Below are 72,089 nucleotides of genomic sequence, written 5' to 3'. Positions count from 1 at the left end.
CAGTGGGTAAGGACGTAACCATTCAAGCAGTCGACCCTGGTTATATCCGCTGCATCCCATATGGTCTGTCCCAGATTGATTCCTGCGTGTAGAGCTAGGAGTAATCCCTGAATCTGCCGGTTGGGGCCCTGAAACAAAAATCACACAAAGTCACACATATATACACATATACATGCAGGAACAATGGTGAAAGAACAATAGGGATTCAGGAGAAAGTGTGAGTTTCTGTAGCAGGGATAGATCAAAAATAGGGGATTTTTTCCCTTTTTTGGATGACACCTGGCGATGCACAGGGATTACTCCTGGGTTTGCACTCAGGAATTTCTCCTGGCAATGCTCAGGGGACTATAATGGATGTTGGGAATCAAACCCGGGTTTGCCGCGTGCAGGGCAAACGCCCTACCCGCTGTGCTATCTCTCCAGCACCAAGAATAGCGGATTTTTAAGGACGAGAATTTTGACTCTTTTAGTGTTTCACTCTCAAATTTGCCTTTGTACATCATTTCCCCCACCCCTTCGGTAGAATTTGCCTTTTTTCTTGTTATATTTTTCACCACAGCCTACAGTGCCCAGTGTTTACACTTGTCTCTGAGGTCAGGGATCATTTGACAAGAGTCAGGGTAACATTCTGTGTTTAGATATCATTGGTTCGATGTTAGGTGACAATGCGGGATCAGGTAACTTCTCCTTACCCCCAGACCCCCGGTGTGTGACCGACCAGTCCAGTATTTGCCTCTCCACTCCTTTATTCGAGTCCATCCCCCTTGCAGCACAGATTCACCTTGGAGGCAAAAAGTTTCTCAGTGCCTAGACTCTGGCTCTTTAAGGTACCTAATGGAAATGAAAATGATGTCATAAGTGATGTCATAAATGTCACGGTTCATTTCCATCCCTCACTCAGACACTGGGGCTATTGCTCAGTTGGCAAAGGACAAGTAAATTTGCATCCCATCCTGGAAGGGTGTCTCTGAAGAAGGATTTAGTTGCAGGACTCGAGCAACCTCCTGTGAGCACCCCGCGCCCTCCTGTTTCCACACTCCATACCGTATATATGTAAGGAATGTGGAAAGGCCTTTCTTGTAGCCTCAAGGCTTAGTGTACATAGGAGAATTCACACTGGAGAGAAACCATATATATGTAAGGGATGTGGGGAGGCCTTTGCTTGGGCCTCATCATTTCGTGAACATAGGAAAATTCACACAGGAGAGAAACCGTATATATGTAAGGTATGTGGAAGGCCTTTGCTGTAGCCTCAAGACTTAGTGTACATAGGAGAATTCACACTGGTGAGAAACCGTATATATGTCAGGAATGTGGGAAGTTCTTTGCTGTAGCCTCAACTATTAGTGAACATAGGAAAATTCACACTGTGGAGAAACCATATATATGTAAGGAATGTGGGAAGGCCTTTGCTAGGGCCTCAAAACTTATTGTACATAGGATAATTAACACTGGAGAGAAACCATATATATGTAAGGAATGTGGGAAGGCCTTTGCTGGAGCCTGAAGACTTACTGCACATAGGAAAATTCATCTCCAAGAGAAACCTCCTCAGTGTCAGACATGTGGGAAGGAATTCACACGGTTCTCTTCCCTTACTCTACACATGAGAATTCACACTGTAGAAAAGCCTTAGACATGCCTGGAGTGTGGAATGGCCTTTACTTCATCTTAACAATTGACTGTACATAGGAGAATTCGTATAGTGGAGAGAAACCATATATATGTAAGGAATGTGGGAAAGCCTTTGCTGAAGCCTCTATACTTACTGTACATAGGAAAATTCACACTGGAGAGAAACTGTATATGTAAGGAATGTGGAAAGGCCTCTGTATGGCCTCAATACTTAATGTACATAGGAGAATACACACTGGAGAGGAACCATATACATGTAAGAAATGTGGAAAGGCCTTATGAGAAGCCTCAGATTTAGTGTACTTAGGGGTATTTGTGCCAGAGGAAAACCTTATATATGCGAGGAATGTGGGAAGGCCTTCTGCCATTCTGAATCCATTCTAAGCAAATGAAAATTCACAGTTGCGGGAAACCTTATCAGTGTCAGACTTGTGGGAAGGCCTTCATTTGGTGCTATTCTCTTACTCATTATGTGAGAATTCATTCTGGAGACAAACTGCATATATGTCGGGAATGTGGGAAGGGCTTAGTGTACCCCTCACACCTTAATAAACATAAAAGTTCATACTGAATGATTTTATCCCTTAATAACTGTCTCTAAGGACAGAACAGGAAAAGACAGTCAAGCAAGTTTCCTTTGGACACTATGGTCAAGGGTGTTAAAAACGTACAGTTAAGAGGGAAGTAAGCCGGCCTGCTCGGAACAGGCTTCTCCTCATGTCATTGAAAGGTACCTGCTGATTTTCACCCGGGCTGCACCTATGCCAGTATTCTAGTGCTTGGAATTGCTTGTGTGTTAACTTGTAAATAATGGGTCCTGGTGATGAAAATAAGGAGGAAGGTGACTGAATAAACAGGTACAGAAACATCTCCCTGCTCAGAGCTGTCATGGCTCACTACTCTGTTATTGTTTGCTATGCTTCTGGCTTGGCCCAGAGGGGCTGGTTAGCGGGAGTTATGGGAGAAATCAACCAAGATGCAGCATTGAATACTTTGAAAATGGAAAAATAGGTAAACCTTCATTCTTCAGTCTTTCCTGTGTTAGGTTTTGGCACGCTTGAGCCCCCTGAAAACCCTGGTTTGGGAACTTGAGCGGCAGGTGACACCAGCTTGTAGGGCACTTTCACGCTTTTTTTACTTGTTCCGGACATCCAGGCTTTAGGGGATGTGGTGCTTTTAAGGGGTGCATTGGAGGCTGTTCTGTGGCGCAGGTGTCATGGGTGAGGGTGCGTTATCCTGAGGTCCCGTGCAGCCACGATTGCATCCAGGTCCAAGATGGTTCTGGAGGGTGGGCACATGGATTTCAGGCCTTGGTGTGAGGAGCCTGAAGAGAGTGGGGGTCTTGACCATCTCATTCCTCCCTACTCGAGACTCTGTAGGACCCTGTTTGCAGCCTTTGGACTAGACATAACACTTATCGAAACTCCAGATATGTTCACGGTCAGCCCACATATGAAAGGGACACTTTTGCTGTCGGTCATTTTCATTGGCTTCTGTGCTGGGGTTTAGACAAGTGAGAGGTATTTGCCTCTGAAAATTTACTCTTTGGATTATTTTTTTTTTTTTGCTTTTTGGGTGAGAGCATTGCACATGGGGTTACTCCTGGCATATGCACTCAGGAATTACTCCTGGTAAAGCTCAGGGGACCATATTGTTGCTGGGATTCAAACCCGGGAAGGTCACGTGCAAGTCAAACACCCCACCCGCTCTGCTATCACTTCGGCCCCTCTTTGGATTAATTTTAATAGCTTTTTTATTCAGGGTAGTTGAAAGGGATTCTTTGATGCTCAAGGTTACTTCGGGTTCTGCAGCTCAGGAATTATTCTATGGTGTTTCTGGGTTCCTATGGGATGGGGACGTTTGACCTGGATCAGCAAGGCATGCTCGAGCAAATCGACGAACAATGGAAGGGCCTTTACCTTTACCTTTACCTTTATCAGTGAGGCAAGCATCCTACTCGCTTTATAGTGAGTCCAACCCCATTATTGGTGCTTTTTTCCATAGATAGAATTTCTACTTTCTGCGTGTATAGTACCACCAGCAGGTCAATCTGTGCCTGTAAGGCGAGTGCATCAGCTGCCTGATGGCACCGTCAGACTTCCAGATACTCCGAAATTGACGCGGTGCCTTTGGCCAGACTCCAAAAACTTTGGGCAAAGTCTTTCAAGAAAGTAAACGACCAAAAGTTAGGTATGTGTGTGACACACCAACAAACCATTTCCGGCTCAGCTATATAATTGGAGGCAAGGTCTCTCTGGTCCCTGATCAAACTGCTTAAAGGCTATGATCCCAGAGACTCAGAGACAAATCTCGGAACCCAGAAGCTTATTGCAGAGATGCTCCCGGTTCCCGCAATGAGCTACCAGTGACAGACCACCACAAGGGGGAAAGGGTGTGTATCTCCGCCTGATCCCACTTGGTGGATCGGTGACCACCATCTTGCAGAGGCCATTGGACAGTCAGGTTTAGGCCTGCAGTGACAAGACATGCAGGGCCTCATGGGATTGGGGTGGACTCTGCCCTTTCATCACCACCTCAGTGTGACAGACCCCGAGTCACTGCCCATGCACGTACTCTCTGGCTCTTGATCACTCGGCCATGATCCCAGAGTCTCAGTAACAAATCTCGGAACCCAGCGGCTTGCAGCAGAAATGTGTCTGGATCCCACAGTAGGTTACCATAGCTGGGTATTACAGGTGGCAATAGGTTTCGTGCCTGGCGGCTCAGTGGCTGCCATCTCTTATGGCTTCTGGATGGTTAGGTTTGTGACTGCTGTGAGGAGACATGCAGGGCCTAACTGGAGGTGGTGGAGCCGGCCCTTTTCTCCCCACCCCAACGAAACCCCGAGTGGTCTGGCACCTATGATTGACCTCTGTGGCTCGTGATCAAGGTGCCTAATTGCTATCATCCCAGAGATTCAGAGACAAATCTCGAAACCCAGCGCCTTTTAGCAGAAATGCATCAGGACCCTGCAGTAGGTTACTGTACTCAGTCCACCCCAGGGGGAATTGGTGCTGTCCCCCCAACTGCTCCCACTTTGTGGCTCGGTGGCCTCCATCCTCCAAAGGCCTTTGGAAAGTCAGGTTTAGGCCCACACTCAGTAAGATACATGGGGCCTCTCAGGATGGGGTGGATCCGGCCAATTCCTCCCCTCCCCAACATGAGCCTATGTCATTGCCACAAACCGCCTCTCTGGCTCGTGGTAAAGCTGTTTAATGGCCATAATCCCAGAGACTTAGGAACAAATCTGGGAACTCAGCAGGTTTTGGCAGAAATCCCTCCAGATTTAGTTGTTAAAATTTCAGAATTCCAAAATCATATGTTATTTTTAACCAGCAATCGAAAAAGAATTGTCTACTGTTGTGTTTTCGCCAGATCTGAGTGCTGGGGTAAAATATCAAATAATAATGGTGGGTCTCGTGTCAAAATATTGAATGTAATCAAAGTAGAGAGAAGAATGTGGAAATTATCTGCCCCACAGGTAGGGGGAGGCTGTGGAATGGCGGTATACTTGGGGTTTTAGTGGTGGGAAATGGGCAAGTGAAGGGACGGGTGTTTCATTGTATGACCGAGACTTAAACCTGAAAGCTTTGTAATTTCTCTCCCATTTTTTTCCCGTTTTCTCCCATTTATTTAGAAATGGCCAGAGCAATAGTAGGGCAAGTAGGATGCTTGCCTTGCATGTGGCCAACCCAGGAGTCCTCCAATCCACAACATCTTTGAGTTGCTCATTGTACATTGAGTATCCCCTTCTCATCCCTAGAACATGTGATGTGGAGGTGTGGAATGGGGTAGGGCTGTCTTCTCCCCAGAGCTGTTCATTTCGGATTGACCCTGTGCTTTGCTTTCTTGACTTTGTTGTCATTCTTCCTCATCTGTCAGGTATGTCAAGTAGTCCTTGTGTTCCTGGCTGTATAACTAGCTTGGCTATACGCCTAAAGGGTCGGGTGCCCTTTCTGGACTTTGCTCAGTCAATCTGACACCATGCATATCTTTGCCTTTGGATCATTGCCATGTTTTTTTGAATATGGGAAGAAATTTAGTTTTGTTTTGGGGCCTGGGTGTGCTCAGCAGTTATTCCTGGTGGTTCTCGTAAGTTGATTTTGACAGTGTTCAAGGATCAACCCCTGTCAGCCTCATGCAAGACAAATGCCTACCTGCTGTACGCTTGTACCCACCAAAAATTGTTTTATTGTGTGTATGTTAAATTGTGAGTGGGAGCCCATAATGAAACTAATTAGGACCAGAACAGCAATGCATCACGGAGGGTGCTCGCCTTACAGATGCCGCCTACCTTCGATGTCCACCATCCCCTATGGTATACCCAGCATCGCTGGATCTGATTAAAAACAAAACCCAAAAGGTTTTTGGGTGATTGCCGAGCTCCTCCCGCAGATTTTCCCTTTCTGTAGGCTTGCTTGGACTGTGAGAACTATGGAGATGTCCTCCACCTGTTTGGTCATTCGACTGCATTCCATTTAACATTGGACTAATTCTCATTGTACATTTTGTTTGATTTCAGAACTCAAATCACAGGTTCAGGTTGTGGCATTACAGAAATTTCTTTAGAGAACAGGGGTATTGCATACAAGTGTGCTGTAAGATTCTCTAGTTGAAACTATTATGCCATTGCAGTGCTCAGTGGACCGAGCATGCGACTTGAAAGGTGGGGTCCGGCTCCATCCTCACAACCATATCTATGGTCTCAGCATGACAGGAAAAATATCAGAGCCTAATACTGGGACTAGAGGGTCTTTAACCTCAGTGGGTGCTGAAATCTGGAACTGTATTTTATTGTATTGTTTTTTAAAGTTTTCATTAAAGTGCCAGTATTTTCGAAGTTATTGATAGTTGTTTTAGGCGTACAATAACCGAACACCAGTCCCTGCATCAGCTTCCCCTCACCCGTGTTCCCGTATTCCCTCCCCACCCCAGTCCCCACTCTACCCCCACCTGTCATCTGGACAAGCACATGACTAGGTTTCATGATTACAGCTTAGATCTCTTGTTTTCAGTTCTGTTGCATCTGTGTTTTGGGTAAATGGCTACACCCCTCACTCACGTCACTGGCATAAATGAATCCCTGATCCCTGTAAACGTCTGGTTCTCTTCCACCCCAAATTTCTTTCCTTCTTTGTTCATTTTCTCTCTAAACACTGGAATCAGGGATGATTGAAGCAGCCCCTTTACAGTACATTTCCTCATCCAGTGTTCGGTATTCCACAGATGAGTGAACATTATCCTGTTTTTGTTTCTTTTTCTGGCTAACTTCTCTCAAGACGGTATCTTCAAGTTCTAACCGTTTTGCAGCATAAAAGCAGTAATTCTAAAACCTAAAAAAATATATTGCTTGATCCCCCTTTATTCATGAATTTATTGGAGTGGGTGCCAGTAACATCTCCATGCATGCGTGCTGCGTGCTAGTGTAGCCCAATGGCATCTGTTCATTCTAGGAACATGCAGAGCCTCAAACCAATTATTCAGGGTCTTGACGAAGAAGTCTGACCATCTTGTAGGTGGGTGTCCACGCGATCTTTTGACGTCCCGTGGAATCCAGTCAGTAATGGGTCTAGGCCAGTGGTTGTCTGTAAACCTCATTACGTGTCCAGTCCATCTGATTTTTGATGCCTTGGCAGATGAGAGAGCGTCCCTGATTCTTGACCGTTGGCGGAGATCAGAACTCCGGATTCTATCTCTCATTTGAGTGATGCGTGATATTCCAAGCATAGCTCTTTTGATTCCTCTTTGAGAAACCCGAGTAGCATTCTCATCCTGTTTTTGTTCTGAGTCATATGTTAATGCAGGAAGAACAGTGGAATTGAAGAAATGTGCTCATACCCGGAGGTTCTTTATCCTCTTAGTTATTTCTTCAACGCTCTTGAAGGCATTCCAACCCGCTTTCTTCCTCCTGCACAACTCAGGTGCCAGGAAAGTCATCATGTTGATTTCACGAACTCGGTATATATAACTGTTGCATTTGGAGATGGTGGTTCCATTGAAAGCGAATGGAGCATCAGGAACGAGGCTGTTTCTCATAAACATTGTCTTCGTAAGATTCAGCTGTATTCCGACCTTTCTACTCTCACAGTCAAAGTAGGTCAGCATTTGTGTTTCTTGGCTGATGTTTGGTGTTATTAGAACGATGTCATCAGCAAAGTGGAGGTGGTGTAGTTGCCGACCATCTATCTTCCCTGCCATTCCTTCCCAACCATCAGGATGTCGGAGGGCAGTCATCTTGGTCTTGTAGTTGGTGAAGGACAGCCGAGCATTACGAATGCTTTTCCTGGCTTCTGCCACATCTACAATCATTGCTGTTCTCCTGTCTTTGAGGTCATCCTTGATGTCTTCTCTGCATTGCTTTGCCAGCTCGGACGTTCACTTGTGGTTGCCTGAAGCATGTACCAAGCCACGTTGGCGAATAATTGCAACATTGTTCGAAAAAACACTGTTTTTTGTAGTTATCTCTCTCAGCCCCGAGAGTTCCAGCAGCAGGAATCCCTGAGTAATGCTGGTGTGACCCTCTCCCCACCTAAGTAAATAGAACAAGATAACAGAAAACTTCATTGATCCTCGCGAGCAATTTGCTTCATGTGAGATATTTTCAAAGGTCTGTCTCGGCTATGTGGGGATGCATCATTGCCTTCGCACGTGTATCCCACTAAGCTATCCCACTAAGTCCCACACTAAGGTAGTGCAAAACTCAGTCTCATTCCCCTTTTATTTTCCCTCTAAACTGGTGCTTCAATTTTCTGCAAAGGGAGTTATTTCCACTTACTGTGTCTGTTCTTTGAGTTGGAAAACAATTACACAGCTGTGTGACCTGCTGTTGGTCTATTTTGCTTGTCCATCTTCCTGAAACGTCAGGTCGTTGCCTGGAAAATCCATCCACGTGTCAGAATTGCAACCGAGTCAGGTAAATGTTAGAAACCAACCTGCAGGTCTAGAATTTTTTTGACGAGAAGACTATCAGGCACAGCACAGTAATTGGAATCCTTCTCTGCTTTTCTTCGGGGAGCGAGAGCCCAGGTGGAATTTTTCTGGTCATGCACACTGTGACAACATCTTGAGCGAGCAGTTATGCCTTCAGCCCCATGAGGATTCCAAGACAGGTGGGATGTCTTCTGTTGGGTACCAGTAGGAAGTGAGCGTCTATGCTGCAAAGGAGCGCTCCCCTGGGAAAAGCTACTCAGAGACTGTTCTGCTCAGTCCATGGACATAAACTGCCCCAGGGGAGAAGCCCCTGAACTGTGGGCGAGGAGCACTGTTTATAGTGAGTCCAGTTATGTACCAGTTATGTACTCCACAAGTTATGAAAACTGGAATAGAACCCAGGTTACCCAAGTGAAAGAAAGCTCTCACACTCTTTGGCTCTCCATACAGCCTACGATCATGCTTGAGTGCTTCCTGAGTGCAGAGCCAGGAGAACCTCTGCGCCTTGCTGGATTTGTGGCCCCCAAACCATGAACAAACCAAATAAAACCAAAACAGCCTCAGTCCCTTATTGAAGGATTAGCTCACCCCAACGTGGGTGTTTCTGAGCTGTATCTTGCTGTATCCATGCTGCGTATTCCTTGTAGAAGAGGATTGGGTACCCTCAGAATGTAGGGTGATGAGGTGTGGGTTGCCCATAGCAGGAAATATTTCTAAATGGTTTCGTCACAGACATAACAAAGTGGCTTCAGATGTTTTTTAGCTCAGAGTGTCACAGTCAGTGTCCACCCATTGTTCATCGATTTGCTCAAGTGGGTCCAATAACATTGTGAGACTTGTTACTGTGTTTGGCATATCGAATGCATCATGGGTAGCTTGCCTGGCTCTGCCGTGTGGGCAAGATACTCTTGTTAGCTTGCCAAGAGGGTGGAGGAATTGAACGCAGGTGGACATGTCGGCCGCATGCAAGGCAAACGCCCTACCCGCTGTGCTATGGCTCCAGCCTTGCAGGTTTGCCTTGCTCTGTCCACGTCAGGGTTAATCCTCTGCACCCCTCTTGGTCGAGAGGCAAAGATGGAGCAGCCCACTCAACCCGGCAGGTGATTCAGCCATGTATCCCACAAGATCTGAAGGCGAGAATAGAATGCTGGTCACCTACGTGAGAGACTCGCACGCTCAAGGCTCTACGACCACTGCCCCTTTGAAGCTCCATGCTTGATCTTTAATTACACCATACTTAACACAGAAGCAAACCTAAGGGTGGAAAATTCTCAGAGAAATGGTCCTGGAGAGGGACGGAATCGCTCACAGATCCATCTCATGGCGTTTCAGCATAACTTCCGTGGTCCAAATTTTTCCACGTTTAAGATTTTCAGCCCTTCTCTTTGCTTAAATGTTAAGTATGGGGTCATTAAGGATCGAGAACGCACCTAGGGCCGCTGCAACGGGAGCAGAGCAGATAGGGCTTTTGCCTTGCATCCATAGGACCCGCGTATAGTCATAGATTCCTCCTATGGTTCTTTGGTCATGTCCATAGTGATTACTGAGTGCAGAGGCAGGAGAAGGCCCTGAGGATATCCGGGTGTGTCCACAACCATAAAGGAACAAACAAGGAAGAAAAGTAAAACACAGAGCTCCAGTTCCTTAATGGTGAATTCCATCACCCCGACTTGAGGGTGTCAGAACTGTATATTCTTCCATTCCCCACAACGGTGTAGAAGACAGAGTACCCTCATAATGTGGGGTGATGGGATGTAGGTTGCCCATAACAGGAAACATTCAAAGGGCTCGGTCACAGGCATCACAAGGTGCATTCAGAACCTTTCTTGTACAGAGAGAAAAGAACAATTAATGTGAGAAAATAACCTTGCCTTGCTCATTAAAGGCTCAGTTCAATCCTCTGTACCCCTCCAGGTTTAGAGACAAAGCTAGGGCAACCCACTCGACCCCCAAGGCGATTTAGCTATCCACCCCAAAAAGATCTGAAGGCTGGAATCAAGCCCAGACTACTCAAGTGAAAGACAAGCCACCACAGGCTTTCCTTCCTCTTGCTGCACCTGTGAAAGAGGCTTGCTTGATCCTTTATTACCCCATACTGAACACTGAAGCAAAGCCAAGGGTGGAAAATTCTTAGAGAAACGAGCACGTTTTGTTACTTTATGTTCCCCAGACGAAAGCGATCTTTCTATGTCTGTCCCTTTCTTTCAGACTAACACCCAAGAATAGCCGAAACAAGTGCCAGGAGGTTTACTCCATCGCATGGAGGCCAGCCGCACACGCTATGGAAAAAGGCAGCTCAGATAGAGAAGGGAGCACCAAATAAAGGGTGCTGGGAGGATCCTCCCAGGATGGGAGATGCATGCTGAAAGTTAACTATAGACCGAACATGATTGCCACTCAATGCCTAATTTGCAAACCACAGCCCCCAAAAGGAGAGAGAGAGAACAAAAAGGAATGCACTGCCACAGAGGCAGGGTGGGATGGGGGTGATGGAAGGAGAGGGACTAACTGGGATTAGTGGTGGTGGAGGGATGGGTACTCGATAATTGTATAGCTGAAACCCAAGCACAAAAATTTGTAAGTCTACAACTGTACCTCATGGTGATTCACTAATATAAAAATGAATAACAAAGAAATGATCCCAGCGAGGGACAGAAACGCCCACAGCGCCATCTCGTGGTTTATCGCCAGAACTGCTGCAGCCCACCTTTGCCACGCTTTAGATTTCCAGCCCATTTCTTTCCTTCAATGTTAGGTCATTAAGGATCAAGCAAGCTGCTTGGGTCACTGCAGCAGGAGCAGAGCGGTTAGTGCTCTTGGCTTGCAGTCACAGGCCCCAGTACTTTCTCTGGCTCTCCATACAGCCCCACCGTCATGCCGGAGTGATTCCTGAATGCAACATCAGGAGAACCTCTGCCGTTGCTGGATTTGTGTCCCCCAAACCATGAACAAACCTAATACAACCAAAACAGCCCCAGTCCCTTATTGGGGGATTCCCTCACCCCATCGTGGGGGTTTCTGAGCTGTATCTTGCTGTATCCTTGCTACCTCTTCCTTGTCGTAGAGGTTTGGGCTCCCTCAGAATGTGGGGTGCTGGGGTGTGGGTTGCCCATAACAGGAAATATTTCTCAATGGCTTGGTCACAGACATAGCAAAGTGTCTTCAGAAGGTTTCTAGCTCAGTGAAGAGAACAAAAATGAAAATAAATGATTTTGCCTTGCACTTTCGACGTCAGTTCAATCCTCTGCACCCCTCCTGGTCCAGAAACAAAGCAGGAACAACCCACTCGACCCCAAGAAGATTCTTTCTTTGACTCTCCATACAGCCCCACCAGCATGTCAGAGTGATAGTCCTGAGTGCAGAGCCAGGAGTAACCGTGAGCATTGCTGGTGTTGGGCCCCAAACCATGAACAAACCAAATTAAACCAAAACAGCCTCAGTCCCGTAATGGCAGATTCCCCCACTCTAACTTGGTGGGTTTTGAGCTGTATCTTGCTGTATCCCTGACCACTTTTCTTTGTGGAAGAGGGTTGGGGCATCCTCAGAAAGTGGGCTGATGGCTCATGGGGTTGACTATAACTGGAGACCTTTCCAAAGAGCTGGGCCACAGACAGAGCAAAGAGGGCTCATAACTTTTCTTGTTCAAAGTGAACAGAACAACGACAAAATAAACTCACCCTGCTTGTAACCGACCAGGTTCAATCCCAGGTACTCAATGTTTCCCAGAACCCTGTGGGCACACACAAAAACAGTCCCCCCCCCCAAAAAAAAAAAACCCTCGGAGCCAGAGCTACAGTGTAGCTAGTAGGATGTTTGTGTTACATACAGCCAATTTGTGTCCAATCTACTGCATCCCATATGGTCCCCCAAGTACCACCAGGAGTAATTTTTGAGTGTACAGCTTGGAGTAAAGCATGAGCATTGCTGGGTATTACCCCAAAAGCAAAAAAAATATCCTTGGAAGAAGTGATGCATTTAGATTTTCCAGGGAAGGAGATTGCCCAGTCTTAGGCTCAATATTTCTGTTAATTAAAATTCTTCTTAACACACCCTAGCTCCTCTGATGACTGTTACCTTCACCCCAGACATCTGGAGTTGCTGGAGTTGAATCGAGCCTCTGCCACCCTCCTCCACGGAGAACAGAAGACATGGGACTTCTCATGTGTATAAGAACCTCAAAACTCAGGATGGAAGATGGCATCCTCAGCAATGTGGGGTGCTGTGATACGTGGAGATGGGGTATGGACACCTTTAGAACTGAGTTGGTTGGACACATCGTACTGCGGAAGGAAAGTCTCTCCTGTGTCACCCTGTTCGCTCTCGGGTAGCTGGCTCTGGAGCACTGCCAACTGGGAATGCCTCCACACATAGAGTGAGTGGGGTGAGCCCCAGGCAGCAGGAACACCCGGACACAGATCCCCACTTTATTCTCTGACCCAAGGCCCAGTCGGACGAAGGCAGGGCCGGAAGATGCTGGACTCTCTCATCCTCTCCAGCCCTTTGTGGGTGTAAGAGAGTTGAATCCACCAGTGGCGGACGCCTCTTGGCACAAGGACCCCTTGAGAATGAAGCAGCACCGTTGGGGTGCTCCCCCATTGAGGTCTGGGGTCATCCCTCTACCCCCACCCCACCCCATCCCACCTGGTGTACACCTCCTGATCTGATTATATAATTTGGGGGAGCGGGTTGGAAGCAGTGGTGGGGGGCTCCACATCCTTCTGCAGTCCGACTTTGGTTCCCATTTTCGGGGACCCCCCACTTGCCCTGCTCCCGCAAATTTCTGGGAAAGCCAATGAGCGGTCTCCCTCGAACAGAGTGGAATCCAATCTAGTCTTTTAACAAGGTCAAAATCCCGTTGCTAAGGAGGTTGCCTAGGCCGGTTGGGAGTGGTGATGATCTTCTTTGAAATTCCTTTCCTGGCCTTTTGTTTCTGCAGGAGCTTCTCTGGGTTCTGTTGGTGGCCATAGATGAGGGCATGATCAGGCCTTAGTTCCTGTTTTCTGCAAGTTTGGCCTTCACAACTTCAGAGCTATTCCCAGGAAATTTACTGCCTTTTCCTTGGGAGGGGGAACCTTCCGTATCTGCCTGCATGCCTACATCAATTCCCTCCAAACCATTAGGAGGTGCTGGACGTTAGGACTTTAGGAGCCCTCAATCCTGGCCCCAGAGGAGTGACTCCTGAGTGCAAAGGCAGGAATAAATAAGCCCTGAGCACTGCTGACTGTGTCTCCCTCCCCAAAGATGCATATCCTAAGGCTCCCAGTGCTGCCCAGTTAGCTGATTACTCCCTGTGGTACCAGGGGACTATGTGATACTGGAGGTGACCCCAGATAAGCCACCTACAGTCACAGAAAGCCTTGATCACAGGGGTCACTGAAATCGCTCACATCTGTCATTCATAAACCTGATCCCCCTGACATAGCGCTTTCTGTTCAATACACAAAACAAGTACTATTTTGTAGGGGTGGGGGTAAGGCACAACCAGAAATGCCCAGGGGTAACTTCTGGCTCCACAGGCAGGATCACTCCAGGTGGGCCTGGGAGGGAAAGGGATCTTATCCCGTCATCCCCTGCAGGACAAATGCCCAGCAGTCCCTAAAATCTGAATTTCAATTTACATTGAATGCATCATTCAATCTCCCCCGGGCCTTGGGTGGGATACACAATGCCTCCATTATCTCTGGGTTCCTCACGGCTTGCCCTTTGACCATTTTTTTTTCATTTTTGTGTCCCACCTGGGTGATGCTCAGGGGTTTCTCCTGAATATGCACTCAGGAATTAGTCTGGGAGTGTGGTACTTGGGCGATCCCACGTTAAACACTCTGCTTCAACCTTTTGATGTCTGAAATATACACTCCTAGTTCATTCTTTATGTTACAGTTCTTAAATTCAAATTAAACTGGTGACTTCAGTACTATGAGGGAAAGGGAATTGCTGATCATTGCAATTCAGGGAAACACAAAGATCTTCCCATTCTGTACACTCTTAAGAGTTTTTGCCACTGTGTATTTTTCATACGCCTACAAATGCCTGAGTTCCTTATGAACCTGAATTAACCTCCTGAGTTACCTTATACAGCAAACCATAATAATAATACTAATGGTTACTATATCCTATGCCAGTGTCCCAGCACTTGGACTTGATGTGTATGTTAATCTGTAAATAATGGATCCTTTTTTTCTTTTTTTCCCCGTCACACACGGAGATGCACAGGGGTTACTCCTGGCTTTGCACTCAGAAATCACTCCTGGCTGTGCTCGGGGGACCATATGGGATGCTGGGAATCGAACCTGGGTTAGCCACACGCAAGGCAAACGCCCTACCCGCTGTGCTATTGCTCTAGCCCCTGTACATAATGGGTCTTGATGATGGAATCCAGGTGAAAACTGATTAAATAGGAACTAAGTGAATGGGTACAATAACCACCCCTCAATCACACTTATCAGTGTCACTCTTTATGTTTTCTTTTTTTTTTTTTTTGGTCAAACGAAGAGATGCACAGGGGTTACTCCTAGCTCTGGACTCAGGAACTACTCCTGGCTGTTCTTGGTGGTCCCTATGGAATGCTGGAAATTGAACCCGGGTTGGATGCATGCAATGAAAACGCCCTGACCGCTGTGTAATAACTGCAGCCCAGTGTCTCAGTTTTGCGTGGACTCTGGTTTGAGGCAGAGAACCCGGTTGGCGGGATTTATGATTTGAGATCAACCAGGATGTTGCAGTGAATCTTTTGGAATGGAAAAAGAGGCAAACCTACACACTTCAAACCTTCCTCTGTTATGTTTTGAGGAGTCACTCCTGCTTTGCTAAGGCCGTACTCTTGGCTCTGAGCTCATCCATGCCTGCGAGGGAGGACATAGGTATCCTTATGGGGATCTGGACTTTGAATCCAGATCAGTCTTGTGCAGTCGAGCAGCTTCCCACTGTATCAGCTCTGCACTCCTTGTATTCAGATTTTTATTAGATTTCACTTAACATTGAGGATAAATATTTCTGAAAACTTTAGGATAATGACCCTGTCGTTCTTCTTTAATAGGGTGGATTAGAGATAGTTGATATGGACTTGACTGTGCACAGAAAGATTTCTGATGTTTCTATGATAGGATGGAACAGGCCCCTTGATCAAAATATTTTACAAATGGTGGGAACCTGGCAGAATGCCCAAACTCCCATCTCAGCAGGCAATAACATCAGCTGTGAAGACTAACTATAAAGGGTCGTCACATTCCTGGATTTTACTCTTCTCATTTCAATTATATTACGAGAAAAGACGACAACACGTTGCGTTTGTAAGTGATAAAATCTCAACCCTACTAGCCACCAGAATGATTAAAACTGTTTTTGGTCTGTCCAAAAGACGAAGTCTACAAAATGATCTGGTACACTTTGGTGCCCATTAACTCCTATGTGCCTCCGTTCTTAGGGTAGGTCTATATATGGATTTATTTATTGAAATATGTTGTATGTAATTCATGCCATACTTGGCAGTTCTTAGGAGTCTGTGTTGTTTTGGATGCCAGGAATTGAACTCAGGAAAACCATGCTTAACAGAAGCATTAAGCCACAGTACTAACCTCTTTCCCCATACTCTTGGTTGTAAACGTGTTTCTAGAGCAGCGTCATGGGGTTTCCTTGTACGATCTTATATAGCATGTTTTCAAGGGGTAGAGTGTTCATTGTACAGTGCTCTGTGATGTTCTTTCCAGCCTTTGCTTCTGTCCAGTGTATCTCCAGCTCTCTGGGTTGCTGCTAGCCCAGTTCCTCTGCACCTTCAGGGATGGCTTCAGAGACACTGCACCCATCTTGATTAATGACTTCCCAGAGAAACTCATTGTCCCAGGACCCATTCACAACCTACTTGTCTGTTTTACTTTGAATCAACCTGCTTTAGTTTTTCTGACGGATGTATTGGGGAGCATTGACTCTATGTTTGACCAGTTAAGAGACTCCACCTTAACTCGCTGCCCTGAACTCTGTGACCAGCCCCTCCAGCACTTGCCTCTCCTCTTTTTGATTCGAGCTCATCCCCCTTGCACTGATTCACCTGGGCTGCCGTAATGGTCTGTCTGGACTTGGAACCTGGCACGTTAAGTCTCCTTGGTGAAATGGATGATGTCACAGACGGGAGTCTTCCATGTGCACCTTTATTCCTAGTGATGTCAAGTGGATCAGGCCTCCTCCAGGCACATGATTAAAGGACAAATGATACTTCAGTCGAAGGGGGACACTGAAGGTCAATTAGTGGCAGAACACGAGGACCTCTCACCTCCAGTGCCTATAATGTGACCAACGAGATTGTGCTAGCTCTTGGGGCACTTTTGTGGTTGTTTTTTTACTCCCCCCATCCATATCCAGTGGGTTCCTGGGGTCTGCCTTGCTCCGGAGGCTTTAGGAGGATATGGAGCGTTGCTGGTTGCACTGGGGGGATTTAGCATGGTACAGGGGTCTTGCGTGTGAGTGCATTATCCTTAGGGCATCTTTACCTCCAGCTCTGCAATGGGGCAACATAGCCCGGGGTGGAGATCAATATGGGGGGCTGTGGGTCTCGAGGATGCCGCACCTGCTGATGGCCGAAGTCTTGACCATCCCAAACTTCTCAACCAGGGGTTGTGCCGGACCCTGTCCTGCAGCTTTCTGTGTATACGTGTGTATGTAAAACTGCGAGATCACTTTGAGCAGCCGCTCATCAGCCCCCAATGGTGAGGGACCCTGTTGAAGCCAGTCTTTTTCATTGGCACCTGCCAGGAGGAATCTTGGGGGCCTGGTCCTAGCATGTGGCTGAGGGTTGTAAATGAATAAATAAATGAACGTCGGGACTCAGAGAGATGATCTTGCGGCTGTTTGCAAAGTATTTTTGTGAATTTTATTTGCTTCTTAAATACAAAGACTCTCTGCTCGACATGTTATTTGTTCAGCTCATCTCTCTCCCATCTATCCCAAACCTGGCGACCCCCTGATGTCTGGACCACCTGATCCTATCCCGGAAACGAGGAAAAATGAACCTTCCTAACCAGGCAAGTACCTGGTCAGGAATATTCGAAGCCTGGCCCTTTAAGGCTCTCGGCGAACGTGCGGTTGACGTCACAAAAGCCGCGACCTTTATCCGCCGGCCTTGGCGTTCAGGGCGGAAGTGCCGGCGGGTCTCGTGGTTGAGGAAGGTGAGGAGCGGGTGAGGGGGCACCCAGGGGAGGCAGGAGGGTCCCGGGAGGTCGGTTTCACTGTTGCCCGTCCGGGTGGTCGCTCTGAGCGCCTGAACCTCCGCGGGCTCCGCCTTGGGGGCGGCGGGGTCGTTCCGTGGTGGTGGCCAGGGGTGGCGGCCCCTCACCCGGGACGCACCGAGCGCTCCCACCAAGAGGTTTATGAATTGATTTTGGGGGAAACAGGGTCGTTGATATTAAGGAGGATTTATTTAGAAAGATGTGTAAGGGGGGACCACGGCCGCCCGGGTTCGATCCTGGCACCACACAGCGTCCGATCACGTCCTGGAGTGAGCCCTTGGCAAAGCCCCCCAGACCCCCCCCCCGAAAAGGTGGGTGGGTAGAGGAAGCACGTGATCGAGGAGAAAAACGAATTGGAAGCGCGAAGGTCGTTCTGAAAGTTCCAGAAACAAGGACAATAACTGAACAAGCAAAAGTGAAAATAAAAATTTTAATTTTTTTCATGTGTTTTAGATCTTTTCCCGGTGGCATCCAGGACTCCCCCCCTGGGGATCCGAGGACCCTTCTGGGTGTCGGCATGCGAGGCCAGTGCCCTCCCTGCTGACCAATCGCTCGGGCCCCTCCCAAAGCAGAAAGTGCCAGAGCTAGAGGGAGCCTCAGTCTCCCCCAGATCTGATGGGGCGTGTGAGGGCAGCTCAGTGTTATCTTAGTTTCGGGCGATGACCAGCAACTGGTCAGTCACAGTGTGGGTGGATCATCCCAAGCAGTGTCACCAGGACATCCCGCTCCTTGTCCCCTGTCATTCCTTAGGCGGATTGTGGAGAAGGGCTAAAGCATGGGATTCCCTCATCAAAGGGACCTGGGGGCGCATTCTTTTTCCTCGTGGGTGTTGTTGAGCCCCACCTGGCAGTGTTCAGGGGTCACTCATGGGGTTGCTCAGGGTACCCCATATCTGGGTCAGCAGCATGAAGGAAAAAAACACCCTCCCCTCTGTCCTGTCTTTCTTGGGAGATGGCGGGGCTGAATGGGGGAAGGGGCACGGCATATTCTTCCTAGGCTTGAGGCTGAAAAACATTTGGCAGAGCCTTTGATTTTCACTGGTTCTTGTGCATTCAATGGGTTCTGGGAGATGAGGTAGGTGGGGAGCTTCTCTTTCCTTTTTATTTATTTATTTTGCATTTGGGGTCACACCCAGTGAGGCATTATGCTTACTCCTGGCTCTAAATTCTAGCAAGCACTCCTAGTGGTGCTTGGAACCATAGGGATGCCCAGAATGAAACCCAGGTTGGCCACCTTAAAAAGAAATGCTCATTTGTCTATGCTGTTACTCAGGCCCCATGGTGTGGAGCTTTAAGCCAACTCAGGTTGCGGTCTGGAGGTGTGCAACAGGGTGGAGCTACAGTGGGTCTTGCAACCAAATGTGCCATCTTAGCAGGAAGTAGCTTGGGCACTTCCAGCATGTGCCCTAAACCCTGTAATAATGCAATTTAGGATCACTATTGGCCAACACACCTATACACGTTTAAATGAAATAATGATGCAGTCTGTAGGAAGTACAACTGCAAGACTCAGTTACTTCTCCTGCCTTTGCACTCAGGGATCACTCCTGGCTGGGCTCAGGGCACCGTAGGGGATGCCAGAATTCAAACTTGGCTTGGCCGTGTGCAAGACAAGCACCTCACCTGCTATACTGTGTCTCCAATCTCTTTACACAGAAATTTCTTTTTTTTTGATTTTTAGGGTCACAGCCAGCGATGCTCAGGGTTTACTCAGGCTTTTCATTCAGGAGTCACTCCTGGCAGTGCTGGGGGACAATATGGATTTCGGGAATCGAACGGGGGTTGGCCGCATAGAAGGCAAACTCCCTACCTGCTATACTATCGTTCCGGTCCCAGAAATGTCTTTATTATTTAATTTATTCTACTGTTTTTGGCCACAGCAGCACTCAGTGCTCAGGGGTTACTCTTGGTTCTGAGTTCATGTATCATTTTTAGCAGTGCTGGAGTGGGTGAGCCTATGTCCTGTTGCATATTGACCCCGGCTTAGCTGCTTGAACGAAAAGCACCCTATAAACTTACTATCTTTGCTAACCCTATGTGATTATTTTTCCCCAGAAAAAAGAATTTCTGCCTCACCTGTCCAGATTCCAAGCATCTGCACTGTCCATCTCTCCAAGACCAGTGGTGTGCCCCGCTGTTGAAGTGAGTACTTGCAGAAAGGGGTGTTCCAGGAACCAGCTGCAATAGGTTCTAAATGTCTCACTCTTAGTGGTGGTGCAGTAGTACAGCCAGGAAGGCGTTTGTCTTTCTTGTGGTGACCAGAGTTATCCCTGCCACAACATCACTAGGTGATACTGTCCCCTGAGAATCACTAGGTATGACCCCAAACCTCCCACTCCAGAATTTGTCTTGACACATGAGCATTCTTTGAGCATCTTTTTGGGGTTGGGGTGTTTCTCTTGTCTTTCCCTCTCCTCCCCTCCCCTGCTCCATTTGCTGCAATCTTTGAGATAGTCAGAGACTCTCCCCCTCTTGTATCTGTGTGTCTGAGAAGCAGGGGGAGTCATGCCATGTCCCCCAAAGGTAAATCAGGTGCTCAGCCCTCTAAGCTTCTCTCCTTGGGTATATCTCACTACTTGGGGAGCAGAGGAGGTGAGATTTGGGGCCACACCTGGTAGTACTTGATGTCTGTGCCCTGCTCTCTGCTCAGGGGACTAGTGGACACTGGATACCATGGAAGGCCCTCTGGGCTTCTAGGTGGCTGTCATCTCCTTCAGTCTGGTGTGCTCTCTCTTGTTTATACCTTCATTGAGGGCTCTTGCATGTGAAATTTTTTGAGCCCTTTCAACAGATGGCTGTGAAGGGAAAAAGGAGTTCTAGGCTCTGGGCAAAATTATGGACTTTAAAATCTCATTTGGGCTAAATTTAATTTTTCTTTTCTTTTTTTTTCTTTTTTCTTTTTGGGACACAGTGGTAATGCACAGGTGTTATTTCTGGCTTGGCACTCAGGAATCACGCCTGGGAGTGATTGGGGGACTGTATGTGATGCCGGGGACCGAACATATGCCCTGCCAACAGTACTATCACTCTGGCTCCAAGTATAATTTTTCATCCTCTTTTTCTTTTATTAAATCATGTACGAAAGTAGTAAAATCATAGTCTGAAAACCTGGCCTGTAAGCTCTGAGCATTTCTGCATGTGGTCCCAAAACAAAACAACAAACCCAGAGGAATGACCATTCAGAATATATTACTAGATTTCACACCTCTTCTGTTGGCAATTAACTTCTCATTGCCTTTTTTGGGTAGAAGGCGGATTGGCTATGCAGGATTTTGCCAAACCCAGCAGTGCTCCGTGATCACTCCTTGGCAATTCAGGTTGTGAAGTTAAGTCTTTTGCGTTCATGACAAGTGTCCTCCCCCTCACTCTCAGCTCTTCCAGGCCGCTGCAAACCTTTGAAATTGCAGCCTGTACTTCTGGCTCAGGTTTGCACCAGGAGGCCCCAGGTGCCAGCAACACTGCCCTGACCTCTTTCTACCAGCTGGGCCTCATCCCTGCCCCCTGCCTGTATCTTTCTCACAAGGTTCACATTATTTATATAGAATTTGAATTCCTGCAGTCAGAGATAGGCCAGGAATGCAGGACAGGTCCTTGCAAGCAATCTGCCATGGTACAGTCTCCTGTACAACGCAGTATTCCCCAAGCACCACTCAGGTAAGCTCAAAGTTCTGCCACCTATAGCAAAATCCAAACCTGCATTCTATAAAACTGGTTGGTGGAGGTTGACTTGTGAACAAATTACATATATCGATATAGATATAGATATACACACACATACACGCATATATTTGTGTGTGTGTGTATATATATATATGGTCATACCCTCTGGTTGCTGCCAAAAGGTACCAAACGGTACTCAGTGTGTTGCTGGGGTATACAGGTCAGCCGTTTACAAGGCCAGAACCCTACCAAACTATAGTTCTGGCACCTAAATTTATTGATTTATTTTTGGTTGGCTACACCCAATGGAAATTAGAGTTTACCCCGGCTCTGTTCTCATTGATTATACTAGGTTTGGGGACCCTGTGAGGTGATAGGGATTGAACCCTAGTCAGCTATGTGCCAGACAAGGAACTCGTGGTCTGTGCTATCTCTGTAGCCATCATAAAAATGCTTTTATGCTAAGTCAAGAAAGTTGTTCTCTTTTTTCTATTTAACTACACAATTCACTTTTTTTTTTTCTTTTTGGGTCACCCTGGTGATGCACAGCATTTATTCATGGCTCATGCATTCAGGAATTACTCTTGGCGGTGGTTGGGGGACCATTTGGGATGCTGGGAATAAAACCTGTGTTGGTCGTGTCCAAGGTAAACACTCTACCCGCTGTGCTATCGCTCCAGCTCCCCCACAGTTCACTTTTTTGTGTTTTTGTTTTCGGATCACAGCCAGAAGTGCTCTGGGCTTACTCCTGACTCTACATTCAGGAGTCACTCGAGGGGGGCTTGGGGCACCCTATGAGAAGTGGGGCTTTTAACAGGATTTACATGTTAACAGATGTTCCCGGTCTCTCCTGGCGGTCTCTCCCGGTCTCTCACAGTCCACATTTGGTGCTCTTGAGCCACTTCTCCACCCTGGACAGCTGTTGCTTTGGGCCGATGAAAGTAGAATGAGGACCAGGCTGGTTGCTCATTGGTTGCAGTTTATTCAGTCTTTTGTCTCTCCCAGCTCTATCCAACCCTGTCTCTAACTCGCTTTCCAGTGCTCTCTGTGACTCCTCTCCAATCTCCCCAGCCACTCTTACTCTCAGCTCTCAGCCTTCTCTCTAAGTTGGAACCGTGTCCTCTAACTCTATGTCTCTTCTTTTCTCACTGTATCATTATCATCCTGTTGTCCATCAATTGACTCAAGCAGGCCCCAGTAATGTCTCTTTTGTCCTGTCCCTGAGATTTTTAGAAGTGCCACATTTGAGGCTCTTTCAGGTCAGGAGAAAGAGAACCATGATTGTTACTGGTATTTGGCATATTGAATACACCATGGGGAGTTTGCCAGACTCTGCGGTGTGGGCAGGATACTTCAGGTAGCCTGCCAGTTTTTCCAGAGTAAGAGTAGATAGTAAGATTTCGTGTGTCCGCGCACTTCCCAGAGCACGGTTTTATAGTCTTTGGGTCTTGGCCATTGATGGGATTACACGGCACCGGGGACAGTTGGTGGGTGTAACGCCTACATAGAGGAAGATGGGAGATCTGCGTGGAGGAGGCCCAGTCCCAATACGAGCAGCTTGGAGATCTAAGCCCCAGGTCCTGCACACCTGAATTCCTCTGCCAGTTCCTTCATGAGTGAGGCTCGTCCGAAGTTTTGGAGAGTGGTCTTAAGCATAGCTGTGGCTTGAACCAGAGGTCTTCAGCTGCCGGGTCTCTGCTCGGGATGGGAAGGGAAACTGAACACACCTAGTAAGACAACCAGACGCAGAGTCAGGAGACTGGGCTGTTCTCTTCCAGGAGCAGGGTTTTATAGTCTCTGGGTCTTGGTCATTGATGGGATTACATGACAACGGGGACAGTTGGTGGGTGTAACACGTACATATGGGAAGATAGGGGATCAGGGTGGTAGAGGATCAATTCTTTTCTCAGTCTCCTTCATTCCCCCTGTCTCCCTGAAGCTGCTCTTTTTCTTCTCTCACCACGACCCCAATCCATGCCTCCCCACGGGAAGCACAATGAAAAATGGTTTTCCAGACTTCCCCATCACCTGCAGCCCACGAAGGACAAGCAAACCTTAAGCTGTGTTACTCCTCTCCTTAGACCAGCAACTTAATTGACATATTTCGTATTACTTCCTAATGATTACCATTCTGTATAGACACAGTAATAGACAATTTTAGGTTTGTTGGTGACTCTCCTGGGGATTTCTCACCACAGATTAGACTACAGTGCTCAGGCCAGATCAATCACTCCTAATCCCAGCAGCGTCCAAGTCTAGTTATTACTTTTTGATTCATGACAGAATTTGTCCATGACCAGGCTCTTATAGATAAGCATTATGGTACTTTGGCCCGGACCATTTCGATGCCAGGGTAGCTAGCTCACCACTTGCCCTGGGTCCATCTAGTCTCTTATTGGACCCTTCTTTTGGGGATCGAGGAAGTAAGGGCAACTGAGGCTTCAGTCAAAAGAGCAGATGTCCAGGATGTAATATTATCTGGAGACCATCAAATCTCAAGCTCAGGCTTGTCTTTGTAACTGTCTTCCTGTATCCATATAAAAAGCAGTTGCTCTGTAATAGCTAACCATGCAAAAGACATTAAGGAGAAGAGAAAGACAATCTTTACAAGTCAAAGTCTGATCAGGAGACAAAGGTAATTGAAAGGTTATGGGCAATCCACAAACATAAGCTCGCTCTGGCCAGGGAACAAGGGCAGACGATAATTATCCTACAATACCTGGTGATCCTCAGTGGTTTCTCCTGGCTCTGCACTCAGGTATTATTTCTGATGGTGCTCTGGGAGACTCTACAGGATCCTGGGGATTGAACCTAGGTTGGCCATGTGAAAGCAACACCCTACCCAGATCTACAGTTGCTCTGATCTCAATTGGAGAGTTTACATGCAGGTAACTGTGCACAGAATGTCGTTTGAAAGGATGGAAGGGGAGCCTTGATGAAATCTATTATAAGTGGGATTATAGGTCAGGTCCCAAGCTCTCCACATCCCAGCAGACCATTCCGTTTACCTGTGATTACTCACATGGTTGCTCACATTCCTGGGTCCCACCCATTTCACTTTACTAACATTAGAGCTAAAAAAAGGAGCAATTTGGCCCTCGTCCACACAGGGATGCCAAGATAGGTGGGATGTCTTCTGAGGGTGATCAGAAGATCACTCTTCCCATGTCCTCCGCACCGTCACTTTCCCATAGAAGCCCATAATGGACAGAACCATCAGAAATTTAAGCACTGAGGACAAACTTTTGAGTCCAGCATTACCCTGGTGGGACTATGTGAACATCCACACAGGAGAGAAACCGTTTAAGTGTAAGGACTGGGGGAAGGCCTTCAATGGATCCTCATACCTTATAAACAGGAGATTTCATACTGCAGAGTCCGTATGCATGTAAGGAATGTACTGTGGCCTTTCTCTGACTCATACATCTTAGTATGCACAGAAAAAGTCACACTCGAAAGAAACCATATGCATATATGGAGTGGAAAGTCTTTGCCTATTCCACAAGCCTTAGTACACAGAAAAACTCACACTGGAGAGATAACTAATACTTGTGAGCAGTGTAGGAAGGCCTTTGCTTCTTCCTGAAGTCTTAGTTTTCATGATTTCTGTTTCGTAGAAAACCCTTATGTGAGGTAGGTGGAAAGGCCTTTCATTTCTTCTCAGGTCTTTGTGAGCATAGGAAATTTCATATAGGAATGAAACACTATTCGTGTCACTACTGTGGGAGGATCTTTACCTACTATTCAAACTTTTGTGTCCATAAGAAAAGGCACATTGCAGTGAATACACACACACATACACACACACACACACACACACATATATATATATATATATATATATATATATATATATATATATGTAAGGAGTGTGGCAAGGCCTTTGCTTATTTCACAATCCTTTTGTGACACTGAAATTTTCATACTGGGACAAACCTTATCTTTGTAAAGACTTTGGCAAAGCCTTCACTTCCCCCTAACTTTAAACATAGGAAAATTCATACTCGAAGAAAACATATGTAGGGGTGTAGGAAGATTTTTACTCAATCCTCAAGCTTTGCCGTGTGAGAAAAATTTATCCTGGATTGAGGCCTTATATATGAAAGGACTGCAGGAAGATTTTGATGCAATTGGCATAGCTTTATGAACCTTGAAAATTCACAGTGGAGAGAAACCTCATAAGTGTAAGGAATGTGGAAAGGTGTTCAGTTTGTCTTCAGCCCTTACTGCGCATGTGAAAAGTCATTTTGTAGTGAAACCTTTCATCTGTCAGGAGTGTGGGAAGGACTGTCCTGGATCCTAGGCCCTTATGCATAGGAGAATTCACACAGGAGAGAAGCTATAGATAAATATACATATGTATATTTATGTAAGAATATATATATGTGTATATATATATATGTGTGTGTGTGTGTGTATGTGTGTGTGTGTAAGAACGTGGAAAGAGCATTATTTGCACCTGCGGCTTTAAAGAGAATCCTGGAGAAAATTCTGTAGGTAGGGAATATAGGAAGGCCTTCATGTTTCCTCAAGCTTTAGTAAATATAAAAGTTATGCTGGAGCGATAGCACAGCAGGTAGGGCAGTTTGCCTTGCACGCAGCCAACATGGCCGACTCGAGTTCGATTCCTCTGGCCCTCTCGGAGAGCCCGGCAAGCTACTGAGAGTATTCGATATGCCAGATACAGTAACACCAAAGTCTCCAATGGAGACGTTATTGGGCCCGCTCGAGCAAATCCATGATCAATGGGAGGGCCTCGAGCAAATGCTGTATCAATCACTTCCATAATAACAATGCCTGGCATCAGAACAGGGCCCTGAGGTAAAACAATTTTAGTTTCAACAAGTGGGTGGGGGATTGATACAAAAGCACAGTAAGGAAGGAAATAATCCTGTTATGCGTGAAAGCTTCCTGTGACACTAGTACCACAACTGAAAGGTACTTGCTGATTATCCCCTGCACCATGGTTATGACAATGTCCTGGCATGTGGACTTCCCTGTATGTTAACTGGTAAATAATGGTTCTTAGTGATAAAGCAAGGTGGAAGGAATTAAATAAGAAGTAAATAGGTACAAACATTGCATTTTGCTGGATACTGTCAAGACTCACCATGGTTTCATTCTTTTCTGTGACTCTGACTTGGCTCAGAGGCCCTGGTTTGCAGAGGATCATGGCAGAGATCAAGCAGGATGCTGTCGTGAGCCCTTTTGACGTTGGATAGACAGCCAAACCTCCATTCTTCAGGCCCTTCTGTGTTATGTTCTGGGAGTCACATCCCGCTGTGCTGCCCATAATTTGTGTCCAGGTCAGGCACATTCAAGGAAGCACTTCACTCCCTGTAGCATATCTGCACTCATTGTATTCAGTTTTCCATTGGATTTACACAAATATTGAGGGTAAATGTGTTGAGACTTACACTTTGGAAGCAGCAAAATCCTAACAATCTATTATACACCAAAATGGGACCACATAGAATACAGATGATTGAACCTGGGCCAGCTGCGTAGAAGGCAAACACCCTGTCCACTGTGCTTTCGCTCCTGCCAACGAGCCTTACAGATTTACTTGCATTTTCCTAGTTGTTCTCTGTGAAGCTCGTGTCTGGCCCTTTAAGGCTGCTTGCACAAGCAGAAGTAACCTAACAGCAGGGCATTTATGTGTTTGCATGCAAGCCGCTGGATCCGGTGTCCATTTGTTACACAGGTGAAGGGAGAGGAGGCTGTTCCACGTGGAAGGGGTCTGTGAAGGCCGGTTTCGTGGCAGGACACTAGTGGCCTCCTGTGAGCGCCCCGCCCCGCGCCTCCAGGTCTCTGCACTGAGGGGCGGGGCCAAACCAGCTCTAAGGACACTTTTAAGCTCCATTTTCAACCGATATCCCGGTGGTTCCTGCGGCGCAGCAGGGTTTGGTGGGGACGTGGAGCTTTGGTGAGTGCAGTGGGGGATGTGCCGGGGCTCAGGGGTCGCGGGTGTGAATGCGTGGTTCTGGGGATGCCCTGCAGCTCTGCCTTGGGGCGGTGGCCATTGGGCGCGGGGGCTACAGAGTGAATGGGGCTGGGCCGGCTTGACCCTCCGAGCACGGGTCTGGGCTGGGCCCTGTCTTGGATGCTTTGGCCGGGACCTCCCTGCTGCAAAACCTGCAGATTCTCTTAGAGATAGCACAGCGGTTAGGGCGTTTGCTTTGCATCTGGCCCACCCAAGTTTAATCTCGGAGCTCCACCAGGACAGGTGCCTGATCGCAGAGTCAATTTTCTCGTCCATATCGCCGATGGTGCCTCCAAAACTATAAAAGAACTGTTCATTTTTGAGGGGCAGGGGGCAGCTCCCTAATGGCTAATGACACTGTAGCCCTCGGTCCCTATTCATTAGTAGCCTTGTTTTCCAGACCTTCCCTTGGGCGTGGTTCTAGGGGTGGTTGTGGTTTGCAAAAGAAAATTTACTTTGGGGCTATTTTTGCTTGTATTTTGGGCACATATGTGGAATCTCGGGGCTTACTTCAGGAGCAGCACTCTGGAATTTTTTTTTAAGTTTTTTATGGGTCATGTGAGATGCGAATATCTATCGGGGTCAGCATGGGAATCGCCCCTCCCAGCTTACTATCTCTGACTCCACATTGTTGTTTTTTTTAACGTAGAATTCCTGTATCCTAAAATCAACTTGAAAATTGCACCCAACTATTCCTCTCTCCCTGATCAGGCAAACCTCGGTATTGCACTGAGTACTGAGAGTTTGCTCGAGTGGGCCCAGTAACGTCTCCACTGGAGACTTTGTTGTTACTGTGTCTGGCATATCGAATACTCTCGGTAGCTTGCCGGGCTCTCCGAGAGGGGCGGAGGAATCAAACTTGGGTCGGCCATGTTGGCTGCGTGCAAGGCGAACACCCTACCCGCTGTGCTATCGCTCCAGCCGCAATAATAGGGCTGGAGCGATAGCACAGCGGTAGGGCGTTCGCCTTACAAGCGGCCGACCATGTTGGCCGACCCGAGTTCGATTCCTCCGCCCCTCTCGGAGAGCCCGGCAAGCTACCGAGAGTATTCGATATGCCAGACAGAGTAACAACAAAGTCTCCAATGGAGACGTTACTGGGCTCGCTCGAGCAAATCGACGATCAACGGGAGGGTCTTTAACTTTACTAAGGAAATGGGAGTTATTAGGATGGGTGTTACTCAGTAAGCCTCAGCTCGTTGTAGCAGAGGAGAAATGATGAACCAATGATAAACCTAAATTGTTTAGAACTAGAATTCAACCAAGGTAAATGGTTTTGTTTTTTTTTTTTTAAGCAAGAAAGTTTTGGTTTTCCAGGAGTCAGGACATTGGCTCAGGAATCCCACTGGGTGTGCTAGGAGCACATTTACTTAGGGCCAGAGCCATAGTACAGTGAGTAAGGACTTAACCATCCGAACAATCGACCCAGGTTCTATCCCCTGCATCCCATCTGGTCTGTCCCAGATTGATTCCTGCGTGTAGAGATAGGAGTAAGCCCTAAATCTGCTGGTTGTGGCCCGAAACAAAAATCACACAAAGTCACACTTATATATACACATATACATGCATGAACAATGATGAAAGAACAATAGGGATTCAGGAGAAACTGTGAGTTTTTGTAGCAGGGATAGATCAAAAATAGTGGATTTTTTTTTTCTTTTTTGGATCATAGCTGGCGATGCACAGGGATTACTCCTGGCTTTGCACTCAGGAGTTACTACTGGCAATGCTCAGGGGACCATATGGGATGCTGGGAATCGAACCTGGGTTGGTCGCGTGCAAGGCAAACACACTACCCGCTGTGCTGTCTCTCCAGCCCCAATAATAGGGGATTTTTAAGGACCAGAAATTTGACTCTTTTAGTGTTTCACTCTCGAATTTGTCTTTGTACATCATTCCCCCCCCCCCTTCGGTAGAATTTGACTTTTTTCTTGTTATATTTTTCACCACACCCTACAGTGCTCAGTGTTTACTCTTGTCTCTGAGCTCAGGGATCATTTGACAAGAGTCAGGGTAACATTTTATGTTTAGATATCATTGGTTCGATGTTCGTTGACAATGCAGGATCAGGGGACTTCTCCTTACCGCCAGGCCCCCAGTGTGTGACCGACCAGTTCAGCATTTGCCTCTCCACTCCTTTATTCGAGTCCATCCCCCTTGCAGCACAGATTCACTTGGGTGGCAAAAAGGTTCTCAGTGCCTAGACTCTGGCTCTTTAAGTTACCTAATGGAAACGGAAGTGATGTCAGAAGTGATGTCATAAATGTAACGGTTCATTTTCCGTCCCTGACTCAGACACTGGGGCTGTTGCTCACTTGGCAAAGGACAAGTAAATTTGCACCCCATCCTGGAAGGGGGTCTCTGAAGAAGGATTTAGTTGCAGGACTCGAGCAACCTCCTGTGAACACCCCGCGCCTTCCCGTTTCCACACTCTGAGCCGAGGGGCCGAGCCAACTTGGGGGCAATTTTGCGCTGGTTTTTCCCCTGTTCGCCAACATCCAGGTGGATCGTGAGGTGTGCTGGATGTTTTAGGGGGAGGCAGAGCTTTGGGGGTGCAGTGGGGGCTCTCCCAGGGTTCAGGAGTGACAGTTGTGAGTTCGTGATTCTGGGGTGCCTCTTTCGCCACTATCGTCTCCAGCTCCGGGATGGGGCAACAGTGGTGAATGCGAGAATCATTCGAGGGCTTGGCTATTCCAACCGTCCCAGCAGTCCAATGTTTGAACCATCGGCCCTAAGCTCGCTTCTGTAGAATCTCCAGATTTGAGGGGCAGAGCTTCAGCCCCTCCACCTATTGGCAGGAGACCTATTGCTGGTCATCTTCATTGTCTGCCGTGATAGCCGCGATCATGCAGGGTATGTGGGGGGGGGGGAGGGGGCCTGCAGGTGGCTGAGGTTTGCGAATGAAAATGTATTTGGGGGACTATTTTTGGTTCTTTAGATTTTGGGGGGGAGAGGGTACATACACAGAGATGCTCATGACTTACTCGAGTCTCTAAGCTCAGGTATTATCCCTGGAGCTACTGGGGGCCATATGGGATGCAGAGGATTGATGGGTTCATCTATTCAAGCACCCAACTCACATTATTGCCTTCTAACCACAATACCGCTGTATCTTTTTCTGGTTCATGAATTTCAGCTCCCTAACATCAAGCTGCAAAGCACCCCTGACTCTTCATCTCTCCCTGAGCAGACGACACCTGCCATTGTGGTAAATACTGAGGTCCCCAGGACAGAGTGCCCAGGGGCATATCCTTGTCCACCCTGCAAGAGAGTGTCGAAGGTTTCTCCACTCTAAGTCACATGGGGGAGCCACTTGCCAGGCTATGGTTCCCACAGGGCAGCACTGCTTCCAGCCTATTTGGGAGCTCCTGGGCTGAGAGTCGGCCCCTGGCAGGGCCTATAGGGACTTTCCTTTGGGAGCCATAGAGGAATCTGGGGATCAGAGAAGGCTGTCTTTTCCTCCCCTGTAGCTTGGGTCCAGCTTCCTCTCCTTAAGTGCAGCACAGATGTCAACAAAATTTGCATCCCCAGTGGAGACAGGAACTTATGCCATTGTCTCCCTGAGGTGGAATTGTGAGGCTGTGCGGGAGGGTGTGGCTGGTCTGAGCTCAGGAGTGGGAGGGGGTGCTCCTCTCTGGTGCTCACTGTTCTGACTTTCCAGGTCTTTGCACGGAGCCTCCTGCTGATCCTCAGAACAACAGTGACAGGAGAAGATGGTGATGCGGCTTCTGGTAAACCGTACCCAGGTAGGAGTAGACAGATAGAATGAAATGAGTTAGTAAAAGGAGTGCCCAGGCTTCCTGGACCTTCTGTTTTGAGTTTCTTTTGGATGGATTCCAAGATGAGACTTCGATCGGACCATCCCATTCTGCTGTTTGAAGCTGCTTTTGTGTATGTTTGTTTACTTTTATTTAGCTTTGGGGCTGACCCAGTGGTGCATGAGGAGTACTCAAAGCTCAGTGCTCAATGCTGATTCCTGACAGGTCTAGGTGACCAATGGGATGCTGGAGGTCCAAAGGCTTCATCTTGGGTTTTCTGTTTCATTTGGGGTGGCAGAGCAAGGATTCTCGCTATCACTCCTTGTACTGCACTCTGGCATTGCCCCTGGCAGTGCTTGTGGGACCATATGGGATGTTGGGGATCGCCAGTCCTACGTGCTGTCCCAGGAACAGCTGTCCTGTTACGCCAATCTGCTGCTTCGGTTTCTTTTGCATTGTTTTTGTCATGAGCTGTCCTCTTGACTCTGGGCTCTGGATTCAAAGCTTACTGGCCTCAGAGCATCCTGGGGTGTGCTGGCCCCGTTTTCGCCCTGGTAACTACTGTGACTTGGGCCCCGATACTTGCTTTTCTCCTGTTTTGTCCTTCCTGCGTTGGAGAGACTACCTGCTCGGTCATATAGTCTTACGTTCACATAATCTTGTGTGTGGATTTCTGGGCATGCACCAATCCCAAGGAGAAAGAGCCAAGGATCTCTGAGGCCAGTAGAGATGTTGGGGTCCAGAAACTTCTACCTTCTTTGAGTGGGATTTGGGGTGGTCCTGAGCAGTGAGTTCCTACGGTCACATATGCCAAGCACTGCTCTGAGTAGTTGTCTATATGGACTGCCAAGTTCTCAATCCTACTGGTCATGAGCTCTGGGGGTGCAGCGGTGAGCGTGCAGTGGTTTTTGCTACACACAGCGATAGTCTTTTGGAAAGTACAAGTCTGTGTTCAAGTGATCCTCTCTACAGTGCTCACTGCACCAGTGGTGCTCGAATTGGCCCTGGGGTTACCAGGAAATTTAGATACATCCAAGAACCTTCTGTATAACGTCCTCCCACTTTAGAAGATCCAGCTGCCTTATGTGATTTCTGGGGCCCATCAATAATGCATGTGCATGGAGGCTGGTTCATTCGGAGCAGAGAGGCCCAGCGACAATATAGGACCCTGGCTCCTGGCCTCACAGTAGTGGCAATGAGGCTAAGATAGAATCTGACTCCCACCCTCTCCGTGTGCTGACTCAGGACGCAGTGACCTTCCATGACGTGGCTGTGCATTTCACCCCGGAGGAATGGTCATTCCTGGCGGCCTCTCAGAAGAAGCTCTACAGGGACGTGATGCTGGAGACCTACCAGCATCTACAGGCTGTCGGTGAGAGCAGTGTGGAGACAACCGTGTCTGAACAGACCCGGGTGGGCTCCCTGGGGTTGGGAGGCAGCTGTGTGTTCAACAGTATCTCTGTGACGGTCTGGGATGTTGGACAGCCGTGCAGTAGCTGTTCGCTCCCTCGTTTATTTATTTATTTATTTATTTATTTATTTATTTAGGCTTTACCTGTGGATACTCAGGGCTTACTCTCAGCCTTGTCCTCAGGAATTAGTCTTGTAGGGTCGCCAGATCCTATGGGGTGATTCCTATCAACCCGTTTCGACTGTGTCCATGGGAAGAACCCTATCTGCCCAGTTATCGCTCAGGTCCCTTTAAATAGTTCCATCCATTGGTGCATCAATTTACTTTGTGTACTACACGAAATTTTGTGTGTTTAATTGGTTTGCTGTTGCCTTTTTTGGGGGGCACAGTCCACAGTTCCCCTGGCTCTGTGCTAAAGGATGACTCCTAAGAGTCTCAGGGACCATGGGGTGCCGTGGACTGAAACCTCACCCCCAGTACTTTTGCACCAGTCACTCAAGTCAGACGGTTTTTGCGTTTTCTTATTTCCTTAGGGATTAGGGATTATTCCTGCCTGTGTATTCAGGATCCACACCTGGCCTTGCTCCAAGATCTTATGTGCTGCCTGGCATCAAACCCACTTGTGTGTGCAACACTTCTGTCCTATGTGCTGTACTATCTTTCCCACCACAGGGGATTTGATATCTCGTCTGAAATCATTAGACGCTGCCCTATTTCAGTGCTCGGATTTACTTCTAATGGTTCTTGTGAGACTTCAGCAGGACTTAGGGTTTGCTCCTGGACTCTGCACTCAGGGAACACTCCTGGCTGGCATGAGGGACCCTAGGTGATATCGGGTATTGCAACTGGATTGTCTGTGAGAAACTCCTGCTGTGCTCTCTTTCTGATACATTTTTCAGCTTAAAAAAGTAAGGGTCTCTTGCCACCCTTGGTCATTTCCAGATTTATTATGCACTTATTGTTACTGAAATCCGTGACGAGTTCATGAGGGGCTCAGGAAACTCCATATGCTGCTGGGCCTAGAGGGACAGTACAGGGAGGAAAGTGATTTTCTTGCAAGGGGCGCACGTGGGTTAAATCCCCGGCATCCCATGTCATCCCCGAGCTCCACCAGCGGTGATTTCTTGACAGAGAGTCAGGAGTCTCCCCGGAGCATTGCCAGGGGAGACACCAAACAAGACAAAAACCAACAACATACCGTGCTGATCAACCCCCTGTCGGCCATCCACAAGACCCGGTCTAGAGTATTTGTGGAATTTTCTTGGGTCTTACCTCTCGAATAACTAGAAATATGTGGCATTATGGAAATGGGCATTCTGTTCATGCCTTTCAGATATTTGCACAGTTATATCAGGAAAACATGGGGATTTACCTGTCACCTTTTCCATGTCATTTATCCATGCCTCTGTCTCTGTTGAGGCAGGGCACTCTGGGAGGAAGCCTGCGGTGATCTCCTGGCTGGAAGAAGGAGCCCTGAGGTCGGGGAGTAGAGGCGTGTGTGTGGGTGAGTGTCTGAGGACTCTTCCTGGCTCAAGCCCTGTGCAGTGTTTGGGTGCCCTGAGCATGTATGAAACACGCTGCTGAGAACGGGACCTTGGTCTCCTGGATCCTTGGGTCTGTGCCATACTCACGCTGCTCTTCATTCCCCTGGACTCTCAGTCACAGAATGATCCTGTAATTTGCTTCCATGGCTTTCGAATAAGTAAAACCATAACAGAGCTAGTTTGGATCTGAACGATAGTACAGCAGGGAGTGCCTTGCAGTGCCTGATGGTTACCTGTTCAATAATTTGTTAAATAACCTGGTTCCCCGAACTATACCAGGTCTGCTCAAAAACAAAACCTTTTGTAGAATAGCCAAGATCCTCACAGTTTTCCACTATTCAAATATTTTGTTTAGTGTGGGACTCTTTGGACTTTGAGAACCACAGAGATGTACTCTTAACTACATGGCATCATTTTGCTACATTTTTTTGACAAGTGCTTGAATCGCATGTTTTGTTCAGTTTCAGAACGGAAATCGCGACTTCAGGATTTGGCATTACAGCACTTTGATTTGGGAATGGGGTCAGCAAGTATGAGTGAGTTGGTAAGATTCGCTAATTGAGTATAAATATTATTATGCCAGCAGGAGCGGACCAAGTATGTGATTGTTAAGGTGGAAGCCTGAGAATGGCAGGGAGGAATTGCAAAGCCTGATGCTTGGAGTAGAGGACCCTTAGCTTTGTTAGGTGCTGAAATCAAGCATGTATAAAAATACGGTTAGTTTTGATTTGCTTGACAGTGGTAGTTGTTTAGAAAGCTAATTTGTGAGCCCTAGAGATGGTGTAGAGAGAAATATACTTGCTTTGCACAGGAATGGATGGTCCTTACCCAGCACGCCTTATAGATACCATAGACCCACAGAACTGATCCTAGATACTGCATGGTGTGCCCCTCCATCCACACAACCCCCAATAAATAGAAACTACAAAACAGCAAGAAAAGAAAACTTCATTGATCCTGAAATTCGTCCCTTGTGGTGAGAGCTTTGCAATGGCCACGTTGTCTGTCTCAGCTGTGTGATGATGCAGAGTTGTCTTCACCCCTGCATCACAGCTTCCACACTAAACTTTAACAAAACCCACATGAGGTTGTACTTCACTTTCTCTTGAAATGGATGCGTCCGTTTTCTATAGAAGGAATTGTTTCCAGTTGTATTCCTTCATTAATTTAAAGGGGATGATGTCACAGAATTTACTGACTCTGCATCCATCAATTTTGTGCATCCAACTTACAGTAACATGTAGTTATTCTATAGTAAAACTATTCATATGTCAGTAATTGAATTTGTGTGGTGCATATGTGTGAAACCACATCTGAAGGACTCAGTTTTTGGACAGGAAGTCTCAGTGAATAAGTCAATAATTAGAATCCTCTGTTGTTCTACAGGAAAGCTGCCACCCCAAGTGGAATGTCTCTGATCCTGCACTGTACAATAATGTCTCGTGTGAGCAATCCTGCTCTCAGCCCGATGAGGATGCCGAGACAGGCGGGATGTCTTCTGAGGGTGATCAGAATGGCGAGGGCTACCTCACTCTGAAGAAGCCCTCTCCTGGAAAAAGGTCCTTGGAGTGTGTTATTCTCAGTTCAGAGGCACAAAATCCCCCAGTGCGGCAGCTGCTAGGGAGAGGAGCACTGTTTAAAGTGAGTCCCTCACAGCAACATACCCTCATCGACAGTCACCGTGAGCAGAACCCATCTACGTGTAAGGAATGTGCGGGAGACTCCACATGTTCTCAGCACTGTGATGTTCCCTTAGAAAAACACAGTCGACAGAATCTCCAGAAACGTCAGCCCCAAGAACAAAGTGTGAGTCAGGGGTTGCTCCATCATGACCATATGAATATAAATTCAGGTGTGAAACCTTTTGCATGTGAAGCATGTGGGAAGGCCTTCGATCAATCATCACATCTTATTATGCATAGGAGAATTCATACAGGAGAGAAACCTCATGAATGTCAGACATGTGGGAAGGCCTTTATTCACACCTCTAGTCTTAATAGACATAGGAAAACTCATAGTGGAGAGAAGCCTTATATATGTCAGGAGTGTGGTAATGCCTTTACTCGATCCTCAAGCCTCAGTATACATAGAAGTATTCACACTAGAGATAAACCATATATATGTAAGGAATGCGGAAAGGCCTTTACTCAATCCTCAGGCCTCAGTATACATAGGAGAATTCACACTGGAGAGAAACCGTATGTATGTAAGGAATGTGGGAAGACCTTTGCTGTAGCCTCAAGTCTTAGTGTACATAAGAGAATTCACACTGGAGAGAAACCTTATATATGTAAGGAAATGGGAAGGCCTTTATTAGAGCCTCAAAACTTACTGTACATAGAAGAATTCACACTGGAGAGAAACCGTATATATGTAAGGAATGTGGGTGGCCTTTGCTGAATCTGCAAGACTTGTTGTACATAGGAGAATTCACACTGGAGAGAAACCATATATATGTAAGGAATGTGGGAAGGCCTTTACTAGAGCCTCAAAACTTACTGTGCATAGAAGAATTCACACTGGAGAGAAACCGCATCTATGTAAGGAATGTGGAAAGACCTTTGCTTGGGCCTCCACACTTAATGCACATAGGAAAACTCACACTGGAGAGAAACCGTATATATGTAAGGAATGTGGCAAGGCCTTTGCTGTAGCCTCAAAACTTAGTGTACATAGGAAAATCCACACTGGAGTGAAACCATTTATATGTAAGGAATGTGGGAAGTCCTTTGCTGAAGCCTCAAGCCTTAGTGTACATAGCAGAATTCACACTGGAGAGAAACCGTATATATGTAAGGAATGTGGGAAGGCCTTTGCTACATCCTCAAAACTTACTGTACATAGGAGAATTCACACTGGAGAGAAACCGTATATATGTAAGGAATGTGGGAAGTCCTTTGCTGAATCCTCAAACTTTAGTGTTCATAGGAGAATTCACACTGGAGAGAAACCGTATATATGTAAGGAATGTGGGAAGGCCTTTGCTGGAGCCTCAAGACTTCGTGAACATAGGAAAATTCACACTGGAGAGAAACCATATATATGTAAGGAATGTGGAAAGGCCTTTGCTGGAGCCTCAAGACTTACTGCACATATGAAAATTCATCTCAGAGGGAAATCTCATCAGTGTCAGACATGCGGGAAGGCATTCACACGGTTCTCTACCCTTACTCTACACATGAGAATTCATAATGGAGAGAAGTCTTAGATATGTCTGGAGTGTGGAAAGTCCTTTACTTCATCCTCACAATTGACTGTACATAGAATTCACAGTGGAGAGAAACTGTATATAGGTAAGGAATGTGGGGCGTCCTTTGCTGAAGCCTCAAGCCTTAGAGTACTTAGGAGAATTCACTGGAGAGAAATTGTATATGTAAGAAATGTGGGATGGCCTCTGTATGTCCTCAATACTTAATGTACATAGGAGAATACACACTGGAGAGAAACCATATACATGTAAGAAATGTGGAAAGGCCTTTTGAGAAGCCTCTGATTTAGTGTACATAGGAGCATTCATGCCAGAGAAAAACCTTTTATATGCGAGGAATGTGGGAAGCCCTTCTGCCGTTCTGAATCCTTGCTAAGTACAGGAATATTCACAGTGGAGGGAAACCTTATCAGTGTCAGTCTTTTGGGAAGTCCTTCATTTGGTGCTGTTCTCTTACTCAGTATGTGAGAGTTCATACTGGAGGCTAACTGCATATATGTCAGGAATGTGGGAAGGGCTTCATGTACCCCTCACACCTTAATAAACATATAAAAGTTCATACTGGATGACTTGATCATTTAATAACAGTCTCTAAGGATAGAACAGTACAAGTAAGTCAAGCAAGTTTTCCTTTGGACACAATGGGCAAGGGTGTTTAAAAAAAGTGCAGTTAAGAGGAAATAAGCCTGCCTGCTTGGGACAGGCTTCTCCTCATGTCATTGAAAGGTACCTGCTGATTTTCACCCTGGCTGCACCTATGCCAATATTCTAGCGCTTGGAATTGCTTGTGTGTTAACTTGGAAATAATGGGTCCTGGTGATGAAAATGAGGAGGAAGTTTACTGAATAATCAGGTACATAAATACCCCCCTGCTCATACCTGTCACGGCTCACTACTCTGTTATTGTTTGCTATGCTTCTGGCTTGTCCCAGAGGGTCTGGTTAAAAACAAAACCCAAAAGGCTTTTTTGGGGATTGCCGAGCTCCTCCTAACATTTATCCCGCAGATTTTCCCTTTCTGTAGGCTTGCTTGAACTATGAGAACTATGGAGATGTCCTCCACCTGCTTGGTCATTCAACTGCATTCCATTCAGCATTGGACTAATTCTCATTGTGCATTTTTTTTTATTTCAGAACTCAAAACACAGTTTCAGTACTTGGCATTACAGCAATTTCTTTAGGGAACAGGGGTATTGCATACAAATGTTCTGTAAGATTCTCTTGTTGAAACTAACTATTATGCCATTGGAGTCCTCATTGGACCGAGCATGCAACTTGAAAGGTGGGGTCCAGCTACATCCCCGCAACCACATCTATGGTCTCAGCATGACAGGAAAAATATCGGAGCCTAATGCTGGGACTAGAGGGTCTTTAACCTCACTGGGTGCCGAAATCTGGAAATTTATTTTATTGTAGTGTTTTTTAAAGTTTTCATTAAAGTGCCATGATTTTCAAAATTATTGATAGTTGTGTTTAGGCGTACAATAATTGAACACAGATCCCTGCATCAGATTCCCTCCACCCGTGTTCCCGTATTCCCTCCCCACCCCAGTCCCAACTCTACCCCCGCCTGTCATCTGGACAAGCACATGATTCGGTTTCAGTGGTTACAGCTTAGATCTCTTGTTTTCAGTTCTGTTGCATCTGTGTTTTGGGTAAATGGCTACACCCCTCACTAATGTCACTGGCATAAATGAATCCCTGATCCCTGTAAACTTCTGGTTCTCTTCTGCCCCAAATTTCTTTACTTCTTTGTTCAGCTTCTCTCTAACCACTAGAATCAGGGATGATTGAAGCAGCTGCTTTACAGTACATTTCCACATCCACTGTTCGGTATTCCACAGATGAGTGAACATCATCATGTTTTTGTTTCTTTTTCTGGCTAACTTCACTCAAGACGGTATCTTACAGTTCCAATCGTGTTGCTGCATAAAAGCAGTAATTCTAAAACCTAAAAAGATATATCACTTGATCCCCCTTTATTCATTGATTTATTCGAGTGGGTGCCAGTAACATCTCAATGCATGCCTGCTGTGTGCTAGTGTAGCCCAATGGCATCTGTTCAGGGTCTTGATGAAGAAGTCTGACCATCTTGTAGGTGGGCGTCCACACGATCTTTTGATGTCCCGTGGAATCCAGTCAGTAATGCTCTAGGCCAGTGGTTGTCTGTAAACCTCATTACGTGTCCAGCCCATCTGATTTTTGATGCCTTTGCAGATGAGACAGTGTCCCTGATTCTTGACTGTTGACGGAGATCAGAACTCCGGATTCTATCTCTCATTTGAGTGATGCGTAATATTCCAAGCATAGCTCTTTGGATTCCTCTTTGAGAGACCCGAGTAGTGTTCTCATCCTGTTTGTGTAGGGCCCAGGTCTCTGCTTGATATGTTAATGCAGGAAGAACAGTGGAATTGAAGAGATGTGCTTATAGATGGAGGTTCTTTGTCCTCTTAGTTATTTCTTCAATGCTCATGAAGGCACTGCAAGCCGCTCTCTTCCTCCTGCGCAACTGAGGTGCCAGGAGAGTCATCATGTTGATTTCTCGAACTCGGTATATATAACTGTTGCATTCGGAGATGATGGTTCCATTGAGAGCAAATGGAGCGTCAGGAACGAGGCTGTTTCTCATAAAAATTGTCTTCGATAGATTCAGCTGTAGTTCGACCTTTCCACACTCACGGTCGAAGTAGGTCAGCATTTGTGTCACTTGGCTGATATTTGGTGTTATTAGAATGATGTCATCAGCAAAGCGGAGGTGGTGTAGTTGCCGACCATCTATCTTCACTCCCATTTCTTCCCATTCCAGTTGTCGTATGATGTTCTCAAGGGTGACACTGAAGAGTTTTGGTGAAATAGTATCACCCTGCCAAACCCCTCTCTTGACATGGATGATTATTTCTTTGTAGAATGGTGAGATCCTGGTAGTGAATCCCTAATAGAGCTCACGGAGGATCCTGATGTATTGAGTTTGTACACCCTGATTGGCTTGCGCTTCTATGACCTCTTCCATCTCAACAGAATCAAAGTAAAAGTAAAGTAAAGACCCTCCCGTTGATCATCGATTTGCTCGAGCGGGCCCAGTAACGTCTCCATTGGAGACTTTGTTGTTACTGTGTCTGGCATATCGAATACGTCATGGGGAGCGTGCCAGGCTCTGCCGTGCAGGCGAGATACTCTCGGTAGCTTGCCGGGCTCTCCGAGAGGGGCGGAGGAATTGAACTCGGGTCGGCCATGTTGGCTGTGTGCAAGGCAAACGCACTACCGCTGTGCTATCGCTCCAGTCCAAACAGAATCAAAGGCCTTCTTTAAATCAATGAACGTTAGACAGAACAGCATCTAGAACTCCTGAGAAACCTCAATGAGATTAGTAATCGTGTGGATATGTTAGATGGTACTGAACCCGGCTTGTTCGCATGGTTGTTCTTCATCGAGTGTTCTGCTAATCCTATTTAGGATGACTCGAGTGAACAGTTTGTAGATGACAGACAATAAGCAGATTGGGTGATACTTGCCAATGCCATGGATGTCTCCCTTCTTGTATAATAGTACAGTCTTGCTGCTTTTCCATTGGGATGGAAACTTGCATTCAGTATTTAGTGTGTGAAGAGCCGAGCCAGTGTATTGATGAGTATTGATGGCAAATTCTTCAGGTGTTCAGGTCTGATCTTGTCTGGACCAGGTGCTCTTTGTTTCTTTACCGAAGAGATGGCGTGTTGAATTTTAGAAGGGAGAACATTGGGAACGATATGTCAATCATGCAGAATATGTTATGTGGGCAAAAGGACTTAGCTATTAAAGAGATCTGAGTAAAAGTCATGAATAATCTTCTCCATTGCCCTTCTGGAAGATGTGATAGATCCATCAGGATGTCGGACAGCAGTAATCTTGGTCTTGTAGTTGGTGAAGGACAGGCGGGCATTACAAATGCTTTTCCCGGCTTCTGCCACATCTACCAGCGTCGCTGTACCAGCGTCGCTGTTCTCCTGTCTTTGAGGTGATCCTTGATGAATTCTCTGCATTGCTTTGCAGCTCGGTCATTCGCTTGCGGATGCCTGAGGCATGTACCAAGCCATGTTGGCGAATAAGTTCAACAGTGTTAGAAAACAGGCTGTTTTATTCGTGGTTATCTCTCTCAGCCACGAGAGTCCTAGCAGCAGGAATCCCTGAGCAATGCTGGTGTGACCCTCTCCCCACCTAAGTAAATAGAACAAGATAACAGAAAACTCATTGATCCTCGCGAGGAATCTGCTTCATGTGAGATATTTTCAAAGGTCTGTCTCAGCTATGTGGGGATGCATCATTGCCTTCGCACGTGTATTCCACTAAGCTATCCCACTAAACTCCACACTAGGCTAGTACCAAACCCAGTCTCTTTCCCCTTTTATTTTCCCTCTAAACTGGTGCTTCAATTTTCTGCAGAGGGAGTTATTTCCACTTACTGTGTCTGTTCTTTGAGTTGGAAAAAAATTACACAGCTATGTGACCTGCCATCAGTCTATTTTGCTTGTCCATCTTCCTGAAATGTCAGGTCATTGCCTGGAAAATTCATCCATGTGTCAGAATTCCAACCGAGTTGGGTAAATGTTAGAAACCAACCTCCAGGTCTATTATTTTTTTGACCAGAAGCCTATCAGGCACAGCACAGTAAATAGAATCATTCTCTGCTTTTCTTCGGGGAGCAGCAGCCCAGGTGGGATTCTTCTGGACATGCACACTGTGACAACATCTCGGGTGAGCAGTTATGCCTTCAGCCTCATGAGGATGCCAAGACAGGTGGGATGTTTTCTGTGGGTTACCAGTAGGAAGTGAGCGCCCACACTGCAAAGAAGCGATCTCCTGGGACAAGCTACTCAGAGGCTGTTCTGCTCAGTCCATGGACACAAACTGGCCCAGGGGAGAAGCCCCTGGACTGTGGGAAAGGAGCACTGTTTATAGTGATTCCAGTTATGTACCATTTATGTACTCCACAAGATATGAAGACTGGAATAAAACCCAGATTACCCAAATGAAAGAAAGCTCTCACAATTTTGGCTCTCCATACAGCCCACGATCATGCTTGAGTGCTTCCTGAGTGCAGAGCCAGGAGAACCTTTGCACGTTGCTGGATTTGTGGCCCCCAAACCATGAACAAACCAAATAAAACCAAAATAGCCTCAGTCCCTTATTGAAGGATTAGCTCACCCCAACGTGCGTGTTTCTGAGCTTATCTTGCTGTATCCATGCTGTGTCTTCCTTGTAGAAGAGGGTTGGGTACCCTAAGAACGTAGGGTGATGAGGTGTGGGTTGCCAATAGCAGGAAATATTTCTAAATAGTTTCGTCACAGACATAACAAAGTGGCTTCAAATGTTTTTTGGCTCAGATTGTCACAGTCAGTGTCCTCCCATTGTTCATCGATTTCCTGAAGGGGGCCCAGTAACATTGTGAGACTTGTTACTGTGTTTGGCATATCGAATACATCACAGGTTGCTTGCCAGGCTCTGCTGTGTGGGCAAGATACTCTTGATAGCTTGCCAAGAGGGTGGAGAAATTGAACACAGGTGACCATGTCGGCCGCATGCAATGCAAACACCCTACCCGCTGTGCTATGGCTCCAGCCTTACAGCTTTGCCTTGCTCTGTCCACGTCAAGTTCGATACTCTGCACCCCTCTTGGTCTAGAGGCAAAGATGGAGCAACCCACTCATCCCCTGAGGTGGTTCAGCCATGTATCCCACAAGTTCTGAAGGCGGGAATCGATTGCTGGTCACCCATGTGAGAGACTCGCACCCTCAAGGCTCTCCGACCACTGCCCCTTTGATGCTCCGTGCTTGATCTTTAATTACCCCATAGTTAACACAGAAGCAAACCTAAGGTTGCAAAATTCTTAGAGAAATGGGCCTGGAGAGGGACAGAATCGCTCACAGCTCCATCTCATGGCGTTTCAGCATAACTTCCGTGGTCTAAATTTTCCGTTGTTTAAGATTTTCAGTCCTTCTCTTTGCTTAAATGTTAAGTATGGGGTCATTAAAGATCCAGCACGCAGCGTGGGCCGCTGCAACGGGAGCAGAGCAGATAGGGCTTTTGCCTTGCATCCATAGGACCCGGGTATAGTCATACATTTCCCCTACGGTTCTTCAGTCATGTCCATAGTGATTCCTGAGTGCAGAGGCAGGAGAAGGACCTGAGTATATCGGGATGTGGCCGGCCACAACCATAAAGGAACAAACAAGAAAGAAAAGTAAAACACAGAGCTTCCGTTCCTTGATGGCGAATTCCATCAGCCCAACTTGAGGGTGTCAGAACTGTATATTCTTCCATTCCCCACGTCGGTGTAGAAGACGGTTAGAGTACCCTCATAATGTGGGGCGATGGGACGTAGGTTGTCCATAATAGGAAACATTCAAAGGGCTCGGTAACAGGCATCACAAGGTGCATTCAGAACCTTTCTTGTACAGAGAGAAAAGAACAATAAATGTGAGAAATAACCTTGCCTTGCTCATTAAAGTTTCAGTTCAATCCTCTGCACCCCTCCAGGTTTACAGACAAAGCTAGGGCAACCCACTCGACATGCAAGGTGATTCAGATATCCTCTCCACAAAGATCTGAAGGCTGGAATCGAGCCCAGATTACTCAAGTGAAAGACAAGCAACCACAGGCTTTCCTTCCTCCTGCTGCACCTGTGGAAGAGGCTTGCTTGATCCTTTATTACCCCATACTCAACACTGAAGCAAGCCCAAGGGTGGAAAATTCTTAGAGAAACGAGCACGTTTTGTTACTTTATTTTCCCTAGACGAAACCCATCTTTCTATGTCTGTCCCTTTCTTTTAGACTAACACGCAAGAATAGCTGAGACAAGTGCCAGGAGGTTTACTCCATCGCATGGAGGCCAGCCGCAAACGCCATGGAAAAAGGCAGCTCAGATAGAGAAGGGAGCACCAAATAAAGGGTGCTGGGAGGATCCTCCCAGGATGGGAGATGCATGCTGAAAGTTAACCATAGACCGAACATGGTTGACAGTCAATGCCTCATTTGCAAACCACAGCCCCCAAAAGGAGAGAGAGAACAAAAAGGAATGCACTGCCACAGAGGCAGGGTGGAATGGGGGGATGGGAATGGGAGGGACTAACTGGGATCAGTGGTGGTGGAGAATGGGCACTGGTGGAGGGACGGGTACTCGATAATTGTATAGCTGAAACCCAAGCACAAAAGTTTGTAAGTCTACAACTGTACCTCATGGTGATTCACTAATATAAAAATAAATAACAAAGAAACGATCCCAGAGAGGGACAGAAACACCCACAGCGCCATCTCGTTGTTTATCGCCAGAACTGCTGCAACCCACCTTTGCCACGCTTTAGATTTCCAGCCCATTTCTTTGCTTTAATGTTAGGTCATTAAGGATCAAGCAAGCCGCTTGGGTCGCTGCAGCGGGAGCAGAACCGTTAGTGCTCTTGGCTTGCAGTCACAGGCCCCAGTTCTTTCTCTGGCTCTCCATACAGCCCCACCGTCATGCCGGAGTGATTCCTGAATGCAACATCAGGAGAACCTCTGCCGTTGCTGGATTTGTGTCCCCCAAACCGAGAACAAACCTAATACAACCAAAACAGCCCCAGTCCCTTATTGGGGGATTCCCTCACCCCATCGTGGGGGTTTCTGAGCTGTATCTTGCTGTATCCTTGCTGCCTCTTCCTTGTTGTAGAGGTTTGGGCTCCCTCAGAATGTGGGGTGCTGGGGTGTGGGTTGCCCATAACAGGAAATATTTCTCAATGGCTTGGTCACAGACGTAGCAAAGTGGCTTCAGAAGGTTTCTAGCTCAGTGAAGAGGACAAAAATGAAAATAAATGACATTGCCTTGCACTTTCGACGTCAGTACAATACTCTGCACCCCTCCTGGTCCAGAAACAAAGCAGGAACAACCCACTAGACCCCAAGAAGATTCTTTCTTTGACTCTCCATACAGCCCCACCAACATGTCAGAGTGATAGTCCTGAGTGCAGAGCCAGGAGTAACCCTGAGCATTGCTCGTGTTGGGCCTCCAAACCATGAACAAACCAAATAAAACCAAAACAGCCTCAGTCCCGTGATGGCAGATTCCCCCACCCTAACTTGGTGGGTTTTGAGCTGTATCTTTCTGTATCCCTGACCACTTTTCTTTATAGAAGAGGGTTGGGGCATCCTCAGAATGTGGGGTGATGGCACATGGGGTTGACTATAACTGGAGACCTTTCCAAAGAGCTGGGCCACAGACAGAGCAAAGAGGGCTCATAACTTTTCTTGTTCAAAGTGAACAGAACAACGACAAAATAAACTCACCCTGCTTGTAACGGACCAGGTTCAATCCCAGATACTCAATGTTTTCCAGAACCCTGTGGGCACACACCAAAACAGTCCCCCGCCCCCCAAAAAAAACCCTCGTAACCAGTGCCACAGTGTTTCTGGTAGGATGTTTGTGTTGCATACAGCCAACTTGTGTCAAATCTCCAGCATCCCATATGGTCCCCCAAGTACCACCAGGAGGAATTTCTGAGTGTACAGCCTGGAGTAACGCATGAGCATTGCTGGGTATTACCCAAAAAGCAAAAAAAAAATCCTTGGAAGAAGTGATGTATTTAGATTTTCCAGGGAAGGAGATTGCTCAGTCTTAGGCTCAATATTTCTGTGTTAATTAAAATTCTTCTTAACACACCCTAGCTCCTCTGATGACTGTTACCTTCACCCCAGACATCTGGAGTTGCTGGAGTTGAATCGAGCCTCTGCCACCCTCCTCCACGGAGAACAGAAGACATGGGACTTCTCATGTGTATAAGAACCTCAAAACTCAGGATGGAAGATGGCACCCTCAGCAATGCGGGGTGCTGTGATACGTGGACATGGGGTATGGACACCTTTAGAACTGAGTTGGTTGGACACATCGTACTGCGGGAAGGAAAGTCTCTCCTGTGTCACCCTGTTCGCTCTCGGGTAGCTGGCTCTGGAGCACTGCCCACTGGGAGTGCCTCCATACATAGAGTGAGTGGGGCGAGCCCCAGGCAGCAGGAACACCCGGACACAGATCCCCAGTTTATTCTCTGACACAAGGCCCTGTTGGACGAAGGCAGGGCCGGAAGATGCTGGACTCTCTCATCCCCTCCAGCCCTTTGCGGGTGTAAGACTGTTGAATCCACCAGTGGCGGCCTCCTTTTGGCACAAAGACCCCTTGAGAATGAAGCAGCACCATTGGGGTGCTCCCGCATTGAGGTCTGGGGTCATCCTTCAACCCCCACCCCACCCCACCCCACCTGGTGTACACCTCCTGATCTGACTATATAATTTGGGGGAGCGTGTCGGAAGCAGTGGTGGGGGGCTCCGACTTTGGTGGAGTCCGACTTTGGTTCCCACGTTCGGGGACCCCCCACTTGCCCTGCTCCCACAAATGTCTGGGAAAGCCAATGAGCGGTCTCCCGCGAACAGAAGGGAATCCAATCTAGTCTTTTGACAAGGTCAAAGTCCCATTGCTAAGGAGGTTGCCTAGGCAGGTTGGGAGCGGTGATGATCTTCTTTGAAATTCCTTTCCTGGCCTTTTGTTTCTGCAGGAGCTTCTCTGGGTTCTGTTGGTGGCCATAGATGAGGGCACGATCAGGCCTTAGTTCCTGTTTTCTGCAAGTTTGGCCTTCACAACTTCAGAGCTATTCCCAGGAAATTTACTGCCTTTGCCTTGGGAGGGGGGACCTTCCCTATCTGCCTGCATGCCTACATCAATTCCCTCCAAACCATTAGGAGGTGCTGGACGTTAGGACTTTAGGAGCCCTCAACCCTGGCCCCAGAGGAGTGACTCCTGAGTGCAAAGGCAGGAATAAATAAGCCCTGAGCACTGCTGACTGTGTCTCCCTCCCCAAAGATGCATATCCAAAGGCTCCCAGTGCTGGCCAGTTAGCTGGTTACTCCCTGTGGTACCAGGGGACTATGTGATACTGGAGGTGAGCCCAGATAAGCCACCTACAGTCACAGAAAGCCTTGATGACAGGGATCACTGAAATGCCTCACATCTCTCATTCATAAACCTGATCCCCCTGACATAGCGCTTTCTGTTCAATACACAAAACAAGAACTATTTTGTATGGGTGGGGGTAAGGCACGACCAGAAATGCCCAGGGCTAACTTCTGGGTCCACAGGCAGGATCACTCCAGGTGGGCCTGGGAGGGAAAGGGATCATATCCCGTCATCCCCTGCAGGACAAATGCCCAGCAGTCCCTAAAATCTGAATTTCAATTTACATTAATGCATCATTCAATCTCTTCCAGGCCTTGGGTGGGATACACAAGGCCTCCATTATGTCTGGGTTCCTCACGGCTTGCCCTTTGACCATTTTTTTTTTCATTTTTGTGTCCCACCTGGGTGATGCTCAGGGGTTTCTCCTGAATATGCACTCAGGAATTAGTCTGGGAGTGTGGTACTTGGGCGATCCCACGGTAAACACTCTGCTTCAACCTTTTGATGACTGAAATATACACTCCTAGTTCATTCTTTATGTTACAGTTCTTAAGTTCAAATTAAACTGGTGACTTCAGTACTATGAGGGAAAGGGAATTGCTGATGATTTCAATTCAGGGAAACACAAAGATCTTCCCATTTTGTACACTCTTAAGAGTTCTTGCCACTGTGTATTTTCATACGCCTACTAATGCCTGAGTTCCTTATGAACCTGAATTAATCTCCTGAGTTACCTTATATAGCAAACCATAGTAATAATACTAATGGTTACTATTTCCTATGCCAGTGTCCCAGCACTTGGACTTGATGTGTATGTTAACCTGTAAATAATGGATCCTTTTTTTTCTTTTTTTTTTCCCGTCACACACGGAGATGCACAGGGGTTACTCCTGGCTTTGCACTCAGGAATCACTCCTTGCTGTGCTCGGGGACCATATGGGATGCTGGGAATCGAACCTGGGTTAGCCACATGCAAGGAAAACGCCCTACCCGCTGTGCTATTGCTCTAGCCCCTGTACATAATGGGTCTTGATGATGGAATCCAGGTGAAAACTGATTAAATAGGAACTAAGTGAACTGGTACAATAACCACCCCTCGATCACACTTATCAGTGTCACTCTTTATGTTTTCTTTTTTTTTTGGTCAAACGAAGAGATGCACAGGGTTTACTCCTAGCTCTGGACTCAGGAACTACTCCTGGCTGTTCTTGGTGGTCCCTATGGAATGCTGGAAATTGAACACGGGTTGGCTGCATGCAATGAAAACGCCCTGCCCGCTGTGTAATAACTGCAGCCCAGTGTCTCAGTTTTGCTTGGACTCTGGTTTGAGGCAGAGACCCCGGTTGGCGGGGTTTATGATAGAGATCAACCAGGATGTTGCAGTGAATCCTTTGGAATGGAAAAAAGAGGCAAACCTCCACACTTCAGGCCTTCCTCGCTTATGTTTTGAGGAGCCACACCTGCTTTGCTCAGGCCACACTCTTGGGTCTGAGCTCATCCATACCTGCCAGGGAGGACATAGGTATCCTTATGGGGATCTGGACTTTGAATCCAGATCAGTCTTGTGCAGTCGAGCAGCTTCCCACTGTATCAGCTCTGCACTCCTTGTTTTCAGATTTTTATTAGATTTCCCTAAGCATTGAGGATAAATATTTCTGAAAAGTTTAGGATAATGACCCTGTCGTTCTTCTTTAATAGGGTGGATTAGAGATAGTTGATGTGGACTTCACTGTGCACAGAAAGATTTCTGATGGTTCAATGATAGGATGGAACAGGCCCCTTGATCAAAATATTTTACAAATGGTGGGAACCTGGCAGAAGGCCCAAACTCCCATCTCAGCAGGCAATAACATCAGCTGTGAAGACTAACTATAAAGGGTCGTCATATGCCTGGATTTTACTCTTCTCATTTCAATTATATTAGGAGAAAAGACGACAACACGTTGCGTTTGTAAGTGGTAAAATCTCAACCCTAGTAGCCATCAGAATGATTAAAACTGTTTTTGGTCTGTCCAAAAGACGAAGTCTACAAAATGATCTAGTACACTTTGGTGCCCATTAACTCCTATGTGCCTCCGTTCTTAGTCTATACAAGGTCTATACAAGGTCTATACAAGGATTTATTTCTTGAAATATGTTTTATGTAATTCATGCCATACTTGGCAGTTCTTAGGAGTCTGTGTTGTTTTGGATGCCAGGAATGGAACTTGGAAAAACCATGTTTAACACAAGCATTAAGCCACAGTACTAACCTCTTTCCCCATACTCTTGGTTGAAAACGTGTTTCTAGAGCTGCATCCTGGGGTTTCCTTGTAGGTTCTTATATAGTGTGTTTTCAAGGGGTAGATTTTTCACTGTACAGTGCTCTCTGACGTTCTTTACAGCCTTTGCTTCTGTCCAGTGTCTCTCCAGCTCTCTGGTTTGCTGCTAGGCTAGTTCCTCTGCATCTTCAGGGCTGGCTTCAGAAACACTGCACCCATCTTGATTAATGACTTCCCAGAGAAACTCATTGTCCCAGGAGCCATTCACAATCTACTTGTCTATTTTACATTGAATCAACCTTGCTTTTGTTTTGTTGTGGATGTTTTGGGGTGCATTGGTTCTATGTTTGACCAGAACAGCACCAAGGGACTCCACCTTAACTCGCTGCCCTGAGCTCTGTGACCAGCCCCTCCAGCACTTGCCTCTCCTCTTTTTGATTCAAGCTCAGCCCCCTTCCACTGATTCACCTGGGCTGCCATAATGGTCTGTCTGGACTTGGAACCTGGCACGTTAAGTCTCCATGGTGAAATGGATGATGTCACAGACGGGAGTCTTCCATGTGCACCTTTATTCCTAGTGATATCAAGTGGATCAGGCCTCCTCCGGGCACACGTTTAAAGGACAAGTGATACTTCAGTCGAAGGGGGACACTGAAGGCCAATTAGTGGCAGAACATGAGGATCTCTCACCTCCAGTGCCTATAATGTGACCAACAAGATTTTGCCAGCTCTTGGGGCACTTTTGTGGTTGTTTTTTTACTCCCCCCCATCCATACCCAGTGGGTTCCTGGGGTCTGCCTTGCTCCGGAGGCTTTAGGAGGAGATGAGGCTTTGCTCGTTGCACTGGGGGATTTAGCATGGCAAAGGGGTCTCGAGTGTGAGTGCATTATCCTTGGGGCATCTTCAGCTCCAGCTCTGCGATGGAGCAACATGGCCTGGGGTGGAGATCAGCATGGGGGGCTGTGGGTCTTGAGGATGCCGCACCTGCTGATGGCAGAAATCTTGACCATCCCAAACTTCTCAACCAGGGGTTGTGCCGGGCCCTGTCCTGCAGCTTTCTGTGTATACGTGTGTATGTCAAACTGCCAGATCACTTTGAGCGGCCGCTCATCAGCCCCCAATGGTGAGGAACCCTGTTGAAGCCAGTCTTTTTCATTGGCACCTGCCAGGAGGAATCCTGGGGGCCTGGTCCTAGCATGTGGCTGAGGGTTGTAAATGAATAAACAAATGAACGTCGGGACTCAGAGAGAAGGTCTTGCGGCTCTTTGCAAAGTATTTTTGTGAAGTTTATTTGCTTCTTAAATACAAAGACTCTCTGCTCGACATGTTATTTGTTCAGCTCATCTCTCTCCCATCTATCCCAAACCTGGCGACTCCCAGATGTCTGGATCACCTGATCCTATCCCGGAAACGAGGAAAATGAACCTTCCTGACCAGGCAAGTACCTGGTCAGGAATATTCGAAGCCTGGCCCTTTAAGGCTCTGGGTGACGTCACAAAAGCCGTGACCTTCATCCGACGGCCCTGGCGGTCTGTGCCGAAGTGCATGCGGGTCTCGTGGTTGGGAAGGTGAGGAGCGGGTGAGGGGCCCCCCAGGGGAGGCAGGGGGGTCCCGGGAGGTCGGTTTCACCGTTGCCCGTCCGGGTGGTCGCTCTGAGCGCCAGAACCTCCGGGGGCTCCGCCTTGTGGGCGGCGGGGTCGCTCCGTGGCTGTGGCCCGGGGTGGCGGCCCCTCACCCGGGACGCACTGAGCGCTCCCACCAAGAGGTTTATAAATTGATTTTGGGGGAAACAGGGTCGTTGATACTAAGGACGATTTATTTAGAAAGATGTGTAAGGGGGGACCACGGCCGCCCGGGTTCGATCCTGGCACTGCACAGCGTCCGATCACGGCCTGGAGTGAGCCCTTGGCAAAGCCCCCCAGACCTCCCCAAAAAAGTGGGTGGGTAGAGGAAGCACGTGGTCGAGGAGAAAAACGAATTGGAAGCGCGAAGGTCGTTCTGAAAGTTCCAGAAACAAGGACAATAACTGAACAAGCAAAAGTGAAAATAAAAATTTTAATTTTTTTTTGATGTGTTTTAGACCTTTTCCCGGTGGCGCTCAGGACTCCCTCCCTGGGGATCCGAGGACCCTTCTGGGTGTCGGGATGCGAGGCCAGTGCCCTCCCTGATGACCCATCGCTCGGGCCCCTCCCAAAGCAGAAAGTGCCAGAGCTAGAGGGAGCCTCAGTCTCCCCCAGATCTGATGGGGCGAGTGAGGGCCGCTCAGCGTTATCTTAGTTTCGGGGCGACAACCAGCACCTGGTCAGTCACAGTGTGGGTGTCCCCAAGCAGTGTCCCCAGGACATCCCGTTCCTTGTCCCCTGTCATTCCTTAGGCGGATTGTGGATTAGGACTAAAGCATGGGATTCCCTCCTCAAAGGGACCTGGGTGCGCATTTTTTTCCTTGTGGGGGTTGTTGAGCCCCACCTGGCAGTGTTCAGGGGTCACTCATGGGGTTGCTCAGGGTACCCCATATCTGGGTCAGCAGCATGAAGGAAAAAAACACCCTCCCCTCTGTCCTGCCGTTCTTGGGAGATGGCGGGGCTGAATGGGGGGAGGGGCACGGCATATTCTTCATATGCTTGAGGCCCAAAGCATTTGGCAGAGCCTTTGATTTTCACTGGTTCTTGTGCATTCAGTGGGTTCTGGGAGTTCAGGGAGGTGGGGAGCTTCTCTTTCCTTTTGATTTATTTATTTTGCATTTGGGGTCACACCCAGCGAGGCATTGTGGTTACTCCTGGCTCTAAATCCAGCAAGCACTCCTAGTGGTGCTCGGAACCATAAGGGATGCCCAGAATTAAACCAAAGTTGTCCACCACCAAAAGAAATGCTCATTTGTCTATGCTGTCACTCAGGCCCCAAGGTGTGGAGCTTTAAGGCAACTCAGGTTGCGGTCTGGAAGGGTGCAACAGGGTGGAGCTGCAGTGGGTCTTGCAACCAAATGTGCCATCTTAGCAGGAAGTAGCTTGGGCACTTCCAGAGTGTGCCCTAAACCCTTTAATAATGCAATTTAGGATCACTATTGGCCACCACACCTTTATGCGTTTAAATGAAATAATGATTCAGTCTGTAGGAAGTACAACTGCAAGACTCAGTTACTGCTCCTGCCTTTGCATTCAGGGATCACTCCTGGCTGGGCTCAGGGCACCGTAGGGGATGCCAGGATACAAACTTGGCTTGGCCGAGTGCAAGACAAGCACCTGCTATACTGTGTCTCCAATCTCTTTACACAGAAATTTCTTTTTTTTATTTTTAGGGTCACAGCCAGCGATGCTCAGGGTTTACTCAGGCTTTGGATTCAGAAGTCACTCCTGGCAGTGCTGGGGGACAATATGGATTTAGGGAATCGAACCCGGGTTGGCCGCATGGAAGGCAAACTCCCTACTGCTGTACCATCGTTCCGGTTCCAGAAATGTCTTTATTACTTAATTTATTGTACTTTTTTTGGCCACAGCAGCACTCAGTGCTCAGGGGTTACTCTTGGTTCTGAGTTCATGTATCATTTTTAGCAGTGCTGGAGTGGCTGAGCCTATGTCCTGTTGCATATTGACCCCGGATTAGCTGCTTGAAAGAAATGCACCCTATAAACTTACTATCTTTGCTAACCCTATGTGATTATATTTCATCAGAAAAAAGAATTTCTGCCTCACCTGTCCCGATTCCAAGCATCTCCACTGTCCATCTCTCCAAGACCAGGGGTGTGCCCTGCTGTTGAAGTGAGTTCTTGCAGAAAGGGGTTTTCCAGGGATCAGCTGCAATAGGTTCTAAATGTCTCACTCTTAGTGGTGGTGCAGTAGTACAGCCAGGAGGGCATTTGTCTTTCTTGCGGTGACCAGAGTTATAACTGCCACAACATCACTAGGTGATACTCTCCTCTGAGAATCACTAGGTATGACCCCAACCCTCCCACTCCAGAATTTGTCTTGACACATGAGCATTCTTTGAGAATCTTTTTGGGGTTGGAGTGTTTCTCTTGTCTTTCCCTCTCTCCCCCGCCCCCGCTCCATTTGCTACAAACTTGGAGATAAACAGAGACTCTCCCCCTCTTGTGTCTGTGTGTCTGAGATGCAGGGGGAGCCATGCCATGTCCCCCAAAGGTAAATCAGGTGCTCAGCCCTCTGAGCTTCTCTCCTTGGGTATATCTCACTACTTGGGGAGCAGAGGAGGTGAGATTTGGGGCCACACCTGGTAGTACTTGAGGTCTGTGCCCTGCTCTGTGCTCAGGGGACTAGTGGACACTGGATACCAGGGAAGGCCCTCTGGGCTTCCAAGTGGCTGTCATCTCCTTCAATCTGGTGTGCTCTCTCCTGTTTCTACCTTCATTGAGGGCTCTTGCATGTGAAATTTCTTGAGCCCTTTCAATAGATGGCTGTGAAGGGAAAAAGGAGTTCTAGGCTCTGGGCAAAATTATGGACTTTAAAATCTCGTTTGGGCTAAATTTAATTTTTCTTTTCTTTTTTTTTTCTTTTTTCTTTTTGGGACACAGCGGTAATGCACAGGTGTTATTTCTGGCTTGGCACTCAGGAATCACGCCTGGGAGTCATTGGAGAACTGTATGTGATGCCGGGGACCGAACATATGCCCTGCCAACTGTACATCACTCTGGCTCCAAGTATAATTTTTAATCCTCTTTTTCTTTTATTAAATCATGTACCCATAGTAGTAAAATCATAGTCTGAAAACCTGGCCTGTAAGCTCTGAGCATTTCTGCATGTGGTCTCAAAACAAAACAACAAACCCAGAGGACTGACTATTCAGAATATATTACTAGATTTCACACCTCTTCAGTTGGCAGTTAACTCCTCATTGCCTTTTTTGGGCAGAAGGCGGATTGGCTATGCAGGATTTTGCCAAACCCAGCAGTACTCCGTGATCACTCCTTGGCAATTCAGGTTGTGAAGTTAAGTCTTTTGCGTTCATGACAAGTGCCCTCCCACTCACTGTCAGCTCTTCCAGGCCGCTGCAAACCTTTGAAATTGCAGCCTGTACTTCTGGCTCAGGTTTGCACCAGGAGGCCCCAGGTGCCAGCAACCCTGCCCTGACCTCTATCTACCAGCTGGGCCTCATCCCTGCCCCCTGCCTGTATATTTCTCACAAGGTTCACATTATTTATATAGAATTTGAATTCCTGCAGTCAGAGATAGGCCAGGAATGCAGGACGGGTCCTTGCAAGCAATCCGCCATGGTACAGTCTCCTGTACAACGCAGTATTCCCCAAGCACCACTCAGGTAAGCTCAAAGTTCTGCCACCTGTAGCAAAATCCAAACCTGCATTCTATAAAACTGGTTGGTGGAGGTTGACTTGTGAACAAATTACATATATCGATATAGATATAGATATACACACACATACACGCATATATTTGTGTGTGTGTGTATATATATATATACATATATATATATATATATATATATATGGTCATACCCTCTGGTTGCTGCTAAAAGGTACCAAACGGTACTCAGTGTGTTGCCGGGGTATACAGGTCAGCCGTTTACAAGGCCAGTACCCTACCAAACTATAGTTCTGGCACCTAAATTTATTGATTTATTTTTGGTTGGCTACACCAAATGGAGATTAGAGTTTACCCCGGCTCTGTTCTCATTGATAATGCTAGGTTTGGGGACCCTGTGAGGTGATAGGGATTGAACCCTGGTCAGCTATGTGCCAGACAAGGAACTCGTGGTCTGTGCTATCTCTGTAGCCATCATAAAAATGCTTTAATGCTAGGTCGAGAAAGTTGTTACTCAGTAAGCCTCAGCTCCTTGTAGCAGAGGAGAAATGATGAACCAATGTTAAACCTAAATTGTTTAGAACCAGAATCCAACCAAGGTAAATGGTTTTGTTTTTTTTTTTTTTAAACAAGAAAGTTTTGGTTTTCCAGGAGTCAGGACATTGGCTCAGGAATCCCAGTGGGTGTGCTAGGAGCACATTTCCTTCGGGCCGGAGCCACAGTACATTGGGTAAGGACTTAACCATCCAAGCAATCAACCCAGGTTCTATCCCCTGCATCCCATCTGGTCTGTCCCAGATTTATTCCTGCATGTAGAGCTAGGAGTAAGCCCTGAATCTGCCGGTTGTGGCCCCGAAACAAAAATCACACAAAGTCACACTTATATATACACATATACATGCATGAACAATGGCGAAAGAACAATAGGGATTCAGGAGAAACGGTGAGTTTTTGTCGCAGGGATAGATCAAAAATAGGAGATTTTTTTTCTTTTTTGGATGATAGCTGGCAATGCACAGGGATTACTCTTGGCTTTGCACTCAGGAGTTACTACTGGCAATGCTCAGGGGACCATATAGGATGTTGGGAATCGAATCTGGGTTGGTCGCGTGCAAGGCAAACACACTACCCGCTGTGCTGTCTCTCCAGCCGCAATAATAGGGGATTTTTAAGTACCAGAAATTTGAGTCTTTTAGTGTTTCACTCTCGAATTTGTCTTTTTACATCATTTCCCCCCCCCTCTGCGGTAGAATTTGCCTTTTTTCTTATTATATTTTTCACCACAGCATACAGTGCTCAGGGTTTACTCTTGTCTCTGAGCTCAGGGATCATTTGACAAGAGTCAGCGTAACATTTTGTGTTTAGATATCATTGGTTCGATGTTCGTTGACAATGCAGGATCAGGGGACTTCTCCTTACCCCCAGGCCCCCAGTGTGTGACCGACCAGTCCAGCATTTGCCTCTCCACCCCTTTATTCGAGTCCATCCCCCTTGCAGCACAGATTCACTTGGGTGGCAAAAAGATTCTCAGTGCCTAGACTCTGGCTCTTTAAGGTACCTAATAGAAACGGAAGTGATGTCAGAAGTGATGTCATAAATGTCGGTTCGTTTTCCGTTCCTGACTCAGACACTGGGGCTGTTGCTCACTTGGCAAAGGACAAGTAAATTTGCGCCCCATCCTGGAAGGGGGTCTCTGAAGAAGGATTTAGTTGCAGGACTCGAGCAACCTCCTGTGAACACCCCGCACCTTCCCGTTTCCACTCTGAGCCGAGGGGCCGAGCCAACTTGGGGGAATTTTGCGCTTGTTTTTCACTTATTCGCCAACATCCAGGTGGATCGTGAGGTGTGGTGGAGGTTTTGGGGGGAGGCAGAGCTTTGTGGGTGCAGTGGGGGCTTTCTCAGGGTTCAGGAGTGACAGTTGTGAGTTCGTGATTCTGGGGTGCCTCTTTGGCCACGATCCTCTGCGGCTCAGGATGGGGCAACAGTGGGTGAATGTGGGACTCAGCCAGGGGCTTGGCCGTACCAACCTTCCCAGCACTCCCATGTTTGAAACATCAGCCCTATGCTCGGTTCTGTAGAATCTCCAGATTCGAGGGGCAGAGCTTCTGTCCCTCCACCTAATGGCAGGAGACCTGTTGCTGGTCATTTTCATTGTCTGCCGTGAGAGCCCGGGTCAGGCTGTGGATCGAGAAGCGTACTTGCTGGTGGCTGCGATTTGCCAATGAAATTGTATTTGGGGGGCTATTTTTGGTTCTTTAGATTTTGGGGGGGAGAGGGTACATACACAGAGATGCTCATGACTTACTCGAGTCTCAAGCTCAGGTATTATCCCTGGAGCTACTGGGGGCCATATGGGATGCAGAGGATCGATGGGTTCATCTAGTCAAGCACCCAACACACATTATTGCCTTCTAACCACAATACCAGCGTATCTTTTTCTGGTTCATGAATTTCAGCTCCCTAACATCAAGCTGCAAAGTACCCCTGACTCCTCATCTCTCCCTGAGCAGACGACACCTGCATTTGTGGATAATACTGAGGTCCCCAGGACAGAGTGCCCAGGGGCATATCCTTGTCCACCCTGCAAGAGAGTGTCGAAGGTTTGTCCACTCTAAGTCACATGGTGGAGCCACATGCCAGGCTACGGTTCCCACAGGGCAGCACTGCTTCCAGCCTATTTGGGAGCTCCTGGGCTGAGAGTCGGCCCCTGGCAGGGCCTATAGGGACTTTCCTTTGGGAGCCATAGAGGAATCCGGGGATCAGAGAAGGCTGTTTTTTCCTCCCCTGTAGCTTGGGCCCAGCTTCCTCTCCTTAAGTGCAGCACAGATGCCAACAAAATTTGCATCCCCAGTGGAGACAGGAACTTATGCCATTGTCTCCCTGAGGTGGAATTGTGAGGCTGTGCGGGAGGGTGTGGCTGGTCTGAGCTCAGGAGTGGGAGGGGGTGCTCATCTCTGGTGCTCACTGTTCTGACTTTCCAGGTCTTTGCACGGAGCCTCCTGCTGATCCTCAGAACAACAGTGACAGGAGAAGATGGTGATGAGGCTTCTGGTAAACCGTCCTCAGGTAGGAGTAGACAGAATGAAATGAGTTAGTAAAAGGAGTGCCCAGGCTTCCTGGGCCTTCTGTTTTGAGATTCTTTTGGATGGATTCCAAGATGAGACTTTGATCGGACTGTCCCATTCTGCTGTTTGAAGCTGCTTTTGTGTATGCTTGTTTGGTTTTATTTAGCTTTGGGGCTGCCCCAGTGGTGCATGAGGAGTACTCAAAGCTCAGTGCTCAATGCTGATTCCTGACAGGTCTAGGTGACCAATGGGATGCTGGAGGTCCAAAGGCTTCATCTTGGGTTTTCTGTTTTATTTGGGGTGGCAGAGCAAGGATTCTCACTATCACTCCTTGCGCTGCACAATGGCATTGCCCTTGGCAGTGCTTGTGGGACCATATGGGATTTTGGGGATCGCCAGTCCTACGTGCTGTCCCGGGAACAGCTGTCCTGTTACGCCAATCTGCTGCTTCGGTTTCTTTTGCATTGTTTTTGTCATGAGCTGTCCTCTTGACTCTGGGCTCTGGATTCAAAGCTTACTGGCCTCAGAGCACCCTGGGGTGTGCTGGCCCCATTTTCGCCCTGGCAACTACTGTGACTTGGGCCCCGAGACTTGCTTTTCTCCTGTTTTGTCCTTCCTGCGTTGGAGAGACTACCTGCTCGGTCATATAGTCTTACGTTCACATAATCTTGTGTGTGGATTTCTGGGCATGCACCAATCCCAAGGAGAAAGAGCCAAGGATCTCTGAGGCCAGTAGAGATGTTGGGGTCCAGAAACTTCTACCTTCTTTGAGCGGGATTTGGGGTGGTCCTGAGCAGTGAGTTCCTACATGCGCACATGCCATGCACCGCTCTGAGTAGTTGTCTATATGGACTGCCAAGTTCTCAATTCTACTGGTCATGAGCTCTGGGGGTGCAGTGGTGAGCATGCAGTGGTTTTTGCTACACTCAGTGATAGTCTTTTGGAAAGTACAAGTCTGTGTTCAAGTGATCCTCTCTACAGTGCTCACTGCACCAGTGGTGCTCGAATTGGCCCTGGGGTTACCAGGAAATTTAGATACATCCAAGAACCTTCTGTATAACGTCCTCCCGCTTTAGCAGATCCAGCTGCCTTATGTGATTTCTGGGGCCCGTCAACAATGCATGTGCATGGAGGCTGGTTCATTCAGAGCGGATAGGCCCAGCGACAATATAGGACCCTGGCTCCTGGCCTCACAGTAGTGGCAATGAGGCTAAGATAGAATCTGACTCCCACCCTCTCCGTGTGTTGACTCAGGACGCAGTGACCTTCCATGATGTGGCTGTGCATTTCACCCCGGAGGAATGGTCATTCCTGGCGGCCTCTCAGAAGAAGCTCTACAGGGACGTGATGCTGGAGACCTACCAGCATCTACAGGCTGTCGGTGAGAGCAGTGTAGAGACAACCATGTCTGAACAGACCCGGGTGGGCTCCCTGGCGTTGGGAGGCAGCTGTGTGTGGGAGGTAGCTCTGTGACGGGCTGGGACGGGCTGGGATGTTGGACAGCCGTGCAGTAGCTGTTCGCTCCCTCATTTTTTTTTAGGCTTTACCTGTGGATACTCAGGGCTTACTCTCAGCCTTGTCCTCAGGAATTAGTCTTGTAGGGTCGCCAGATCCTATGGGGTGATTCCTATCAACCCGTTTCGACTGTGTCCATGGGAAGAACCCTATCTGCCCAGTTATTGCTCAGGTCCCTTTAAATAGTTCCATCCATTGGTGCATCAATTTACTTTGTGTACTACACGAAATTTTGTGTGTTTACAGCAGGGAGTGCCTTGCAGTGCCCGATGGTGACCTGTTCAATAATTTGTTAAATCACCTGGTTCCCCGAACAATACCAGGTCTGCTCAAAAACAAAACCTTTTGTAGAATTGCCAAGATTCTCACAGTTTTCCACTATTCAAATATTTTGTTTAGTGTGGGACTCTTTGGATTTTGAGAACCACAGAGATGTACTCTTAACTACATGGCATCATTTTGCTACATTTTTTTGACAAGTGCTTGAATTGCATGTTTTGTTCAGTTTCAGAACGGAAATCACGACTTCAGGATTTGGCATTACAGCACTTTGATTTGGGAATGGGGTCAGCAAGTACGAGTGAGTTGGTAAGATTCGCTAATTGAGAATAAATATTATTATGTCAGCAGGAGCAGACCAAGTATGTGATTGTTAAGGTGGAAGCCTGAGAATGGCAGGGAGAAATTTCAAAGCCTGATGCTTGGAGTAGAGGACCCTTAGCTTTGTTAGGTGCTGAAATCAAGCATGTATAAAAATACTGTTAGTTTTGATTTGCTTGACAGTGGTAGTTGTTTAGAAAGCTAATTTGTGCGCCCTAGAGATGGTGTAGAGAGAAATATACTTGCTTTGCACAGGAATGGATGGTCCTTACCCAGCACACCTTATAGATACCATAGACCCACAGAACTGATCCTAGATACTGCATGGTGTGCCCCTCCATCCACACAACACCCAATAAATAGAAACTACAAAACAGAAAGAAAAGAAAACTTCATTGATCCTGAAAGTCATCCCTTGTGGTGAGAGCTTTGCAATGGCCATGTGGTCTGTCTCAGCTGTGTGATGATGCGGAATGGTCTTCACCCCTGCATCACAGCTTCCACACTAAACTTTAACAAAACCCACATGAGGTTTACTTCACTTTCTCTTGAAATGGATGTGTCCGTTTTCTATAGAAGGAATTGTTTCCAGTTGTATTCCTTCATTAATTTAAAGGGGATGATGTCACAGAATTTACTGACTCTGCATCCATCAATTTTGTGCATCCAACTTACAGTAACATGTAGTTATTCTATAGTAAAACTATTCATATGTCAGTAATTGAATTTGTGCGGTGCATATGTGTGAAACCACATCTGAAGGGCTCAGTTTTTGGACAGGTAGTCTCAGTGAATAAGTCAATAATTAGAATCCTCTGTTGTTCTACAGGAAAGCTGCCACCCCAAGTGGAATGGCTCTGATCCTGCACTGTACAATAATGTCTCGTGTGAGCAATCCTGCCCTCAGCCCCATGAGGATGCCGAGACAGGCGGGATGTCTTCTGAGGGTGATCAGAATGGCGAGGGCTACCTCACTCTGAAGAAGCCCTCTCCTGGAAAAAGTTCCTTGGAGTGTGTTATTCTCAGTTCAGAGGCACAAAATCCCCCAGTGCGGCAGCTGCTAGGGAGAGGAGCACTGTTTAAAGTGAGTCCCTCACAGTAACATACCCTCAACGACAGTCACCATGAGCAGAACCCATCTATATGTAGGAATGTGTGGGAGACTCCACATGTTCTCAGCACTGTGGTATTCCCTTAGAAAACCACAGTTGACAGAATCTCCAGAAACGTCAGCCCCAAGAACAAAGTGTGAGTCAGGGGTTGCTCCATCATGACCATATGAATATAAATTCAGGAGCGAAACCTTTTGCATGTGAAGCATGTGGGAAGGCCTTCGATCAATCATCACATCTTATGCGTAGTAGAATTCATACAGGAGAGAAACCTCATGAATGTCAGACATGTGGGAAGGCCTTTATTCACACCTCTAGTCTTAATAGACATAGGAAAACTCATAGTGGAGAGAAGCCTTATATATGTCAGGAGTGTGGTAATGCCTTTACTCGATCCTCAAGCCTCAGTATACATAGAAGTATTCACACTAGAGATAAACCATATATGTGTAAGGAATGTGGAAAGGCCTTTACTCAATCCTCAGGCCTCAGTATACATAGGATAATTCACACTGGAGAGAAACCGTATATATGTAAGGAATGTGGGAAGGCCTTTGCTGAATCCGCAAGACTTGGTGTACATAGGAGAATTCACACTGGAGAGAAACCATATATATGTAAGGAATGTGGGAAGGCCTTTACTAGAGCCTCAAAACTTACTGTACATAGAAGAATTCACACTGGAGAGAAACCGCATCTATGTAAGGAATGTGGAAAGACCTTTGCTTGGGCCTCCACACTTAATGCACATAGGAGAATTCACACTGGAGAGAAACCATATATATGTACAGAATGTGGGAAGGCCTTTGCTGTAGCCTCAAAACTTAGTGTACATAGGAAAATCCACACTGGAGAGAAACCGTATATCTGTAAGGAATGTGGGAAGGCCTTTTCTACATCCTCAAAACTTACTGTACATAGGAGAATTCACACTGGAGAGAAACCATATATATGTAAGGAATGTGGGAAGTCCTTTGCTGAATCCTCAAACTTTAGTGTACATAGGAGAATTCACACTGGAGCGAAACCGTATGTATGTAAGGAATGTGGAAAGGCCTTTGCTGGAGCCTCAAGACTTACTGCACATATGAAAATTCATCTCAGAGGGAAAGCTCATCAGTGTCAGACATGTGGGAAGGCATTCACACGGTTCTCTACCCTTACTCTACACATGAGAATTCATAATGGAGAGAAGTCTTAGATATGTCTGGAGTGTGGAAAGTCCTTTACTTCATCCTCACAATTGACTGTACATAGAATTCACAGTGGAAAGAAACTGTATATAGGTAAGGAATGTGGGGCATCCTTTGCTGAAGCCTCAAGCCTTAGAGTACTTAGGAGAATTCACTGGAGAGAAATCGTATATGTAAGAAATGTGTGATGGCCTCTATATGTCCTCAATACTTAATGTACATAGGAGAATACACACTGGAGAGAAACCATATACATGTAAGAAATGTGGAAAGGCCTTTTGAGAAGCCTCAGATTTAGTGTACATAGGAGCATTCACGCCGGAGAAAAAACCTTTTATATGCGAGGAATGTGGGAAGCCCTTCTGCCATTCTGAATCCTTGCTAAGTACAGGAATATTCACAGTGGAGGGAAACCTTATCAGTGTCAGTCTTTTGGGAAGTCCTTCATTTGGTGCTGTTCTCTTACTCAGTATGTGAGAGTTCATACTGGAGACTAACTGCATATATGTCAGGAATGTGGGAAGGGCTTCATGTACCCCTCACACCTTAATAAACATATAAATGTTCATGTTGGATGGTTTGATCCCTTAATAACAGTCTCTAATGACAGAACAGGACAAGTCAGTCAAGCAAATTTCCTTTGGACACGATGGTCAAGGGTGTTAAAAAAAGTGCAGTTAAGAGGGAAGTAAGCCTACCTGCTTGGGACAGGCTTCTTATGTCATTGAAAGGTACCTGCTGATTTTCACCGTGGCTATACCTATGCCAATATTCTAGTGCTTGGAATTGCTTGTGTATTAACTTGGAAATAATGGGTCCTGGTGATGAAAATAAGGAAGAAGGTGACTGAATGAACAGGTACAGAAACAACCCCTGCTCAGAGCTGTCACGGCTCTCTACTCTTGTTGTTTGCTATGCTTCTGGCTTGCCCCAGAGGGCCTGGTTAGCGGGAATTATGGCAGGAATCAACTAAGATGCAGCATTGAATAGTTTGAAAATGAAAAAACAGGAAAACCTTCATTCTTCATTCTTTCCTGTGTTAGGATTTGGAATGCTTGAGCGCCCTGAAAATCCCGGTGCGAACTTGAGTGCCATGTCACGCCAGCTTGTAGTGCGCTTTCACGCTTCTTTCTTACTTGATCTGGATATCCAGGATTTAGAGGATGTGGAGCTTTTGAGGTGTGCATTGGACACTGCTCTGTGGCACAGGTGTAATGGGTGAGGGTGCGTTATCCTGAGGGCCCCTGCAGCCACGATCGCATCCAGGTCCAAGATTGCACTGGGGGGTGGGCACCTGGACTTCAGGCTTTGGTTTGAGGAGCCTGCAGAGAGTGGGGGTCTTGGCCATATCATTCCTCCCTACTTGAGAGTGCGAAGGACCCTGTTTCGAGCCTTTGGACTGGACATAACACTTATCGAAACTCCAGATATGTTCCCGGGCAGCCCTCAAAGGAAAGGGAGACTTTTGCGGTTGGTCATTTTCATTGGCTTCCGTTCTGGGTTTGGGACTTTGGGTCGTGTTTGGACAAGTGAGAGATATTTTGCCTCTGAAAATTTACTCTTTGGATTTCTTTTTTCTTTTTGGGTCACACTCAGCGTTGCACATGGGGTTATTCCTGGCTTATTCGCTAAGGAATTACTCCTGGTAAAGCTCAGGGGGCCATATTGTTGCTGGGATTCAAACCTGGGTTGGTCACGTGCAAGTCAAACGGACTACCCGCTCGGCTATCACTTTAGCCCCTCTTATATTAATTTTAATAAGTTTTTTATTCAGGGGAGTTGGAAGGGACTCTTTGAAGCTCAAGGTGTACTTCTGATTCTGCAGGTCAGGAATTATTCTGTGGTGCTTCTGGGTTCCTATGGGATAAGGAGGTTTGACCTGGATCAGCAAGGCAAGAATCCTACTATCTTTACAGTGAGTCCAACCCCACTATTGTTTTTATTTACATATATAGAATTTCTACTTCCTGGGATTATGGTGCTGCCAGCAGGTCAATGTGTGCCGGTAAGGCGAGTGCATCAGCAGCCTGATGGCAACATCAGACTTTCAGATACCTCAAAATTGCTGCTCTGCCTTTGGCCAGACTCCAAAAACTTTGGGCAAAGTCTTCAAAGAAAGTAAACGGCCAAAAGTTAGGTATGTGTAAGACACACCAACAAACCATTTCCGGCTCAGTTATATAATTGGAGGCAAAGTCTCTCTGGTTCCTGATGAAACTGCTTAAAGGTTATGATCCCAGAGACTCAGAGATAAATCTCGGAACCCAGCAGCTTTTGGCAGAGATGTGCCCAGTTCCCGCAATGAGCTACCAGCGACGAACCACAACAAGGGGGAAAGAGTGTGTATCTCCGCCTGATCCCACTTGGTGGCTCGGTGGCCACCATCTTCCATTGGACAGACAGGTTTGGGCCTGCAATGACAAGAAATGCAGGGCCTAATGGGATAGGGGTGGACTCTGCCCTTTCCTCCCCACCTCAATGAGACCCCGAGTCGCCGTCCACGTACGGATTCTCTGGCTCTTGATCACTCGACCATGATCCCAGAGTCTCAGAAACAAATCTTGGAACCCAGCGGCTTTCAGCAGAAATGTTTCTGCTCCCAGGAGTAGGTTACCAAAGCTGGGTATTTCAGGTCGGAATAGGTTTCGTGCCTGGCGGCTCAGTGGCCGCAATCTCTTATGGCTTCTGGACGGTTAGGTTTGGGACTGCTGTGAGGAGAAATGCTGGGCCTAACTGGATGGTGGTGGAGCCGGCCCTTTTTTCCCCACCCCAACAAAACCCCGAGTTGTCTGGTGCCCACGATTGACCTCAGTGGCTCGTGATCAAGGTGCGTAATGGCCATGATCCCAGAGATTCAGAGACAAGTCTCGAAACCCAGCGCCTTTTAGCAGAAATGCGTCTGGACCCTGCAGTAGGTTACTGTCCCTGGTTCACCCCAGCGGTAATTGGTGCTGTCCCCCCAACTGCTCCCACTTGGCGGGTCGGTGGCCTCCATCCTCCAAAGGCCTTTGTAAAGTCAGGTTTGGGCCCACACTCACGAATATGCATGGGGCCTCTCAGGATGGGGTGGAGCCGGCCAATTCCTCCCCACCCTAACAAGAGCCTATGTTATTACCACGAACCGCCTCTCTGGCTCGTGATAATGCTGTTTAATGGCCATAATCCCAGAGACTCAGGAACAAATCTTGGAACCCAGCAGGTTTTGGCAGAAATCCCTCCAGATTTAGTTGTTAAAATTTCAGAATTCCAAAATCATGTTATTTATAACCAGCAATCGATGAAGAATTATCTTCTGTTGTGTTTTTGCCAGATTTGAGTGCTAGGGTAAAATCCCAGATAATAATGGTGAGTCTCATGTCAAAATATTGATGTAATCAAAGTAGAGTTAAGAATGTGGAAATTATCTGCCCCACAGTTAGGGGGAGGGTGTAGAATGGCGGTATACTTGGGTTTTTAGTGGTGGAAAATGGGCACGGTGAAGGGACCGCTGTTTCATTGTATGACCGAGACTTAAACCTGAAAGCTTTGAGAGTGCTCTCCCGTTTTTTCCCGTTTCCGTGCATTTATTTAGAAATGCCCAGAGAAATAGTAGAGAAAGTAGGATGCTTGCCTTGCATGTGGCCAACCCAGGAGTCCTCCATTCCAAAAAATCTTTGAGTTGCTCATTGGATATTGAGTGTCCCCTTGTCATCCCTAGAACATGTGATGTGGGGGTGTGTCATGGGGTAGGGTTGTCCTCTCCCCGGAACTGTTCATTATGGAGGGATCCTGTGCTTTGCTTTCTTGACTTTGTTGTCTTTCTTCCTCATCTGTCAGGTATGTCGAATAGTCCATATGTTTCAAGGCCCTTGTGTTAGCGGCTTTATAACTAGCCTGACTGTACACCTAAAGGCTCAGCTGCCCTTTCTGGGCCCCGGTTAGTCAATCTGACACCATGCATATCTTTGCTTTTGGATCATTGCAATGGTTTTTTGAATATGGGAAGAAATTTAGTTTTCTTTTTTGGGGGGCCTGGGGATGCTCAGCAGTTATTCCTGGTGGTTCTCGTAAGTTACTTTTGTCAGTGTTCAAGGATTAACCCCTGTCAGTCTCATGCAAGGCAAATGCCTACCTGCTGTAAGCTTGTGTGCACCAAAAACTGTTTTATTGTGTGTATGTTAAATTGTGACTGTGAGCCCATCGTGAAGCTAATTAGGACCAGAACAGCAGTGCATCACCGAGGGTGCTCGCCTTACAGATGCCGCCTACCTTCGATGTCCAGCATCCCCTATGGTATCCCATGCATCACTGTGTCTGATTAAAAACAAAACCCAAAAGGCTTTTTTGGGGATTGCCGAACTCCTCCCAACAACACTTCCCACAGATTTTCCCTTTCTGTAGGCTTGCTAGGACTGAGAGAACTATGGAGATGGCCTCCACCTGCTTGGTCATTCAACTGCATTCCATTCAACATTGGACTAATTCTCATTGTGCATTTTGTTTGATTTCAGAATTCAAATCACAGGTTCCGGATGTGGCATTACAGCAATTTGCTTTGGGTACAGGGGAATTGCATACAAGTGTGCTGTAGGATTCTCTTGTTAAAACTAAATAGTATGTCATTGGAGTGCTCAGTCACCGAGCATGCAACTTGAAAGGTGGGGTCTGGCTCCATCCCCACAACCACATCTATGGTCTCAACATCACAGGAAAAATATCGGAGCCTAATGCTGGGACTAGAGGGTCTTTATCCTAAGTGGGTGCCGAAATCTGAAAATGTATTTTATTGTATTGTTTTTTAAAGTTTTCATTCAAGTGCCAGTATTTTCAAAGTTATTGATAGTTGTGTTTAGGCGTACAATAATTGAACACCAGTGCCCGCATCAGCTCCCCTCCTCCCGTGTTTCCGTATTCCCTCCCCACCCCAGTCCCCACTCTACCCCTGCCTGTCATCTGGACAAGCACTTGACTAGGTTTCAGTGCTTAAAACTTAGATCTCTTGTTTTCTGTTCTGTTGCATCTGTGTTTTGGGTAAATGGCTACACCTCTCACTCATGTCACTGGCATAAATGAATCCCTGATCCCTGTAAACTTCTGGTTCTCTTCCGCCTCAAATTTCTTTTCTTCTTTGTCCTTCCTTCTTTTTCCTTCTTTGGCTTCTCTCTAAAAACTGGAATCAGGGATGATTTCATCAGCCCCTTTAGAGTACATTTCCACATCCAGGGTTCGGTATTCTACAGATGAGTGACAGCATCCTCTTTCTGTTTCTTTTTCTGGCTACCTTCACTCAAGACGGTATCTTCCAGTTCCAACCTGTTGCTGCATAAAAGCAGTAATTCTAAAACCTAAAGTATATATATTTTTATTTATTAATTTTTTTTGCTTTTGTGGTTACATCCAGCGATGCTCAGGGGTTAATCCTAGCTCTCCGCTCAGGAACTATTCCTAATGGTACTTGGGGGACCATATGGGATGCCTGGGATTGAACCTGGGCCGGCTGTGTGCAATGCCAAATGCTTACCTTTCTACTCTGACACTAACCCACCCAAAGTTCTTTTTATTCTAGGGTAAATACTGTGACTTTACATTTAATAGACAGGAAGGACAAGTGTGATTGGTGTAATGAACTCGATGGTTCAGCACTAGTGGTTTTGCATTAGGAAAGGCACTTGCTTGGCACCAGGGAAAAAGCTTTGGTTCCATCCCAGCACCCCACATGGCTCCGAGAGCCCCAGCAGCAGGAATCTCTGAGCAATGCTGGTGTGACCCTCTCCCCACCTAGTAAATAGAACAAGATAACAAAAACCTCATTGATCATGGAGAGGAATCTGATTCAGGTGCGATGTTTTCAAAGGTCTTCTGTCTCGGCTGTGTGGGGATGCATCATTGCCTTCGCATGAGTATCCCGGGCGCCAAACTGAGCTAGAACCAAACCCAGTCTCAGCCCCCTTTTTTCCCTCTAAAGTGCTTCTTCAATTTTCTGTAGAGGTTGTTATTTCCACTTACTGTGTCTGTTCTTTGAGTTGGAAAAAAATTACACAGCTATGTGACCTGCCGTCGGTCTATTTTGCTTGTCCATCTTGCTGAAACGTTATGTTGTTCCCTGGATAATTCATCCACGTGTCAGAATTGCAATTGAGTAGGGTAAATGTTAGAAACCAAGCTGCAGGTCTAGAATTTTTTTGACGAGAAGACTATCAGGCACAGCACAGTCATTGGAATCCTTCTCTGCTGTTCTTTGGGTAGCAACCAGCCCAGGTGGAATTATTCTGGTCATGCACACTGTGAAAAATCTCGAGTGATCAGTTATGCCCTCAGCCCCATGAAGATGCCAAGATAGGTGGGAAGTCTTCTGTGGGTTTCCAGTAGGAAGTAAGCGCCCACGCTGCAACAAAGCTCTCCCCTGGGACAAGCTACTCTGCTCAGTCCATGGTTCCAGACTGCCCCAGGTGAGAAGACCCTGGACTGTGGGAGAGGAGCACTGTTTATAGTGAGTCCAGATATGTACCCCATAAGATCTGAATGCTGGAATCGAACCCAGGTTACCCAAGTGAATGAAAGCACTCACGAGGTTCTTGTACAGCAACACCTGTGGTAGCGGCTTGTTTGATCCTTAATTATCCCATACTTTTCCCTGAAGCAAACCGAAGGGTGGAAAATTCGTAAGAGAAACAGGCCTGGGGAGGGACGGAAATCCCTACAGTTCCACTTCATCGCGCTTCACAGAACTGCTGCGGGCCGACCTTTCCCACGCTTAAGATTTCCAGCCCTTCTCTTTGCTTGAGTGTTAGATATAGGGTCATTAATCAGGTAAGCCGCTTGGGTCGCTGCAGCAGGAAGAGGGCGGTTATTGCTCTTGGCTTGCAGTCACAGGTCCCTGGTTCTCTGTTTGGCTCTCCATACAGCCCACCATCATGTTGGAGTGATTCCTGAGTGCAGAGCCAGGAGTAACCCTGAGCATTGCTCGTGTTGGGCCCCCAAACCATGAACAAACCAAATCAAACCAAAACAGCCTCAGTCCCGTGATGGCAGATTCCCCCACCCTAACTTGGTGGGTTCTGAGCTGTATCTTGCTGTATCCCTGAACTCTTTTCTTTGTAGAAGAGTGTTGGGGCATCCTCAGAATGTGGGGTGATGGCACGTGGGGTGGACTATAACTGGAGACCTTTCCAAAGAGCTGGGCCACAGACAGAGCAAAGAGGGCTCATAACTTTTCTTGTTCAAAATGAACTGAACAACAACAAAATAATCTCACCCTGCTTGTAACCGACCAGGTTCAATCCCAGGTACTAGATGTTTCCCAGAACCCTGTGGGCACACACCAAAACAGTCCCCCACCAAAAAAAAAACCCTCGGAGCCAGAGTTACAGTGGAGCTGGTAGGATGTTTGCGTTGCATACAGCCAACTTGTGTCCTATCTTTGGCATCGGATATGGTCCCGCAAGTACCACAAGGAGTAATTTCTGAGTGTAGAGCCTGGAGTAAAGCATGAGCATTGCTTATTATTACCCCAAAAGCAAAAAAATATTCCTTGGAAGAAGTGACGTATTTAGATTTTCCACAGAAGGAGATTGCCCAGTTTTAGGCTCAATATTTCTGTGTTAATTAAAATTCTTCTTAACACACCCTAGTTCCTCAGATGGCTGTTACCTTCACCCCAGACATCTGGAGATGCTGGAGTTGAATCTGGCCTCTGCCACCCTCCTCCACGGAGAACAGAAGACATGGGAATTCTCATGTGTATAGGAACCTCAAAACTCAGGACGGAAGATGGCACCCTCAGGAATTCTGGGTGCTGTGATATGTGGACATGGAGTCTGGAGACTTTTAGATCTGAGTTGATTGGACACATCGTACTGCGGGAAGGCAAGGCTCTCCTGTGTCACCCTGTTCGCTCTCGTGTAGCTGGCTCTGGAGCACTGCCCACTGGATGTGCCTCCACACATCGAGTGAGTAGGGTGAGCCCCAAGCAGCAGGGACACCCGGACACAGATCCCCAGTTTATTCTCTGACCCAAGGCCCAGTCGGATGCAGGCAGGGTCGGAAGATGCTGGACACTTTCATCCCCTCCAGCCCTTTGCGGGTGTAGGAGAGTTGAATCCACCAGAGGCAGCCTCCTCTTGTCACAAGGACCCCTCAAGAATGAAGCAGAACCATTGTGGTGCTCCCCCATTGAGGTCTGGGGTCATTCCCCAACCCCCACCACACCCCACCGGGTTCACATCTCCTGATCTGACTATATAATTTGGGGGAGGGGGTCGGAAGCAGTGGTGGCGGGCCCCACGTCCTTCTGGAGTCCGACATTGGTTCCCACATTCAGGGACCCCCCACTTGCCCTGCTCCTGCAAATGCCTGGGAAAGCCAATGAGTGGTCTCCCTCGAACAGAAGGGAATCCAATCCAGGCTTTTACCTAGGTCGAAGTCCCGTTGCTAAGGAGGTTGCCTAGGCAGGTTGGGAGTGGTGATGATCTTCTTTGAAATTCCTTTCCTGGCCTTTTCTTTCAGCAGGAGCTTCTTTGGTTCTGTTGCTGGCCACAGGTGAGGGCATGATCAGGCCTTAATTCCTGTTTTTTTGCAAGGTTGGCCTTCACAACTTCAGAGCTATTCCCAGGAAATTTACTGCCTTTGCCTTGGGAAGGGGGGGCTTCTCTATCTACCTGCATGCCTACATCAATTCCGTACAAACCATTAGGAGGAGCTGGACGTTAGGACTTTAGGAGACCTCAACCCTGGCCCCAGAGGAGTGACTCCTGAGTGCAAAGGCAGGAATAAATAAGCCCTGAGCATTGCTGACTGTGTTTCTATCCCCTAAGTTGCATATCCTAAGGCTCCCAGTGCTGCCCAGGTAGCTGATTACTCCCTGTGGTACTAGGTGTCCATGTGATACTGTAGGTGAGCTCAGAAAAACCATCTACAGGCAGAGAAAACCTTGATCACAGGGATCACTGAAATCGCTCACATCTGTCATTCATAAACATGATCCCCCTGACATAGCGCTTTCTGTTCAGTTCAAAAAACAAATACTTATTTGTTTGGGCGGGGGTAAGGCACAACCAGAAATGCGCAGGAGTTACTTATGGCTCCTCAGGCAGGATCACTGCAGGTGGGCCTGGGAGGGATACGGATCATATCCCATCATCCCCTGCAAGACAAACGCCCAGTAGTCGCTAAAATCTGAAGTCTCTTTAATAAATTGTGTTGGCATCACTGGACGGCTACATGCAAAAAAATAGGCTCAGAACTCTGCCTAACACCATGTACAAAAGTAAGATCAAAATGGATTAAAGACCTCAACATCAGACCAGAAACCATAAGGTACATTGAAGATAAAGTTGGCAAAACCCTCCATGACATTGAAGCTAATGGTATCTTCAAAGATGCCACGCCACTGGCCGAGCAAGTGAAAACAGAGATAGATAAATGGGACTATCTTAAACTAAGAAGCTTCTGCACCTCCAAAGAAACAGTGACCAAAATACAAAGACAGTCTACAGAATGGGAAAGGATATTCACCGAATACACATCTGACAAGGGGTTGATATCCAGGATATACAAAATACTGGTTAAACTCCACAAGAAGAAAACATCCAACCCCATCCAAAAATGGGGCAATGAAATGAACAGAAACTTTCTCAAAGAAGAAATGCGAATGGCAAAAAAGCACATGAGAAAATGCTCTACATCATTAATCATCAGGGAGATGCAGATCAAAACCACAATGAGATACCATCTCACACCTCAGAGACTGGCCCAAATTCAAAAGAACAAAAGCAACCGATGCTGGCGTGGATGTGGCGAGA

The sequence above is a fragment of the Sorex fumeus genome, unplaced genomic scaffold, assembly GCF_029834395.1.
Source record: "Sorex fumeus unplaced genomic scaffold, SorFum_2.1 ptg000019l, whole genome shotgun sequence".
NCBI lineage: Eukaryota > Metazoa > Chordata > Mammalia > Eulipotyphla > Soricidae > Sorex > Sorex fumeus.
The sequence above is the reverse complement of the archived record's forward strand: the minus strand, read 5'-3'. Positions refer to the sequence as shown.